At 46.7% G+C, this 72089-nt stretch overlaps 1 protein-coding gene across 2 annotated transcripts; it reads right to left on the bottom strand.

Moving 5' to 3' along the window:
- Positions 1-21611: 21611 nt before the first annotated feature.
- LOC146178965 (uncharacterized) lies at positions 21612-66757 on the bottom strand. Of its 2 annotated transcripts, XM_084578673.1 has the most exons (5): positions 66602-66757; positions 52856-53006; positions 52389-52436; positions 27063-27361; positions 21612-22727 (listed from the first exon to the last, which is right to left on the bottom strand). In XM_084578673.1, exons 2-5 carry the CDS (start codon positions 52977-52979, stop codon positions 21981-21983), a joined length of 1218 nt encoding a protein of 405 aa, XP_084434799.1. In that variant the 5' UTR covers positions 52980-53006; positions 66602-66757; the 3' UTR covers positions 21612-21980. The 2 variants fall into 2 exon arrangements, with proteins under 2 accessions (XP_084434799.1, XP_084434798.1); XM_084578672.1 differs by lacking the exons at positions 21612-22727; positions 27063-27361 and adding an exon at positions 49916-51174.
- Between the last annotated feature and the right edge of the window lie 5332 nt (positions 66758-72089).

Genomic DNA, 72089 nt, shown 5'->3' with positions numbered 1-72089 from the left:
ACCCTGAGCTCCCATACTCAAGCTGTCATCCGTACCGTGGCGAAAGGTTGAGAGGTGGAGGGAAGAAACCTTGAACGGTGGCGGTCGAGGCCATGGTCAAGTCTCGGCCGACGGGCTCCTCGCCTGTCCACCAGGCGAGGGGCTCCGGGACCTTCCTCTGCGTATAAGGGTGAACCAGAAGCGATATATATTAGGACCCCTTAAACAATCCATACTGCATGGAAAAACTACCTTTAAAAAAACCTGATCGACCCCCGAAAAGGAGTCGCACCGAAGTGACGCAAAAAATCGCGACACCAACTGAGAACTTTCCAAAATTTTTTGTCTTGCGCTCTGTAACCGAATCTAAACCAGTAAATGGACTGTTAGTCTTTCTGATGCCAACTCTCTGAAGGGCATCATTGGGGCAAACTATAAAGCGAAAAAACCAGGATCTGGTGACCTGCTAATAGAGGTATCAGACAAAAGTCAGTCTGACAACCTCCCCACAACAAAGACATTTGCTCACCTTGACGTTCAAGTATCACCCCACAGCAGTCTTAACAGCTGCCAGGGAGTGGTTTCTGAGCGAGACCTCTTAAACGAAACAATCAGATCTCCCTGAGGGCCTACAGAACCAAGGTGTAACCGCAGTACGAAGAATAACAATCAGGCGAAAGAATGAAGAAATAAAAACGAAACATACTGTTCTCACCTTTCACCAGAGCACACTTCCTGATTTTATCAATGTGCATTTCATCCGATGCAAAGTTAGCCTGTATATACCAAGCCCCGCAGGTGCTTCAAGTGTCAGCGGTACGGGCATGGTGGCCAGACATGCCGAGGACGCCTTACATGTGCAAAATGCAGCGCACATGACCATGCAACCCATAATTGCAGTGCAACTGACTACAAATGTGTGAACTATGAGGGCACCCACCCTGCATACTCACGGTCCTGTGCAGCCTTTCAGGCCGAAAAGGAAGTAATCAATATAAAGGTAACTGAGAAGATAACATACGGAGAGGCGCGAAAAAAGCACAGAATGCATTCCTCCGCTCCCTATGCTGACGCAGCCCGCAGATGGGCCAGGCCGCGTATAGTAACAGTGGGCAGGCAGTGCAATGCTGCTGACGTGCTCCCATCACGTCTCCTCACTAAGCAGCCACCGGCTGCACCAATCTCTGCAATCCCGGAGGTCATTTTCTCCTAGACGTCCGGGACACCAAAGACATCTGACAGGGACTTGGTTCCTCTTGAAAAACCTCCTGCCTCTATGCCTTCGCCAGAGCGATGGAGGTGAGCATGGACTCCTCAGCGTCAACGGCGCCTAGAGACTCCGCCAATGAGAGGCGGGGCCTGCTAGACCGCCTCAAATAAAAAAAAAACATACACCAGTTAAGCCCCCTGATAAGGGCGGTGAGTCTTAACCCTACTCTATATTGTCACGTACACGGTGACTAAGGATACCAATGATAGCAGGGGGTAGCCCAGACACAAGAACACAGCAGCACAGACGCAAACGTGCAAGCGACACTTTGTCGTCCTCTTCAACTTCGTCCTCCTTTCACACCTCAGTCATGCGCCACCTGGCAACGCTAGGTGGCATTACCCCCTCCCTCCGAAAAAAAATGATAAGGGCCGGTAAAAATGGTGTGAAAAGCAAGAGAGTGGTCACAGCGGGTGGCCATACGCTATCGGTGGTAGTACGGCTTCAGTCGCACAATGTGCACAATGTCCGAGCTGTGCTTTCGACGTTTTGGTTGTGTGGCACCGTCTGGGATAACTTCATAACTAAGGTCACTCACACGGCGCAACACTTTGTACGGCCCGAAGTAGCGGGAAAGGAGTTTCTCTGACAAGCCTGGACGGCGAACTGGTGTCCATACCCAGACTTGATCTCCAGACTTGTAGTCAACCTGGCGGTGCCGGAGGTTGTAACGGTGCGCGTCAGTGGTCTGCTGCTGCCCAATGTGCACACGGGCGAGCTGGCGGGCTTCCTCAGCGCGGATGGCATATTGCTGGGCATCTGAGGATAGCTGGTCATCATCTGGGCACGGGAGCATGGAATCGAGCATGCTCTGAACTTCGCGTCCGTAAACAAGTCGAAATGGTGTGAAGCGCGTTGTCTCTTGTAAGACTGTATTATACGCAAATGTAACGTACGGCAGCACCTCGTCCCAGGTCTTGTGCTGCACATCGACGTACATTGCCAACATGTCCGCAATCGTCTTATTCAATCTTTCTGTAAGGCCATTGCTTTGTGGATGGTACGCTGTGGTTTTGCGATGGGTCGTGCAACTCAGCTCAAATATGCGGTCGATCAGCTGTGATGTGAAAGCTGTCCCTCTGTCGGTAATGACGTAGGAAGGGGCGCCATGCCGCAAGACTATGTTGTGCATGAAAAACTCTGCTACTTCGGAAGCTGTGGCATGAGGGATTGCCTTTGTCTCAGCGTATCGAGTCAGGTAGTCAGTAGCGACTACTATCCATTTGTTTCCGGCCTGCGACAAAGGGAAAGGGCCAAGGAGATCCATTCCAATTTGGTCGAACGGAATGCGGGGTACTTTAACGGGCTTGAGAAATCCGGCAGGCTTCTGGGGCGGTGTTTTACGGCGCTGGCATTCGCGACAGCTTCGTACATAGCGTTTCACTGCTGCGGAAAGTCCTGGCCAGTAATACATGTTGCGCACTCGAGCAAGAGTCCGTGAGCAACCCAAATGACCAGACGTTGGTTCATCATGGCAAGCAAGGAGAATATCCTCACGGAGCTCGCATGGCACTACTAGAAGGTAAGTTCTGTCTTGGCTCTGGGAGTTTCTTTTATACAATACGCCTTGCCGTATGCAGAAGGAACCAAGGTGCCGAGATAGGTGTCGAGGCAGAATCGTATCAAGCCCTTCCAGATAATCGATGAGTGGAAGGATGTCTGGATCAGCTCTTTGTCGATCCCTGAGCTCAGATGCGCTGAGGGCTCCTAGAAAACCGCTATCTTCATCGGCTGTAGTATCGCCAGTGTCAACGGGTGCTCGTGACAGCGTGTCGGCGTCTTCGTGTTTGCGGCCGGACTTGTAAACAATGGTTATGTCAAACTCCTGAAGACGTAAACTCCAGCGTGCGAGTCGTCCAGATGGGTCTCGCAGATTTGCCAGCCAGCACAAACAATGATGGTCGGTGACGACTTTAAATGGCCGGCCGTAAAGATAGGGACGAAACTTCATAGTAGCCCATACGACCGCCAGGCATTCCTTTTCTGAGGTGGAATAGTTCATTTCGGCACGAGAGAGAGTGCGGCTGGCATAGGCTATTACTCGCTCAAACCCGTCTTGATGCTGAACAAGGACCGCGCCAAGACCGATACTACTGGCGTCAGTGTGTACCTCAGTGTCAGCCGCTTCATCGAAGTGCGCCAGAACAGGGGATGTTTGAAGGCGCTCACGAAGCAAAGAGAATGCCATCTGCTGCTCAGAGTTCCACACAAAGGAGGTGTCCTTCCTTGTAAGGCGCGTCAGAGGTTCTGCGATCTGAGAAAAGTCCGCAATGAAACGCCGATAATATGCGCACAGGCCGAGGAAGCGCTGAACAGCCTTCTTATTAGCTGGAACGGGAAATCGTGCGACGGCAGCAGTCTTATCGGGATCCGGGCGCACCCCATCAGCGCTTACAACATGGCCGAGGAACTTGAGTTCTGTATACCCGAAGTGGCATTTCTGAGGCTTCAGCGTGAGATCAGCAGAACGGAGGGCTTCCAGGACAGCTCGAAGGCGTTCGAGGTGTTGATCAAATGTTTCGGAAAAAACAACTACATCGTCTAAGTACACAAGACAGATCTGCCACTTGAGGCCAGTGAGGACGGTGTCCATCATCCTTTGGAATGTAGCTGGGGCAGAGCACAATCCAAATGGGAGTACTTTGAATTCATATAGGCCATCTGGAGTGACAAATGCGGTTTTTTCTCGGTCTCTTTCGTCTACTTCGATTTGCCAATAGCCGCTTTTTAAATCAATAGATGAAAAATACTTCGCACGTCGCAATCTGTCCAGTGAGTCATCGATGCGCGGCAACGGGTATACATCTTTCTTTGTCACATTATTCAATTTCCGATAGTCGACGCAAAATCGAAGAGTGCCGTCTTTCTTTTTGACAAGGACTACTGGTGAAGACCACGGACTTTGTGAAGGCTGCACAACACCATCATCCAGCATCTCCTGAACTTGCGTCTGGATCACTTCTCGTTCTTTGGCAGACACACGATAAGGCTGCTGTCGTATTGGGCGAGCGTCGTCATAAGTAATGATGCGATGTTGTGTGATGGGCGTTTGACGAACCTTCGAGGAAGAAGCAAAGCAGTGCTTGAAGTCTAGCAGCAGTTGCTCTAAAGCCCGCCGTTTCTCCTTGGACAAGTGACAGTTAATGTCGATGTTGTCAAGAGATGGCTCGTTAGTTTCTACTGCCGTGGATGCAAAACAGACCGGATCGTGCGCAACATGGTCAGCAAAAGCGATAGCAGTCCCCGGGAACAAGTGTCGGTACTCATTAGAAAAATTTGTGACAAGGAGTGCAGCCCGGCCATTGTGAAACGACAATAAACTTCGGGGAGCGCAAATGCCATGAGCAAGCAGGAGTGTATGGTTCGCCTCCGCTACAGCATCACCGGTACGGAAATCGTCACAGGTAACTTCCACAAGAGCACTGCTTCGCGGCGGCAGCGAGACGCTCTCAGCGGAAACACGAAGTGCGTTATTGCAAGGACTGCTACTATCTTGTTCGGTAGATTGTCCCATCGAAAACGTGACGAGTCTATTTCGCAGGTCGATAACTGCTCCGTACTCCCGCAGAAAGTCAATGCCGAGGATAAGGTCACGGGAGCAGTCACTTAAAACAACGCAACTAATGACGAACGTACGTCCGTTAATCTGAATGCGAGCCGTGCACATCCCCTTTGGAGTAACTATATGACCGCCGGCGGTTCGAAGGCACACACCTGGCCAAGCAGTGAGCACCTTCCTCAAAACAGTCGCCATGCGACCACTCAAAATTGAATAATCGGCACCGGTGTCCACTAAAGCATTGACCGTAGTGCGACCGTCTAAAATAACCGGAATGTCCAGAGAAACGCTTTTTGCTTCCCTAGGTGACGGTACCAGCAGCTCGCGGTCGGATCGAAGCGGCGACGACGGGAGGTCTTCAACGCAGCGACTACCAGCGGCCTCGCCCCCGAAGGTCGCTGTTTTCAGTTTTCCCGACCAGGGCTAGAGGAGCGGCCTTGGTCCTCTCGCGAGGAACCGTGAGTGAACGAGGAGGAGCGCCTTGGCGAAGGGGAGCGGGGCTGACGCTGCGAACGAGATGAACGCTGCTCCGCCAGGTACTCCTCAATAACTCGGGGTCGTTGACCAAACCGGGGAGGAGGCGAGTCGATGCGGAAGCCGTGGAGACCGAGGCGTCGATACGGACAATCCCGGTAGAGATGTCCTGGTTCACCGCAGTGGAAGCAAAGCGGACGGCGGTCAGGCGTGCGCCAAATGTCGGCTTTGCGTCGGGGCAGCGGGCGATTGTCGAAGTTCTGCACTGGCTGCACCGAGGGCAGCGGAACTGTAGGTGACGCGAGAATGGGCGGTGGTGAAGGGGGAGCCTGACTCTGCAGAACTTCCGCATATGTGGGACGATTGTCGGTCCCCGACAGCAATGGCGGGCTCGGAACTACAGGCGAAAGAGGGCTCTTGAGTGCCTGCCGCACCTCCTCCCGCACTATAGCAGAAACGGAAGATGGCGATTGCTGCAGAGGGCTCCAGAACTTGCTTAGTTCTTCGCGCACGACGCTGCGAATCAGTTCGCGCAATGCATCGGGATGCCGCTCTGAAGATGCAAATGATTCCGCGGTTGTGCGTGTATGAAAAGGTCGGTCATAAGCCACGGCACGTTGGTGTAGCACCTTTTCCATTGTGGTGGCCTCCGCAAGGAATCCGTTTACAGTCGAGGGTGGGTTTCGCACAAGGCCTGCGAACAACTGCTCTTTCAAACCCTGCATCAAGTGCCTGACCTTTTTGTCCTCGGACATGGCGGGATCGGCTCGCCTGAAGAGGCGCGTCATGTCCTCGACGTATGCTTGGACACTCTCATTCGGCCTTTGGATGCGAGAGTGAATGGCACGTTCTGCATGCTCGCGACGATCTGCGCTAGTGTAAGCCTCGAGCAGTTGACGACGGAATTCCCGCCACGAAGTTAAAGCTTGCTCTCGGTTCTCGTACCAGATACGGGCGCCGTCCTCAAGGCTGAAGTAGACGTTCCTTAGTTTGGCAGCATCGTCCCACTGGTTGAATGCAGCGACACGTTCAAACTGAAGGAACCAGTCCTCCACATCCTCAAAGAGGTCCCCATGGAAAGTCTTCGGTACCCGAGGGGCCTGCAAGGTGTAGTTACAGGCCGGTGCGAGGCCCGTCACCTGCTGCGCAGGAGCACTAGATGTCATGGCGGCGGGTGCTGGCTGAAACTCCGGAGACAGTCCCTGGAGCCGTCGACTGGAGCGATGCACGGGGGTGTCCAATGGTACAGGGCTGGCGCGACGTCTTGTAGATGGAGATTCTTGCATAGGCGATCGTTTTACCCCGCACCTCCACCAGAATGTCACGTACACGGTGACTAAGGATACCAATGATAGCAGGGGGTAGCCCAGACACAAGAACACAGCAGCACAGACGCAAACGTGCAAGCGACACTTTGTCGTCCTCTTCAACTTCGTCCTCCTTTCACACCTCAGTCATGCGCCACCTGGCAACGCTAGGTGGCAATATTATTTCCGCACCTACCAAAATGGCTACCGAGAGCATCATTTATTGGAACTGTCGAGGACTTCTAAAACATCTGGATGACTTATTTGAAATCCTCGCCGAACACCAACCAAACATAGTTTGTCTGCAAGAAACGCATCTGCAACCAACAAACACAAGTTTTCTCAAGCAGTATCGTGTATTCAGGAAAGATAGGCAAATCTGTACTCACCCCTCCGGTGGCGTTGCCATTATAACACGAAAGTCAATCGCTTGTCGAAACAACTCGCTTAACACAGACTTAGAGGCAGTGGCAATACAAGCCTTAATATTCGGTAAAATAACAACGGTATGTTCGCTGTATATTCCGCCAGATCATAGACTATGCAACAAAAATTTTGAAAAGCTGATTGACCAACTCCCAGAACCATGGCTGCTGGTCGGAGACTTTAATGCCCACCACCCATTATGAGGATGTACAAGAACGGACTTCCGAGGTGCACTAATTGAAAAGTTTTTGTTGTCCTCAGGATCATGTTTACTCAACTCAAAACAGCCAACATACCAGAGCTCAGCTCATAATACGTACACAGCCATTGATTTAGCCATTGGCTCTCCGATGCTCTTGGCAGCCTCAGAGTGGGTTGTTATTGACAATCTATATGGAAGTGACCATTTTCCCATCTCTGTGAAGTACACAGGCAATAATGTAAATGCATATCTAGTCTCAGGAAATTTAAAGAATATGCGGCCAACTGGGAGATGTTCAGGGAACACTCAGCTCGGCCCTGTTCATCAGTTACTGCCATAGGCGTTGACGAATCTCAACTCTTGATCACGCTGCACATTATAGATGCTGCAGAAAAACACATTCCACAAACATCAAGTAAGCCACGAAATAAACGAAGGCCGTGGTGGAATGCAGAATGTAAGACTGCCCGTGAAACACAAAACAAGGCATGGTCGAAGTTACGCCTATACCCCACGGCTGGAAACCTAATAGGGTTTAAGCGTGCAAAGGCAAATGGCAAACGTGTTCGACGCATCTCCAAGCGAGAAAGCTGGTCATCATTCCTTTCTTCTGTGAACTCTTATTCTGATGCTCACAAAGTATACAACAGAATAAGAGCACTCAAAGGATATAGAACTCTCCCAACACCCCTTGTCAGCGCTAGTGGTGACTCTCTTGAACACCAAGCAAACACACTAGGGCAACACTTCGAATACGTATTCAGCTCAGCGCACTATACAGATTCCTTTTTGCGGCACAAGGTAACTGAGGAGAGGAAGCCTATATGAGATAAAAGACCGTGCACAGGAGGGTACAATAGCCCTTTCACCATGCAGGAGCAGAAGATTGCACTTGGCACATGTGGGAACACAGCACCAGGTCCTGACAGGATCACATAAGGAATGCTCAAGCACCTGCATACGGACACGCTTGACACCCTACTCTGCCTGCATAATAAAATATGGGCCACAGGACGCTTTCCTATAGCATGGAAGAAAGCGATCATTATCCCGATATTAAAACCCTGTAGAGAACCCACTCTTGCAGCAAGTTATCGGCCTATTGCTCTAACCAGTTGTTTATGCAAGCTTTTTGAAAAAGTGGTAAATCGCCGCCTTCTACATTTCCTTAAATGCAATGGTCTTCTTCATCAAAACCAAGCTGGTTTCAGAACTGGGCGGTCAACAGCTGATCAGCTCATTGCATTTGAATCATATGCAAGGGATGCTTTTGCACATAAACAACATTGTTTATCTGTCTTTTTCGATCTTGAAAAAGCATATGATACCACTTGGCGCTATGGTATCATCCGCGACCTCTCCTCTCTTGGTATCACAGGGAACATGTTGAATACAATACGAAGTTACTTGTCTGAACGATCCTTCAAAGTTCGTGTTGGCAATGCATACGCAAAGCAGTACATACAGGGACATGGTGTCCCTCAAGGTGGTGTTCTCAGTTGCACACTTTTCATAGTCAAAATGAACTCTTCAAAAAGTGTGTTGCCAAAAACCATTTCTTGCTCTGTATATGTTGATGACATTCAGATAAGCTTCAAATCTTGCAACTTGGCCATCTGTGAAAGACAGATTCAGCTAGGTGTTAACCAATTGTCCAGGTGGGCTGATGGCAATGGGTTTAAATTTAACTCTGAAAAAAGTGTTTGTGTACTTTTCTCTGAGCAGCGTGGCGTCAGACCCGACCCCAACATTACATTAAATGGTCAGAGCCTAGCCCTTAAAAAGGAACGTAAATTTCTTGGCGTAGTTGTTGACGAAAAGCTTTCCTTCATTTCCCACATAAAACAGTTGCAACTGAAGTGTCTCAAAGCAATGAATCTGCTAAAACTCCTCTCACCTTTCATGGCGCACAGACCGCGACTGCCTTCTGAGCCTTCACTGCACCGCTACCACACACGCAGAGAAGGGCGGGGGTCTCAGCTGGAGTTAAAGAAGAGTAATATTCGGGCCACTCCTCTTGTGCATGCAAAATTCGAAGGGTTAAAGCTACTCACCACACGAATTCGAAGTGAAGTGAATTTAATGCGATCCTTAACGCAATAAAGGCCTGGTGATCGACATAGTATCCCGCCACGTCCAAACTGCCTCACTTCCGTTATCGTATCATACAGGGAAGAGGCTGCCTGGACAGCAGCTCGAACAGTCCCAGGGTTGGTCATTTTGATGTCTCCATCTTCCTTAGGCACCATCGCTACAGAAATGCTTCGAACATCAAAGCGCTGGAAAGCTTCCAGTGGTAGATCCCGAGGCTGAATTAAAGCCGACAACAGCGATTTCCCTTGGCCGGGAGACTGCGTAGACATTACTCGAGAACTACAATATCTCAACGATCGTTAGCTACACGGTAAAAGGCGCAAAGGCGCAGTGTAAACAGAAAGAGAAGACCAGCCGCCCAATACTTAGCCGATTCACACCTGCGATGAAAGTCATGTCAGCGCTCATTTTATTCCACTACGTCGTTTTCGCTCCTGACAATATCAATCAGGCTTCCTGCCGACAAGCTAAATCACGTTGCAACAAAATTTTGCAGTATTAGTGAAGGGTTATTTCGAGTGATGGCAAAAAATTACTGAATCAAAAAGCCCCACAATTCTAAGAAATGCGTCTGGAGCTTTAATTGCAAGCTGTAAATTTTATGGTCTTTTTAACGGCAAACTAATCGTTTGCTATAATAAAATATGCTGCGGGAAGCCAGAAAGTGCCACTAAATGCAAAGCAGCGGTTAGCCGATACTGGACCACACTTTGGCGATATTCATAGGGAAATTATTAGCATTCAGGCGGGTAGATCGTCAGTCCTTTACGGGGGGGGGGGGGGGGGGGAGTCATTAGTTTGAAATAGTTGTTTGCACAAATTCTATTGCAGGACCTTAAATCGCGCTAATATTTCCCCTGTTACGCCATTATGTCTCTCTTGTTGACGTGCTGCTTTGCTGAAATCTTTTTAAATGGCTGTATCCAAAAATATCACAAAATATTCACCTATATAACGATCCTGAGACCCCTGTAGAACCAACCAGCTGGCAACTGTGTTATGATCTCAGTGCCAAATGGAAGGCAGCAAGATGGCATGCTGCCGTAGTGTAGACAGTGGCAGTCCAGGTTGGCGGTAGATTGGCTTGCATGGCCAATAGTCACGAGTATTCACTGGATCCTCGAAGCCAGGGCGAGGCTTCCCCTCGAATGATGTAGGCGGTTGGAAGGCATACAGACTCTTCGCCGCCACCTAAGGTACCAGGTTCCAATACTCTATTCGAGTACGGTAGTCGCCGCGTCGACAAAATTTTGCCAAGGAAATGTAATAGAACTTTCTGCATTTTTTTGTGGAACGAACCTTTCCGCACTGTGCGCAAATTATGAAAGTTTTAAATTCTAATCCCTGGAATATATGAAGGTTGGGAGCATATTTTGTAACAATGGCTATCGATAGCCCTTTTTTAACTTCAGCGCTACTCGCAGCGTTTGAAAATCAACAGCCGTAGAATCGCTGGTAAAAATGTATCTCTAACTTACCTACGCAGCTTTGTCAGCTGGGTGGTGGTTAGGTACTGTATGGTCCAACATGGAATCGCAATGTCACAAGTCAGGAATTTTGCGAGTTTCACAGAGTAGGAAAATACTCCTCTACATTATGTCAGATAGTAAGTTGCAGCAAGTTACCTAGAGGCAGCTGCCAAGTGGCTATTTCGTCGATCCTATATTGTGCACTTAAATATCCTGGCTGCTTTAACTTAACTGCAAAAGGTGCAGTGCTTCAAACGGATATCTTCTACACATACTGATGATCAAGTGTCTCGCGGTCAAGCCTTGAGCGGAACTCCACCTTAACAACACATTAGACTGGGAGACGACGGCCTCCAGCTTAGACCACACGGTCCAATAGACCATGGTCCAACAGTAAGAATCTTTTTTCCACTTACAGTACCAATGAGGAAAACCCAGTGATTTAAAAAAATTTTATTTAACTGAAGAAACTGCGTTTGTCTCTCTCACACACACGACGCAAAAACGCCATGCATTCATTATCTCTAGTGTTCGAGCCACATGATGGACAATTAGGCTGTTAACTGTTTTCAGAACTTTGTCTTATCAGCTGTATTATACCGCCAATTTATCGCCGTCTCAAGGTGCTAAGACGTGCATGATACCCATTAGATACTCGTTAGCCTACTGAGATTTTTATTACGACCAAAGCCGTTAAGGTGATGGCTTTTGAAGACGGGCTAGCTTTTTCGCTGCAGGAGAGGCGGGGTGTTTCGTGTAATGATAAGCCTTGAGCAAAGGACATAACGTAAAAGCATTATGAGGCTTTTCTAACAGCCTAATTGCTGCCCCATCTCGTGAATATGTTGTGCCTAGATTACGGATTAAGCCTGAGCTGTAAATTATTTGTTGTGGTCAACGATTATGTACTATATGTGCACACAAACAGAAAAGCCAATTTAAGGTCGCAACTTAATATATCTAGGAGGCGACCCTTGTAAGCACTTTATGGAAGCAACGATGATGTAGCCGTGCATGTCAATATACAGTCGTTGCCTGCTACCTGAAATATAGCGGAACGAAATATTGTCACAGAAGCCAGTAGAACTGGGAAGGCAGGTTTACTTGAACCTACGCAAAAGCGCCGGTAAAAGAAGGGTAACCGACTGGCGAGCGAGCACTACGAGCGACGAAGACGAGCGCGTGCCAATTTCCCGAGCTCGCCATATGGCGGCGGCAGTAATAACATTGTGGTATTGCCCCTCCCGGTGGAAAAGGCGTCGTCCCGATGCCGAGTGGCGAGGTCGACTAGAACCGTAGTCCGTGAGGATGTCGCATTCTCATAAAGGATTCACAGGAAGCAAAAACAGACACATGTAGCTTGACCTAGCGGGAGTAGAAGGGCATCATTCTGGTGACGTTTACGACTTCTGATTGTTTGCCGTCGGGAGGAGCGAACAGTTCCTTGCGGGATCACTTCGTAGGTGACGTCGCTGAGTTTGCGCAGTACTTCCTTCGGGCCGAAGTAGCGGCGCAGAAGCTTCTCGGAGCGACCCCGCTGGCGAACAGATGTCCACACCCAAACCTGATCGCCAGGGTTGTAAATTACCTCACTGTGAGGAAGGTTATAACGTTGAGCACCTTTAGCTTGCTGTGTCCGGACTCACAGCCTAGCCAGGTGGCGAGCGGCCTCAGCATGCTATACGGATTGGTCAACACCGGCAATGAATGAGTGGGCAACATCTGGCAGTAGAGCATTGCGTCCAGCACGGCTTCGCGACCGTACACCAAACAAAACGGTGTGTAGCGGGTCGTTTCCGGGACTGCGGTGTTATACGCAAATGTTGCATACGGTTGTATCTGGTCCCAGCCTAGATTACGGATTAAGCCTTAGCTGTATATTTTGTGTTGTGGTCAAATAGTAGGTCCCATATGTGCACACAAACACAAAGACAAACATAGAAAGCATATCGGCGATGGTCTTATTGAGCCGCTCAGTAAGTCCATTCGTCTGAGGATGGTAAGCTGTTGTTCTGCGATGACAAGTGCCACTGAGCCGCATCACTTCCTGGTTAGAGCTGAAGTAAATGCCGTGCCTCTGTCCGTTAAAACGATCGCAGGGGCACCGTGACGAAGGACTAGATTAAACGTGAAAACGTTCGCAATATCAGTATAGGTGCCGCTGGGACGAACTTTCGTTAAATTCGTTTCACAATAGCGGGTAAGATCATCAGTGGCGACTATAATGTACCGGTTGCCCAATGATGACGTAGGAAACTGCCCGAGCAAGTCCACACCGACTTGGCGAAAAGGTACTCGCGGAGGAACAATAAGCTGCAGAAGGGTGGCCGGCATGACAGATGGCGTCCTCCGACGTTGGCAATCAGGCAAGTCTTAACATAGTGCTGAACTATAGCGGCAAGCTTGGGCCAGTAGTACTTTTGTCGTACTCGTGCCAATGTGCGAGAAAAACCAAGATGTCCGGCAGAAAGCTCGTCGTTGCATGCCTGCAAAACGTCGGTACAGAGCAGCGTTGGGACCACCAGCAGATACTGAATGTCTGTGGAAGCGTAGTTTTCCTCGTAGAGGACGCCGTCACGCAAGCAGAACGAGGACAGGCCACGCGTGAAAAGGCGAGGCGTTCGCCTCATCGCCTCGAGGTAATCGATGAGAGGCCGCAGTTCGGTGTAGTCTCGCTGCTGTTGAGCGAGATCTGGCGTCTTGAGAGCGTCGAGAAAAACGATGTCATCTGGTTCAAGTGAAGAACGCGGGGTAGGGTATCGGGGTAGACAGTCAGCGTTACTGTGTTTCTTGCCGGACCTGTACACAATAGTGACGTCGAACTCCAGTAAGCGGAGACTCCGTCAGGCTAACTGACCCAAAGGATCTTTGAGGGTCGCTAACCAACAGAGCGAGTCGTGGTCGCTGACCACTCTAAACGGCCGACCTTACAAATAAGGCCGAAATTTTGTTACCGCCCACACAACTGCACGGCACTCGTTTTCAGTAGTAGAATAATTCGCCTCGGAACGAGACAGGGTGCACTTGGCGTAAGCAATCATCCGCTCAACGCCATCTTGCTACTGAACGAGAACTGCACCGAGGCCAACGTTGCTGGCGTCGGTATACAATTCTGTGTCGGCCTCATCGTCGAAGTGGCCAAGTACGGGCGTTGTTTTCAGGTGCTTGCGAGGCTCCTCGAAGGCGCTTTTCTGCTCGTCGGCCCAGGTGAAAGGCTGGTCGTGCTTTGTTAGACGCGTCAATGGTTCCGCTATCCGGGAGAAGTCGTGCACAAATCTCCTGTAATATGCACAGAGGCCCAAAAACCGACGCACAGAACTTTTATCAGCGGGGGTCGGGAAAGCAGCTACAGCAACCGTCTTCTCGGGATTAGGGCTAATTTCTTCAGCGCTCACGACGTTACCCAAAACTTTAGCTATTTTTTCTGGTTTTAGTGAGAGCCTGGCCACGCGGAATACATTTAGCACGGCCGTCAAGAGTTTGAGATGCTCCTCGTAGGTCGCAGAGAATTTGACAACATCGTCAAGGTAGACGAGGCATGTCTGCCATTTCAAGCCGGCTAGGACAGTATCCATCATTCTTTGAAATGTTGCGGGAGCGGAACACAAGCCAAAGGGAAGCACCTCAAATTCGTAGAGTCCATCGGGAGTAATGAACGTGGTGTTCTCTCGATCACGTTCATCAACTTCGAGCTGCCAGTACCCACTGCTTAGATAGAGCGATGAGGGGTGTTGGCGGTAGGGGTGTTGGCGTTTAGGGAGCTTGGTGGGATCAACTATAATTCGGTGTTTGGGGACAGACGTCTGGTTCGCTTTGGAAGTAACGCAAAGCAGTCATGGTAAGTGTCCAGAATTGCTTGAAGGCGGCGTCTGGGAAAGGGATAAAGCAGGATTGACGTCAGTTTGAACAGTATGTCTAGTGCTCTCGGAAAGATTCGCGTTATCCAGCGAAAGGGCGCAGTGGGCGGAGCGCGCACTGACTTCGTCAAAATAGGCGACAACTGTATGTTGCGGTAAATGGCTGTATCGGCGCTAAAGTTCATTAAGAGCAGTTCAGTTTGTTTGTTACTGAAGGCAAAGACCCCCAGAGCGACGCAGACTCGTAGGCTCAACAATAAATTCTCGTTCGTTTCCGTGAGGCCTTGAAGGGCGGGAGGGTTGTCGCATTGCACTGTAACAAACAAGCTGGGTGATTGGAGGTACAGTGACGTGGTCATCGCACACGTGGAACACTGGCCTGCCTGTGTAGTCGTCGCTGTGCTGTGTATAGTCGTCAGAAATTGCGCGGTGAGTGGAAAATGTCACCATGAAGTCACGGAGGGCGACGATTGCGCCTTTTTCCCTAAGAAAACCAAGGCTGAGAATCAGGTGCGTGGAGCGCTCTGCCAGCACAACCGAACAAGACGATAAAGTTACGTGGCGAATTTCGATGCGAGCGGCACGCACTCCGAGCGGCGTTACTACATGCCCTCTGGCTTTACTTATCGGGGCTCCGTGCCAAGGAGTCAGGACTTCTCGCAAGATGGTAGCAAGGCCACCAATCATTACGCCAAAATCACCGCCGGTATCTACAAGGGCAGTCGTGTGGTGGTTATCAACGACGATCGGTATCTCGGCAGAAGGTAGCTCACCGCCGATAAAGTGCGGCGTGTCAGCGATCATCGGGCTGACGGGTCGTTCGTTGCGTCGAATTGCGGCGTCGAAGGTAAGCTTCTGTGAGCGTCGGGAGGTCGTCGGACTCATTGGCCGTGCGGTGCGTCGATAGGGGACGTCGGAGGGAAGCTTCGGTGATCGTAGGAAAGTGGTCGGACTGTTGGTCGGAGCGGAGGGCCGGAGGTCGGTCTGTGTGATTGAATCGGAGAGCGGAGGATGTTGGTCGTAGTGTTCATCGGCGGAGACCCTACCACCGAGTGTCGCCGTCCTCAGTTTTCCCGGCGCGGACTTGGGGACTGCCTGAAGGAAGAATGGCGGCTGGAGGAAAACTGTCGTGGTGATGATGACTTTGACTGGCGTAGCAGGAGGGACGCAAGTGGGACGTTGTCGCTGAGGTATACTGTTCGTTGTATCGAGGTCCTTCGCCATAGCGCGGTCGAGGGGCATCCGGTGAAAATCCACGCGAGCCCATCCGACGGTACGGCAATGACGCAGTACGTGGCCGGCTTCGTCGCAGTGAAAGCACAAAGGTAGATTGTTCGGCGTGCGCCACGCGTGTGCTTTGCGAACGGGTGGTCGAGCGTCAGGCATCGAAACTGGATAACGGGGTACAGGACGAGCGGGAGGAGCAGGGTTGCTGGGTGCCGATGGTTCCTGCGCAGAGGTACGCAACACGTCGCTGTGCAGCCTCGTCCACTTCTAGCTATAACATGGTCAATGCTTTGAAAGCTCCATTACGTCCGAACTGGCCACACACTAAAACTAACTGGCTTCCCTGTGAAGCAGCACCTCCGGGTCCCGCTGTGCTTGCATTGCTTTGCACCGATATGCATCTGGTTTGGACGTAATGTTGCCTCGAAATCAGTGACCGTTTATTGGCTAGAAGTGGATGACCCTTGTCGTCATGATGTACGGCGCAGGCGGCTAAGGTGATGGTACTGATGGCACTGCTTGGCGGAGCTCTTTGCGCACAACAGCCGAGATTCCCTCAACACACGGGTGTTGCTCTAGAGAGGGCAGATTTTGCAGCTCTTCGCGCACGATGCTTCCGATAAGTTCAACAAGGGCTTCGCTGTCCTTTCCGGTCATCGGCAAGCGGAAGTCCACAGAAGCGATGTTAGCAGAGCGATCAAAATGCACAAATCGCTGATTCAGGGCACGCTCGATGCTTGTCGCTTGCTTCGTAAAATTAGCCACAGTACATGGAGAGTCACGTACGAGGCCAACGAAAAGCTGTTCCTTGACGCCTCGCATAAGGTCGCGCACCTTTTTTGCCTCCGACATGGACAGAACTGCCCGGTTGAAAAGCCGAGTCATTTCTTCGACAATCATGGCGACGCTGTCATTAAGCCGCTGTGCTTGGGACTGTACAGCGAGTTCAGCCATCTTTTTACTTGCATCGTTGCCAAATGTTCTGAGCAGCTGCCACCAGAAATCCTGTCAGGTGGTAATGGTAGCCGCGGGATTTTCGAACCACATCTTGGCTGCATCTGCAATTGCGAAATAAACATTCAGAAACTTCCGCTCCCCGTCCCACGCATTAAACACAGTGACCGGGCCGTAGCTGGTGAATCAGTCCTCAACGTTTTCAAACTTGCCGCCATGGAACGGCGTGGGAATACGTGGAGCATGGAAGAGCAGCGGCTGGGCAGTCACGGGAAGCTGGATGGTTTGGATTGCCGCTGTCGTCATCATGGTTCGCGGTGTGGAAACGGGGGACCACACTCGGGAGCTAAGCTTCTCAAGCGGTGGCTCACCTTGTGCACAGGTGTTGTGTCCACGGTGTGCAGATGGGCGTCGGAGGCACCCAGAGGCTCTTCGTACATATAATGTACCCGCAAACTCCACCACAAATGTCATAGAAGCCAGTAGAACTACGCGAAAGCACCGGTAAAAGAAGGCACGGCTGGCTGACCGACTGGCGTGCGAGCATAGCGAGCGAAGAAGACGAGCGCGTGCCAGTCTCCCGAGCTCGCCACATGGCGACGCCAGTATCATGGCAACGAAGGCTCATAAGTCACAATTTATTAAAGGTAGATGTGAAATTAGCATTTGAGTTTTTTTTGGTGCTGAATAAACATCGCGCTTATTGTTAACAACCACCAGGATGGCAAACTCAGATTTGCTTATTTTATTCCGCTGGCACCTCAATATGAATTGCCCAGTGCGTGTTGTTAGCGTAAAAATCTAGAAATACGAATGTTTTTGGATTATCATCATTTAGGATTTGAAATGCTAGCGGCCTTACTTTCTTATCATCGGAAAGTGTAAGTAACGAACCGTTACTAGCTTTATAAGCAATAGAGGCCGAAGGAATGTAGTTCAAGACCATGCATTAAATGTAGGCAGGTCGCTTTCCTTTTTTTTTCTCTCTATAATCACAACCGTCGACAACCATGAAACCCGTCCTACCGTTGCAGAGCATAGTGCCGCGAAACCTTCAAAACTGTATTTATTGTTTTTTAACAGCCGCCGGCATGCGTCCTTATCACTGTGATTCTGGTACGCCTATCAATTCTGTATTCTTTGTTTGTTAATGTTCGATGTAGCGAGACGCATCTTTATCAATTTCTTTGTCGCGCAAGATGCGCCGAGATCTGTCTCGAAGATTCCGAGCAGTCGCATATGCTTCTACAATGTTCCAGGTTGTGCTAGTAACAGTTTGCGACGTTATCTGGATGGTTCGGAGCCGCTTTTAAATTGAGCGTTGATGTGTGCGACAGGCATTCTTAGTTCGACGATCGACGAGCATGTTTGTTGCTATCGCCGCCGCCGAGTTGCTCAGTTCTTTTGCGGGTGCAAGTCAGCCCAATAAAGAGTTTCTTCAGTGCAATCACCGACTCTTCCTTCGTGTCATCGACCTTGTCACCACCACGTGACAATATTGCATTCAATATGTTCTTTCTCCAGATAATTTCATACTTCTCGCTCGACACCAAGCAGCTTGTGTCAAGTTTAAGAAATACGCCTTTTTTTTTTCAGCAAACTTATCACTTACACAAGAACTCCGCATCTCCTTCTGGCTCTTGACAGAACAGGGTTTAGCTATCATTAGCAACAGAATGATCATTACAGAAAATATGAATATACATTAGCTAACCCTAGTTTATCCACCACCTGTGGCTAAAACCCCTCGCATCTACACCTACAGCTACGGCCGTGTATGTAGTGTTGGGACGGTATCTTCATGCGCCAAATCTCCAGATTGTCGCGGTGCGCTTGAGCAAAAAGGGAAGGTTGCATGAGAAGTCAAGCCTTTGCTCATTTCTACGCACCTCAATTATCAGAAGTACAATTATGGTGACCGTCTTCAGACTTCACATTTTGGAAGATATTTCTGCATTCCTGCTTCTTTTTCCGCAGCAAAAACGTTTACGAGTAAATTGCGCGTACCCCGTTCATGATAGGTGTAACGTTAAGAGATAGGAGGCATGCAGAGTGGGCCAGGGAGATAACTGTAGTTAATGACAATCTAGCGGAAATTAGAAGGAAGACATGGTCATAGGCAGGACATGTAGTGCGAAAATGAAATAACCGATGGTCGTTAAGGGTAACAAAATCGAATCCCCTCGCTGGTGTGGGGCAGTGGTTAGGACGCTTGGCAGCTGTGCTCAAGGATGCAGGATCGAATTCCGGCAGCGACGACCACTTTTTTCATAGAGGCGTAAAACAATGCCCCCATATGCTGTACTATGTCAGCGCACATTAAAGAAACACAAGCAGTGGAAATTTCTGGAGCCTTTTACTACGGCGTTTTTTATAGCCTAAGTCGCATCGGGACGTTAAACATCATAACCACTACGGCGTTTTTCATATCCTAGGTGGCATCGGTAAGGTAAACATCATAAACCATACTAAACTAAACAAATTGGATTCCAAGGCAAGGAAAGCATAGCAGGGGTGGCAGAAAGTCAGGTGGGCGGATGAGGTTAAGACGTTTGCAGGGGTAAAGTGGATGTAACTAGCACTGGATCGGGTTAATTGGAAGAGTGGGTATTTATCCGGCTGCTGATGATGATGATGACGCCTATAGTGCAATTAACTGAGACTGAGTTCTCCAATCATATTCCTTGTGGATAAATTCCGGGAAGCACTTCGTGAGCACAATTCTTTAACTATTGCATAATCGCACCACAACAATCAATGTATGGTGATCCACCTTCATTATAGACTTGCAGTTTCCTGCTTTTTTCAAAACCGCACCACATATCTTTTATCTGTGCACGTTATAATTATTCGTTGTGAGCACACGACTAACCTCATCAATTTTCCTACGCGTTGGCATCCTAGAATTTTCTGCACGCGTCTATAAACTACTACCGCATAATATTCCACACGTGCCTCACAATTATTATAAAAAGCGGAGACGGATGGATTTCTTGGCAGTCTTAATTCCACACTACGATGGGAGAAACTTGTTTTAAAATAAAATATTTGCTTCTAAAGACCGTTACCGTCAACAAGCGGATAACACCATCTTACAATATCCGACGGTTATCTCACAGTGAAAAGGCGTCCCAGAAGTTCGCGTTAGAAAACACCCCAAGGCTCGTTGTCTATTCACGTACCCATTTGGTTTGTGGTTTGTGGTTTGTGGGGCTTAACGTCCCAAAGCGACTCAGGCTATGAGAGACGCCGTATGGGAGGACTTCGGAAATTTCGACCATCTGGGGTTCTTTAACGTGCACTGACATCGCACAGCACACGGGTGCCTTGCTTCTCGCCTCCATCGAAAAGCGGCTGCCACTCTAAATATAACGTGATGAACTTATTCGTCCACAAACGCTATATTTATTTGTTCAGTGGTAGGAAAAGCATTTGTGGTTAGGATTTGCAACGACCGTGGTACTTGTCAGGTTTAAAGTTTATTAACAAAAGAACTCCGGGATTTACAGATCAGGCTGGAGTGCTGCGCTCGGCAATAGATACCCCCTGAATACAAAACACCCTGAATAACGATAATCCTGAATATGAAGGTTGGGGAAACGTAATTTTATCTTCTCCAAAAGATGGCGAGCAAAACCAACGTGCCTTCTCAAAACGAACTGTCCTCCTCGAAACGCTGAAACCTTGCGCTATAGTTCGAAGACCAGATTTCTTAGTTATTTTGCGGGCGCGTTGCCCAATAAAGGGTTAATTTTACTACTATCACGCCTGTGTTTTCTTTTAGTGTCACCACTGCGTTGTTGTTGTTGTTGCCGCCGCCGCTGGCGCTGCAGCCGCCGCCCGCTACCACCACCACCACAAGTAACGGACTAAAGGGCACGGACGTCTAATCGGTGTAAATTTTCTGCTGATACTTTCCCCCCAGTTATTCCATACTAAAAATTGTTACAAGAACAACCAGGCCACAGCACAGGATATTCATTTCTACCAAATTGCAGCCTTCAAAGAGCGGTGCGAGAATGCATTTAATAATAATAATAATAATAATAATAATAATAATAATAATAATAATAATAATAATAATAATAATAATAATAATAATAATAATAATTGGTTCACAGGAGAGGAAAGGCGCTGTACCTGTCACACGTTAAGTTAAAGTTAAATTGGTTCACAGGAAGGGAAAGGCGAAGTAACTGTCACACTTGCTCTGTGGACACCCGAACCGCGCCGTAAGGGAAGGGAGGAAGGTGGGAATGAAAGTGGAAAGAGAGAAAGAGGAGCCGTAGTGGAGGGCTGCGGAGTAATTTTGACCACCTGGGGATCTTTAACGTGCGCTGACATCGCACAGCACACGGGCGCCACTTCGTTTCGCCTCCATCGAAACGCAGCCGCCGCGGTCGGGTTCGAACCCGGGAACTCCGGCACAGTAGTCGGGCGTCTTACCACTGCACCACCCCGGCGGGGCCACACGTTCTGTGAACAGCTGTACCGAGCCGTAAGGGAAGGGAGGAAGGTGGGAGTGAAAGCGGAAAGAGAGAAAGAGGTGCCATAGTGGAGGGTTTCGGAGTAATTTCGATCACTTGGGGATCTTAACGTGCATTGGCATCGCAAAGCGCACAGGGCCTTACTCTGCACCCTGCATCGAAAAGCTGCCGCTGCGGCCTGGATTAGATCCTAAGGCACAGCAGTCGAGTGCGCTAATCATGCACTGCACCACCGCGGCGGGGAGAACGCATTTATATTTGTCCAGTGCGGCGTAGACGCTCATGGAAAAGGATGGTAAAACGTGGTTTTCAGTGAAACGACACATTTTGTTTTTATTCAAAGCTATGGTCGGCCGTTTTCTCTGTACAGAAATATCTCTCTGTGCAGGCAGCAAACGTGTTCTGGGTCACAACGGCCCAAGAACCGCATGAGGTAAAAAAACATTCTGGGGCGGTTCTCATCTGTCTGAAAACTTTAGGGAACTTCTAGAGCAGGTAGCAAAGAAGTTGATATAAACTTGCGCCGTTAGGCTGTTCTACTTGCTTATTCACTACAGCTATTTGCATTTTTGTTTTTCTCTGCGTTGCCACTGGTTAGTTTGCACTATTTGCCGCCCTTTTAGTTCAGCGTGTTGAAATGTTTTTGCTCTTTTACTAAACTGCGTTCGAGTACCTCTACACCAATCCATCACGTCGTGTTTCTTCTGGGTAGGAATATTCGCGCCTAGCATCCTCTATTCCGATGCAAAAAGCAAGGATAAAGCCGATGTATGCCAACACTCCCGCCCCTTCTCTGCCATCTAACAGAACTTTCACAAGATACGGGAGGAAGCAGAAGAGGAGGATGAAAATGCGCTCCAATATTCCCCGTTTTCTGCGGTTATCTTCCACGTGCGGCGCGCTGTCCCTATCATTAGCAATCACATCCTCACCAGGGCACTGTTCGTTTTGTCCCGAATGCCGCTTGCTGTATTCCAATTGATGTGATCGCGGCGAACTATTCCAAGCATGCGTACGCTCATTGTCGACGTTTCTTGCATCTTTCTTTAGTAGAGGTGTTACTTCCGCCAGGTGTGAGTTATGAACCTTCGATCGCAGTGCGATTCGGTTTGGTTTACTCCGAGTGGCGGGGATCTGCTTGTAATGTCGGTTCTTTAAACGTCCAGGGCCTTCTTCAATTGCTGCGTTAATGTACTGCAGTAGCGATGTGTCCTTTTCTAAACGATTTTTCATGGCATTTACGGAGCTGGTATCGGCGGTGCATCCCGAAACATAATGTTTCGGTAGGTGTTTATGTAGGATCTGTGCTCCACACCGAGGACAAGGTAGAACATGAAAAGCGCAATCTCTTTCGTAGTGTCGCAGGACGGTGTCTACGGTTCCCACGAATTTGCATCCATTCGTTTCGTTCCAGCAATAAGCCTGAAACAGAAAAAAGGATGGCGACTGATATGGTCTACATCGATGACAAGTGACAGTGACATACACGCACGCTAATTTTTATTTTCTCCTCTGAATACTTAGTACACAGTCGACAAATACTAAACATATATGGACGGCATTTCTGAGAAGCCAGCCATTATTTCCTAAAATAGTCTCTTTGGGGCATAAAGTTGCCTCTCTCTGATAAACTGTTGTTACAGGCATAAAAAAATAAAGCGGAGGATGATAGCAAATAAACTTGCTAACTCGAATCGAATGCTTGCGTATATAGCGTGTACAGTAAGGCACTGGGTTAGAATTACGTTATGAACATGTAAGTTACTAACAGTCACAGTAGTTCATGAACTTTAATATAGTTTCTCAAATTTGAAATACGATATATTCTCGGTACTGTCGCTTCACAAATTTGGGAAATCTCGCGCCAAAACACGCATATTTCTGAAAACGTGCGCATCATTGCACAGTCACTTCGAAAACTGCAGGAGCGCTTTGATATTCGAAAATCTTCCATGATTAGTGTCACAAACGGCGTTTTACCAATGTTTAATTTCAGTGTGAAGCCTGCTTCAATACTGAAACATTAATGCGCAGAATTTAGCTAACAATATTGTATACTTAGAGTTTATTTTATGAATAATTTCAGCCAGTCTAAATGTTGTCAGAAGCTGTTTAATCACTTGTCTGTTTTCTACAGTTTTTCCAATCATGCTGATTTTGAACAATTGTGATCACAATTTAAACCAAAGGTGATAGCTCTGACAGAGAAGTATGTGCCGAGTATTGATTCAGCCAGGCTGAAAGAGTGCAAGAAGCCATGGGTGACTCCTAGTATCTTGAGACTGATGAGGAAAAGAAAAGTATATCTCACATTCAAGATGACACAAAGTAGTTACCAGTATAACACGTTAATCAAGGTAACTAATTAATATAAAATAAAGTAATTACTGCGAAGAAACAGTACTTCAACCAGCTGAATGAGAATATGAAAAGCAATCCGAAGCTTTTTTGGAAATACGTGAAAAGCTGCGGTTGTGACGCTACTGGAATAAAAGAAATTGTTCACAATAATCAAGTCTTAACTGACGATACAGCTAAAGCGTCTTGTTTTAATAATTTTTTTTTCAATCTATATTTCTGCCGAAAACAAATTTCTGGAATTCCCCATGTGAGTGTGCTGCACCATCAATGCCACCTGTTGAGCTTAGTGTGAACGGTATTGAAGCATTGTTAAGAAATGTAGATGAAACCAAGGCACACAGTCTAGAAGGTATTTCTCCCCGTATGTTGAGGCACTGTGCCCAGCCTATCTCATCCTATCTTTATCTAATATACTCTAATTCGCTTTGCACTGGCGTGCTACCAGATGACCGAAAAATGGCACATGCAGTTCCGGTTTATAAGGCTGGTCTCAAAAAAAGAGGTAAACAATTAGAGGCCTATTTAATTAACATTCATCTGGTGCAAAATATTGGAGCGTGTTTTATACAAGGAAATAATGAAACATTTATTGAAAAACTGATTGCTTGTTAATGAACAACATGGGTTTCGTAAGGGATTGTCCTGCAGAACGCAACTGAGCATGTTTTACTATGTAGATGAAAACGGGCAGACAGTTTTTTTTTTATTTTCGCGAAGCGTTCGACACGGTGTCACCCATAGCTTCTTCACAAACTTCACATGGTAATTTTAAACAAGGAAGTGTGTAACTGGATCGCGAGTTACTTCTCCCAGCGTTGACAATGCGTCATACTAAACGGAGAGTCTTCCCCTGCTGTCGAGGTCACATCGGGAGTTCCTCAGGGCCCCGTCTTAGGCCTTTTATTACGTTTGGTTTACATTAATTACATTGCTGTGTGTGGGACCCTCACCAGAAAACCTTGATAGACAAAATAGCGAGAATACAGAACAGAGCGGCAAGGTTCGTTCTTGGGCGGTACAATCGAGGTGAGAGCTGCACTGAAATGAAAAGAGAACTGGAATGGGAAGCGCTCTCTACTCGCCGAAGAAAATTGATCTGGAAATAGCTCTTAAAAATATATAAAAACAGGACTGGTATTAATAAACATATTTATTTTAAGCAATCACACTATGTATCTAGAACTGATCATGACTTCAAAATCTGTGAATATCGGACTAGAACCAACCTTTATGCTAATTCAAGAACCCCGCCTTGTACTCTCTGTCCGTAAGTAATGAATGGAAGGTATATAAAGATGGCGATGCTAGTAGTGCTCATTCATTTCGTCCGATTCTAACCGGCTGATACCATCTGGCTATATGCGCGCATGTTTCCAATCACAGAAAATGCACGAGACAATAAAGGAGTGCATAGACAATGATAACGATTTGGTGTGTAGACATCAAACCCTCCCTTTTAAGGCGAAAGCCTTTAATGCCCTATCGTTGTCGTGGACAAACTGTGTCCCGCTTTTGCGGCGGCTCTGATAGGTCGAGACGGGATGACGTCATGAAGGTCTTTACCAATCACAGAGCACCACCACCGTATGCACGAGAGCATACCTTATATGGCCATATGCCGAACAATAAACAATTACTAATTCATGACTAATTAATTTATTTATCGAGTAGTTAATGACTAATTATGAGTGTTTGTTGACTAATTATTGATCTAAAATTAGACGTTTCTAGACGCTGTGTAGACAATGCCTTCGCCTTTCACTACTTTAGTCGCTGAAGTACCTCGTCATTTTTTTGCTCACTAGAGATCTCACTTGCACGCATGGCTTATTAAAGCCTACCACTGTACCACCATTCACGAACGAAATTCCTCGCACTTCCATTAGTCGTGCGCTCAGCGATGGCTGTTGACAAAAAGCAATATCCATTTGCATTGGTACGCGCAAATAAACTAAAGATATAAATGCAGGGTGCTTGATAAGAATTAAGGTTTCGTTGTCCTATAAGGTCTTGGCTACAGAGAGTGCAAATTTGTTTTCGCCATGCCTTCATTTTACATCTGGCACTGGATTACAACACTTACAACACAACAACGCTTACCCTCTCTTCTATCTGGTCAGCATGTAAACGTCTAAGTAACAGGAGTCTAGGGTATGTTTTTGTTATAAAGTTGTTAGAGCAGCGTCTGAGAACTACTCGGGAAACGCACCGAAAGGCGTAGTGCAGGTTGCAGAGTTTTCTTACGGTGCTTCGCAGTGCCAATCCAGCTTGCTGTGACTATCATGAAAACTGTCGAGCACAAAAGTTGCTTAGTAGTTCGTCAAAAATATCAAACTTTAACCTGAATTGCATTGTTTAGGAGCTTTAATCATGAACATAGATGGCATGAAAGGTTATTGAAGGACAGATCTTATCTTTTTTGACATTCTAGCGACTTTACGTTGGCATGGCTGAATTAGTCGTAGTGCCTCAGAGATTACGGAACTTATTCATTCTGTGTGCCTGGTTTAAAACCCGGTCAATTAGGTCAATGTCTAAGCCAGGTACGTTGGCGTAACAAACAGCTTCCTAACCTCTGATGCACAGTGGTGGGTTGCCGCATACCTTTTTGGATTTCACTCGCCAAAATAACGACGCGAGAATGCCAAGATAGACCGGTTGGTTGGTTGGTTTGTGGGGTTTAACGTCCCAAAGCAACTCAGGCTATGAGAGACGCCGTAGTGGAGGACTCCGGAAATTTCGACCACCTGGGGTTCTTTAACGTGCACTGACATCGCACAGCACACGGGCGCCATGCTTTTCGCCTCCATCGAAAAGTGGCCGCCGAGGCCGGGATTCGATCCCGCGTCCTTGGGATGGAATCCCGGCCTCGGCGGCCACTTTTCGATGGAGGCGGAAAGCATGGCGCCCGTGTGCTGTGCGATGTCAGTGCACGTTAAAGAACCCCAGGTGGTCGAAATTTCCGGAGTCCTCCACTACGGCGTCTCTCATAGCCTGAGTTGCTTTGGGACGTTAAACCCCACAAACCAACCAACCAACCGGTCTATCTTGGCATTCTCGCGTCGTTATTTTGGCGAGTGAAATCCAAAAAGGTATGCGGCAACCCACCACTGTGCATCAGAGGTTAGGAAACCGGCTCAGTCCTTCAATACCGTTGCAAATGCTTGACTGAGAGCTCAAGCACGCATTGCGCTTGGTGAATTGGTGAAAGCAGTACTTTTCAATTTCAGATGCGTGTCTTCACTGCCGGTATTGTTAGTTTTAAAGGCCTAGATACATCACATGCTATATTTGCCTTTCAGAGCGATGCCGAACGACTGGACCCGATGCGTTGCGTTAAAAAAGACCATGAACAAAAGCAGTTGTGACACACACCCAATATCCTTTTTTAGTTACCTTCAATCGGCTTGCTTTTCTGGCAGACATTTCAATCCTCTGGCACTCTTCGTATCCGAAGGGTTCCAAATCCAAGGGGCAAAGGGAGATCCCATCAAAGCGGCTGGCTTCGAAGCATAATTCGCAAATAATATGCGAGCAGGGCAAGTGCACCGTTTTCAGTGGAATCATGCTGCACAATCCGCAAACATGCCATGGCGGCACATCTTCATAGAACCGTGTTGGTCGCCAGTTAACTCCGCCAACGTGGCCATTGAACCGGTGTAGACCAGCCTTTCCCGGATTCGACATGGCGATACCTGCGTAGGAACCCTCATGCCATGTGTTTGTTCGGCGCACTGCACTCAGCTTCGACGAGACTTATCGCGACGGGGCGGAGAGGTGCGCTATCGGCGGCCGACAAAAGGATAACAATAGCTAATCGACTAAAGGCTCCCGTAGAAAACCTGTGTTATCTTTACTCGACGCGCATGTTCCGCTATCTGTTGACGATTGTCTTCATCCACCTGATGCTCGCGAGACTCAGTGAACGGCAGAGTTAAAGTGTCTGTGGAGAAATAACCTGTACAGTTGTGGTATGACTGTAATGACAAAGAACACGGCCACGCAAATATAATCAGGAAATAACGTTTAAAGAGATTTTTATAAGCGGGGTTAACCCTAATTAAAACTTACATTGCTTCAATTACTACATTTAAAGCTTTGGATATTTTCTGTAAAAGCTAATCTAGGCGCTCCTTCGCTACCCTGTCTACTATAACGTCAACGTTAGTTTTCGAGTTTATGCCTGCACTTCTTGTATATTTATCGTTGAACGTCACAGCTTCTGGTCTGGTGCACCTGGTTCCCGTGGCGGCCATCGTGGCCTGCATCAGCGTGACGTTCCGATGCGTCAGCCTGACACACCGGGACATTGATCTCTCGCATGACGTTGTGTCAGTTCGTGTGCACGACCTTTGTAGGAAGGTACTGGGCTCACCTTCCCCGCATTGAGTTCCTAAATAGCTGTAAATGTTCCTAATTGCATTGACGGGAGATGAGCGGAAGGTTACGACATTCTGCACTTTGCTGTGGATGTCGTAGTGCTGTGAATAGTCGCAATGGCTGAGATATGCCGTAGCGAATGCGTCAAGACGCGGGAACCACCGCCGAGAACTGTTGTAAGTAGTCGATCACACAACATCAGTAAAGAAGGTGCGCCTCTCTACATTTGTGGACGGCGCTTCTGCGCTGGTTCCTGTGACTGCTACCCCAAATATGGTCAGCTAATTTGGTGTGGCAGCATGAATATGCCTGCGGGAAGAGACCGTACCAATGCTGTTTCTCTCGATACTGCCGGTACATTAGTGAATCTTGTGGACGGTACCTCAGGAACTCAAGAATTTGTTTAACGTTTTTTCCTTGTCTAAATACCACGGCGATATGACTTCCATAATCCCCAACGGCATTATAAGTAACAATTATTTCGACTGACTGTGGCTTTCGTGATGCGGTAACTACCTTCTTCTTCTTTGACGTGAAGACTTCGCAAGCTCTGAGTTATGTACCATTGTTCAGTGAATTTACTAAATAATCACCATTGACCCTTGTAAGCGCTTGAGGGGGAGATGAGCCCATTTCCTTGGTGCGTTGTATCCTCTTGGAGGTCGTCATACGTATCACAGGACTGGAGCTTGAGAAAGTACTCTGGAAGCTTATGGCTGCTTTTTAGTGTTTCTTCTTAACGACCATCGCAGAATGCTAGTACGGCGATGACGTACTGAACTCACGCCTCTATAATTATCATCTCAACATTCCTGGAGGCACTTAGATACCTCTTGAGTGCGCTAAGACGAAAACCCTTATGAGATACTTTGTACTCACTTACCGCATTTGATTTCATTCATTTCTTCGACTCCAGTTATTGGTCCTTCGGTAATCTGAAGTTTTAATTATACTTAATTAGATGTTCCTTTTACCTACTTTGACACAAATCCGGCGTTTTTAACTCATTTCCTGAAATATCCCACTGCCTCGAGATCCTTCCGGCGGATGTGACGGCATCACCCAAGTTTCTCTTTTTGTTCCAAATTATAGGTCTTTCGGTAATCTTAATCATTAATTACTCTTATTTACAGACTCTTAATCTAATTATAGACACAAATGCGCCATTTCTAAGCTACTTTGGACATTTTTTGTGCTATTTCGACATTCGAGCTGCGTATACATCTTCTGACTATCTCGACGTCCGGTTCTATTTCGTCGCAAATTTGACATTTGTGGTTATAGTTAGTTATTTAATTACCCTACAGTCATAAAACGTGGTTTACAGGTTCCCGTTCACCTCTTCTATCGCATAAAATGATTCGTTTTGTCTTATGTTTATTCAAGCGCTCACAGAGGTGGACACCTCGTGCGGGCGCGCACACCCATCAGCCTAGAGAAGGTTTCGCCTCAATATCGTCATTAATCATAAACCGGCTTCCGCACCTCTTCCGCCGCCTCCAAGGAGTTGCAGACCAGTGAGTAACATCGGCGAAACTACTTCCATTTGATATAATCTCTCTATAACGACAAATCCCGACAACATATTGCCGACAATATATATACTCAGAGCGATGCGTGTCGAATGCGCTCGCTTATGTAACGTTTCTTCTTACTGTGGCCACATAATTGATGACTGAATCACGTATGGCGTCTTACGTTTCAGATTATGTTTGATGTGTTGAAGAAAGTAACATGAAAATAGAAACAAACGATATAGCTACCCAAAGTAAGCAAATAAGAGAATCCAGAAAGGTAAGGAAAAGAATGGTGGGACAGTCAAGGGAGGAGAACGGCAGGGGTATACATGTTACGTACGTAGTTAATAATTTATTATATAGGTGTAGAAAACAGCTTGACAGTGGCTGGTGCTGTGTGAGCCTACAAACAGTTTGGCAGGCAGGTGTTTACTGATCGCACCGCGCCCGGACACATTAACCGAACATTTCCAGCGCACTTAACACCCACACGCATTCTCTAGAATGCAGAATCTTCAGTACTAAATGATTGGTACTAAATGATATTGAGAAAAACTTCCAATAGGCATTGTAATCTACAAATAATACAACCCTGAAGTCGACGTTATTAAAGGTACAATGCAGGGAGACGGAGAGACGAAGTGCAATGCCTGACTACTGAGTTCTATGTCAAGTTTTTTTCATCGCCCTTGTGAACAGGCTCCTGGTTGAGGGAACACTTTCGGACGCTCAAAGGGAAGGGCTGGTCCTTTCCCTTTGCAAGGATGAGTCGAGACGCACTGACCTGCGAGCCTGGCGTCCCATCACGCTCCTGAATGCCGACTATACGATGATAGCCAAGTGCTAACTCTCTCGCCTAACTTCGTTCCTTCCAGAAGTTATAGGTCTTTATCAGGCTTGTCGCATTCCAGTCGTTCTACCCAACCCGATGGTTTCACCTTCAGGGACATCTGCGCTCAGCATATACATCTTACTGGTAATCTCTGCTCCTTTGATCAGAAAAAGACATTCGATGTTTTTAGTCATCCATGCTTATTTCAAGTCCTGGAGGAAGCTGGTATAGACTTCGATTTCCAGCGCATAGTCAGAGTTCTATATTCCGGGCCAGTTTCAGCAGTCACTGTGTAAGACTGCACGTCAGATGCTTTCGAAGTGGGCTGTGAAGTCCGGCGGGGATGCTCCTATTTTCTGCGACGTTCTTGCGTTTCAGCATCTCCTACAGAGGCTCTCTCGAGATAGCCAGATAGCGCGAATTCGTTTACCACCAGGTTCTCTAGCAGCTCCCATCTTTGCCTACTCAGACGACCTGACCATTGGCGTCCCGGATGGAGGTGTACTATAGGGCGAGTGAGGCCAGGGTTAATAGGTCGAAGAGTGCCATCCTTTTTTTTGATTGTGCACCATCCAATCCTTAGCCTGTTCACTATCTTCCCGTGAAGGCTGAAGTCTGCTTGCTTGGTTTTGACTTCAGCTCGGAAGGTTCTCAAGTAGAAATTGGTCCAAGGCTGAAAAAATTGAATCTAAAGCGAGATATTATGAGAACGTTTATCTTTACGAGATTACGAGAACTCCTTTGTTGGCACAGACGATGCTCTGCATGGAGCGGATCCATTTTCATTTATTGGAGCTGCCTAGAGATAGGGGAGGCCTCAGACCTGGGCATCGTAGCCTCGGCCTTGGATGTCAAGTGGATTCAAGTGACACTGAGATCAGACATTCCTCCCATTCGAAGTCTGACTTCATACTTTCTGAGCACTCGACACCGCCTCTTCACCCAGAGCACGTATTCTCGTTGCATGCCACGGTTGGTCTCTTCATCGCCCTTTTACGCCAAGGCAGCCACCTGCTTTGACATCATGGCGGTCTTCTACGAAGCAAATCGTCCTTCATCTATCTCCTCAACAGAGGAGTCCTCCCCATTAAGGATCCGGCGTTCACACGGGTCAGATTGCGAACACCTTTTCCGTTTTTGTGGCGGTAGGGAGGATATTGTGCACAGGTTTTTGCACGTCTCGTTCGTGAAGCGCTTCTCCGTCGTGTAGCGGACCTCTTCTAGCTTCTAGGTACACCGTATCAATCTGCGGTATACCCAAATCCGTTGCCAGGCGAAGCCGTTAACCAGTTCGTCGTCCTGCTCGTGGAGCACGCGATACCAAATACGGCTGGCGTGCTGCGCAGCCGCATACCACAGCACAGTACCGCGCCCCTATGAACTAATGACAAAGATACGGAAAGAGGTCTGCTAGCACTTGGAGCAAAAACGTCGCAATCTCTGCGAGCGGAGGTTCCGAAGATTCGGTGTCGGCCGTCTGTCATTTTTTCGGTTACTGGTGGAACACTCTCGATTTCAATATGGTTCTATCGCAAGAAATGTTCGTTCTTGGTGACACCAATCGTGTGGTCATTAATGTCAAACGCCTCGTTGGCTCAATGCCACGATGGCGCCACTGGTGGTCTTCGCGCTTAGTGCAGCCCACTCCTGTGGTAGCGTCGCGCGGTGGCCCCCTTGTCCTGGTGAGGCCCTCATCTTGAATCTAAAACACTTCACCAGACCAGGGGGGGGGGGGTGAGGGGGGGCTGACAAAGGTAGCATGGCGCTTCCTGCAAAAAGACACACCTAGAGTGTCGTCCTGAAGGCCAAATCCAGTTCAACGTAGACCAAGTCTGTGTCACTTGCAAAGCCAACATGAACTCACTCGCGAATTACGCCGGCTAAAGGCGCCGACGACATTTTGGTCCGCGCCCACGCTTAGGCACCTCTCGGCAAACGTAAGAAACTAGCGATGCTACAGTGCTACGGAAAGCTGCTACAGGCCGCAGCAGTCGGCGCAGCGGTGAAAAAAAAAAAAAAAGACGCGCCTTTAGTATACCTTTAGTAGAGCGCATTCGCTCTATTGAAGGCGTAGCTTGGCTAAGCACGGACATACTGGACATGCAGAAGCATTTCTGCATCGCCATCATCACCATCTGCCAGGCTATACACTCTCCCATATTCCCCCAATTAGCCAAGTCCTGTGCGCGGCTTCCCCTTCACCCCTGCGAACTTCCTAACCTCATCTTCCCACATGACTTTCTGCACCCCCCCCCCCCCCCCCCTGCTATCCTTGCCTTCTCTTGGAATCTAATTCGTTACTCTAAGCCGCCATCTGTTATCCTCTCTACGTACTACATGCCCTGTCCACGCCCATTTATACGCAATTCTCATTAGAACGTCATTAACTCGAGTTATTTCTCTGACCCACTCTGCACGTTTCCTATCACTTAACTTTACATTGCTGAAGCATTGTTTAGCACTGGTAAACGAATTCCTGTGGAAAGCCCCGGCTTACAATTCTGTTCTTTTCTTTGCTTCCTTCTACTTCCATCACAGCAACAGTAGCAGATCAGCGGCACTGCTTGCAGCTGGGCGTTGTGGTGCATGTTCACAGAGGCGAGAAAAATGACCCAGAGGCGAAAAAAAGGTTGAAGCGCAAACATAAGTAAATGAAGCACACTTTTTCATTCAAATTACAATCATGTCTTCTCTTTTGGAGGTAATAAGACATCATTTGTCCACGTGAAAAGCGCGCTGGTCTCTCCTACTACGTTATATATATCATGACTGCCAGTTTAAATTATAAAACGCGTGGAAAATTTTAGAAAGAAATAGAGCGATGCGTCTATTTTTGTCAGCACCGGTACAGGGACGTACTAATGGTGTATGACGAGCGGTAACTTGCAACAGAATGTGTTTGGACAACAGCGATTATATACCATCTTTTTCCCGTGAACCAAAGCGCAAATGCAAACATTCAGAGATATGCAGATGAGAAGTTAAAAACGAAAGAAAGTTACGATTCTGCAGTTCAGCGCTTATATCTGCATCTATAAACATTTTTTGTGCTCATGGTTCTTCCTGGCTAGGCGGGGAATTCAAGCGGGCTTCATCTGATAGAGACATGGAGGAAGGAAACAACTTAGGAGAGGCCCTTGCCATTCCCAATGCAATGGAGAAAGTGTGGCGGAAGTGACGTCAAAATTTAGGGTTAGCCAAGTCGGGCCACTAGCAACGGCATAGCGGTTGCTATGAAAACTCGGGCCACTAGCAACAGCGTTGCTAAGGGCCCTAGGTATGTACGTGAGCGTCGCGGAGAAAGGGTAAAGGAGGAGGAGAGACGTTGCAGCGTCCGGTTGCGGCGCGGCCGCGCCGGCTTCAAACAAATGACGCCAGGGCCTCTCCTAAGCTTTCCTTCCTCCATGGATAGAGAGGTATGACGTCACATTCAAGCGGGCCCCGCAACTGTTTTTTTTTTTTTTTTTTGCAGCATAATGGATGTGGCTATCTTCTGATGTGGGCAAGTTTTATTGGGCTCTCGGTAAAGGTCGAGGGCAAGATCAGAATTTAGCGTAAGAAATCACATCACGCGAATATTGACGGTTCCCTGGGAGCCCTGTGTATTTCCACGGATATAAGCAGGCTTAGTTATGCATAAGCCAAGACATTCTCAAGGTGGCTTGTTCAAACCTGATTTTTCCGAATCTTGTCAAAATAGGCTTAATTACACAAAATTATGTCTACCACATAATTCAGCGTGTTTAGGGTTAATTAAATCTAAATAGGCTTGATTTGCTTTGTGTAGCTTTGACTGCCACGCCTTGCCTTGTATAGCTAAGCATTTAAAGGGTATACTTTTTGTTTTTATTATGAATCATTCATGGTGGTAAATGAAGCCAGGAAGCCGCGTTTGCAGGTTTGTTAGAAGGGCATCTATAGTCAAAGCTTCTGGTGCGTATGACTTACCAACGTGTGTTTGAGATGCGACTGATGTTACAGTGATACTTTTGTGAATATAAATTATATATATAAATATGCAAAAAATTGCTAATTATTAGCCGCATTGAAGGCGCTATTGCATCTATATACTCTCAATGAGACGCCGAAGTGTTCATAGGGTGCAAGAAGGAGAACTCTTCTGAGACCTCTGTGTTGCGTGCCCCCTGCATACAGAGGGCATGTATGCCGGGCAGGGTTGCAGGTCTTCTGGGAAGAACATCGCCAAAAATATCGCTAACTGGTGCGACTTTTGGTTTACCCGCTAAAAAACGTCGCCATGGTACCAGAAAACAATTTCCGCATTATTTTACTGTAAAACCTGTAATAATTACTTTACCTTGGAAAAAGAATGGCATGCTGCATTTCGAAGTTTCAAGAACCTGTATTCTGTGTGCTTACCATTTGACCGCCTTGTTGTATGGGTCACCTCTTAGAAGGCGATCCAGGAACTTAATTAGAATGGTGTCAAAAGACGTTATAGGGAGCTTGCATGAAGCGATGCATGCTGGGTAATCCGCCACAATGATGTCGCTGGCAGCAGACGGCGGGCAACGCAGCCAGGCTGAATTGAGCAAGTGCCTTGTCGGTTTCAACGATCCACCGAGCAAACAAGCGGCTGTTCGTGCGCTGCCATTATGTGCCTGCAATTGTCGGCTGATTTCTGAGGAATGTACGTGTCGACGCTCTGCCCGAAAAAATGGGCCCTATGAAGAAATGCAAAACAGTGCGACGCGGATCTGTTCAAGCTACGCGCAGACGACCAACGTTGCAGACGATTAACTGCACTTTTCGTCTGGACCTGTGGCCATCCGTCGACATCGCCAACATTCATGATTTCTAGTTCTGACGAGTAGTTTAATACTTGCCCGAATTGACGTCGATCTCGCGTGTGGTGGCCCGTGCGAGCCATTCGCGTCGGCGTCGCTAGATGAATGCTTTGCCTTGTCGCCCTCGTACAGACACAAGTTTGTTTGTTTTTGGAATCGTGAAGAGCCAGCAGTCGGCCTGTCCGATCACGCCAGCATCGTCTGCGCGCACTACACGACCATGCAGACGAGGCATGGACGAGGCTGTGTGGCCGTGCCGGGCTGCGTCGTTGCTGCCAGCGACATGATCATGGTGGATTACCCAGCATGCATCGCTTCATGCAAGTTCTCTATATAAGAACTCGTAAATGCACGTATCGGCGAGTTCCCAGCGTATATCCAACAAGAAATACCGTATTTATACTTCATTATACTCCTCCCGTTCGACAAGATCAGGCGCCGGGCGCCTGGAATACAGTGCATACAGCACGGAGGTCTGATATGGAAGGAGGCGCGCGGTTAGAAGCACAGTTATCGCTACAAATTCTTCGCGTCACAGGAGAACGGCACGTCTGGGAATTTTCATGTTAAAAGTGAGCACTCCAAACGTTTATTTTTCTGTCCTATACACTGTGGACAAAGCAAGGATGAACAAACAAATATGTTTGTAGACAACTTAGTATAAGTAGTTATCAAAATGGATAGCTGACGCTTCTTGTGGTAGAAAAGAGATGACTTAAAGCGAAAAGTATTTAATCGATAAAATGTCACAAATCACAATATGCCACAAACATGTGAACTAAAGCAAAAGAAACTCGGTGCGCACCATTTTCGTTTCTTATCTCTGCATCAAGGAATATTGCAGAAATTATCCGCTGTTTTTATGAAATCTCATCAGGCCAAAATGAATTCTCAAGGTTCGAGTATGTATGGATCGTCATCGCCTAAAACTAAGTTTGTGGAAAATACAAGAAAAATAGCGGAATTTGCACAAAATACTATGCTGTCTTGACTGACAGAAAAGTAAATGTTCAAACGCACACTGTACAAACAAAGAAGATTGTGTTTGTTGGTGCACAATATCTTGCTACAATAAGAGCTCATAATACGCAGTGAAGCAATAAGGTCTTCAATATATTTGATATTATATGCTACACGAAGACAGATGCCTCAAACACCAATCGATGTCTCTTGACATATGATGATATGTATTTTGCATTCATATAGTAGCCGTAGTATCCAACAGCTGAAAAATCTAATATTATTGCGCGAGCGTTTGTACTCCCGTGTTGGAAAAAGTACACATCGGCGTCGCGAACGTGAAATGTGCGTCGACAGTTTGAAGGCCCACAGCCTTAAAAACCACGAGTGTGCCTCTGGAATGTGGCAGATAGAATGATGTTGTTGTGCTTGTATACGTTACGTTATTTGCACACAAATTTAAACGGATAAGAGGATGAGCCCCAGCGGCCATGCAGCCCACTTGCCTGCCCCCGTACTTGCACAGAGGGATCCGTGCTGGGAATCAGTGCCCCTCAGTGCTCCATGTTTTCAGTGCTGCTGCGTGCACATGTGCGACATGCCACTGAGTGGTCGGTGGGATGTCAGAGGACCACACGACATTGTCATCTATCGGTCGCTGTCACCTGGGGTTTCTGCTTTCAGTTGGAAAGCCGGGATGGCAACCGAACACACCGGGAGCCCAACACGCGAGTCGAGCACTCTATTCTTCAGCCATCACAAGCATATCCTTACGGCTTGGTAGGAGGTCTTTCACATATTATGGTAGCTTAAAACTGGTTTTGATGAGCAGGTCTGAGATAACACAGGCGCAAAATATGGAATTATTGAATAGCGAGTAACATGTCGTCAACTTCTAGCTACAACACGGTCACTGTTTTGAACTTTGAACTCAACATTGCGTCCGACGCAGGCGCATATCAAAGCAAAGCAATAGTCACAAAGGGACACGGAGGTGGCGCTTCGCATGGCCTGCCGCTTAGCCTTATTGCGTGGCCGAGTCGGATGCAACAGATCTTTGGAAGCAGTGACCGAGTTGTAAATTAAAGTGGCGACCCTGCGCGCAAAGATCCTCAAGAGAGGCCATAGACGGAAAAATTTAAGACTGCTGAGTCAAAGCCTATAAGTTCTATCTTAACTGGCAGAAAATTTATCATGTCGCAAAGAAAATAAAAATCGGTGCCAGCGCAGCAAAGCAAGCGCATATAAAAAACTGATTTATTTATAGGAAGGGAAAGGCGCGGTAACTGTCTCACTTGTTTTTCTGTGGACACCGCAACCGCGTCGTGGGGGAAGGGAGGAAGATGGGAGTGAAAGTGGAAAGAGAGAAAGAGGAGCCGTAGTGGAGGGCTACGGAGTAATTTCGACCACCTGGGGATCTTTAACGTGCGCTGACATCGCACAGCACATATACCTTGCCTTCCACAAACAAGGAAGAGGGAGAGAAGGACGCGTCCGCAACAACAGCCGTCGTTCACCACCGAAACGATGGCGGGTGCAATGACGGCCTACAGGAGATAAAATGTCTGTGGCAGGTCAGCCCCCGCCGCAAGCGGAGGCGGCCCACCTGTCCCAGCCCCATAAGGGGAGTACCAATGAGACAAGAGCGTCAGATACATCAGCGCTCACTTATCTCACTATAAAGCTATGTCTCTCATTTGTACACAATAAACATGTAGCACACTTAAGAAAACTAAAACTCACGCGAATTAACCACATCAATCACAATCGTCGTGTACGATTAACTTTTTTCATTTCGTGCTCTGTTTTGGAGTGCTGGTAATTTTTATTTAACAAATAGTCAAAGTTTCTAGCTGACGGTTTTACTTACTTAAGCCGAGTAGGACACATGGAAGCTATTCTGCATTAATGGAAGTTCACTGAGACGACGAAGGGCAATGCAAAGATTGAGAGTGCGCTTAGTGCGTTGCAGTTTAAAAGGCGAGGTGATAGGTTACTGCGATAGCTACGCGGTGCCGCACTTTCATCTCACGAAAACATCCTTTGTACTAAATCGAATACGTTCCGACAGAGTATTTGCATGAACTCGGCAGCGGCTTCATAAAAGATTTGCGGATACGTCTGAGTGGTTGGTTGGTGCACAGGAAGTGAAAGGCGCAGTATCTGTCACACTTGCTCTGTGGACACCTGAACCGCGCCGTAAGGGAAGGGATGGAGGTGGGAGTGAAAGTGGACAGAGAGAAGGGGGAGCCGTAGTGGAGGACTGCGGAGTAATTTCGACCACCTGGGGATCTTTAACGTGCGCTGACATCGCACAGCACACGGACGCCACTAGTGCTTTGGCACCAAGAGACGTAGACGTCGCATGTAGAAAGAGGCAAGAATCTAGACATCAAATGTCGCTTTAATGCTTTCGCGCATGAAATGTTCGTGCGCATCGAATTCGACTCAGGCGCTCCCCTCCCGGCTTGTGTCAGAATGCCACGTGGCTATAACGGGGCTATGAGAACGCTGCTAGAGTGGCTCTAAACGGCGCGTGTTAAGAGCGACGCCATGCCTTCAATTTCACACTTGAATGACCTCAGTAACGAACGCGTGCCAAGGAACTCCAAAGAGAAAGCTTTTATAGGCTCATAAGTGTACGTCCGCGCATCCGTCCTTCCGCAGAAGGCGCCACATGCATAAACAAACATAAATCTGTGACTTCAGACTGCCAAATAATTTAACAGGGTTCAATAAAGATAGCTCAGAAGACTCAACAACCACCGCGCTATAAATGATTTTGCCTCATTGTATTTTAGTGGGCCAAATAGCCCCCTTGAACTTTTTTTTGTACATTCAATGAACTTGGATTAGCAGATGATAAAAGCGATGCCACTTAGAAGGCCGTTCCTGTCTACAGCTGCGAGTGGAAAAAAAAAAGAAATTTGAAAAGATAGCGGTGCGTGACAGCCTAAAATACGAACACACCCAATCCCGTAATCTTGGGTATATTTGGGGGACATAGCCTTCGTCTCAGAAAACCGCCCCCTTATCAAGTGTGTCAGTGACTTCACCTCAGCGACTTCACCGCAGGGAAAGCACCTCAAGATGTATCGCATGCTATTAACAGTGTTTGTGTGTGCGGGGAGGGGGGAGGAGGAGGCGTGTGCATGAGTGTGTGGGGAGGAACCTAAATATCCTCGAAGGAATACACACCGAATCCTACGGTGCATGTTTTTCCCCTTTTGGAACAGTGCGCAAGACAAGAGCGTACATGAATCACCACGCGAAATTGGCTTCCTGCATTAAAGAATGGTTTGATTCGATTTGATTTGAACGTCCTTTATTGAATAGGAAGGCTCACGGCCATAGATTGGGGTACAGGAGAGTGGGCAGAAACGTCATTGTTTGCACAGGTCGTCACTCAAATCATATTGCTCTGACCGGGCCACTAAGGGAGCCATACTTGGCAAATATCATTTGTGTGTTAGCGGCGTTAGCGCCAGTTCCTAGAAGCGAACGGTAGTTCAGGCGGTAGTGTTCGATCTCGGAGCGTCCAGTAGAAAACGCAGGGCAATCCTAGAGTAGGTGAGATATGCCACCGCGCGTTAGAGTCGTACAGTTAATTATAGTCAGATTTGTTTTGCAAATGCAGCTTCGGTTTCACGTCTCGAACGTTGGCTGTCACGTCATTATTCTCTGCACCTTAGGTAAGAGGCTGTCGCATGAGGCTTGTTAACAATTCTACAGTACGAACATTCCTCAGTGGTGTCGAGGTAGCACGTACGACACTTCCATTTGACCACCCTTGTGATGCAGTACAATGACTACTCGCATTCTGAGCTAAAACCACATCTGCACCTCAAGGTTCCAGGCTCGTGCTTCTGAAGAGACGCCGTGTCGGCGGTTTGTGTGACGTCAAAAGAACACACGTCATGATCGAATTGGCAGGAGCTCCACTGTAAACCGCATTCCCACCTTTAAAAGCCCCTGAACTCATTTTCATCTCGAAAAAAAAAAATAAACATTTTTGCATCTTCGGGTAAATAATCGAGGCAAAGGCAAATATTTCAGCTTCGTTGACTACTACACTGGACCACTGCTCCATCACGGTGGTGCGCTTCTACACGAGCTGAACCTCGTCTTTCATGTTTTGTTTCGGATGTCGTCGACTTCACAGTTGTAATTTAATCTAACAAGGTTACAGTGAATACTGGTAGGGTTGGTATTTAGGCCACAGCGTGAAATACTCTGTTTTCCAAAAAATCCGGCTGATTCAATGTAGAACGTCACGAAGCCTAACCCCATGACACGGTGGAGCTGACAAGCGCTTCCAAATTTTGCTATATGCCTTTGATATGTAATACGTGCTTAGATCTGAAATCAGCCGTGCAGCATCAAACAGTCCACTTTCCTGCTGTTGGAGATTACGCCTACTACATGAATGCAAAATAGATTTCGTGATGCATAAGGAGTTGTAGATAGGTGTTTGAGGCCTCTGTCTTCATGTAGCATAATATAAAATAGATCAAAGACCTTATTGTTGCACTGTTCCTTATGCGCTGTTGTTGTAGCAAGATATTGCGCACCAACACGCACAATCGTATTTGCCGCTTTCACATTGGAACATTAATTTTTCATGCACTTAAGCCAGCATAGACATTTCCTTGAATTCCACTATTTTTGTGGTATTTCTCACAAAATTTAATTGCCAGGCACAGGCGGCCGCATACTCAAACCTTGGGAATTCCTTTTGGCCTGAGGAGATTTAACAGAAATGGCGGATAATTCCTGCAGCGTTTCTTGATGCAGAGAAAAATGGTGCGCACCGAGTTGATACGAAAGTGCGCGGTAAGCATACGCATAGTGCAGCGGCAGTTTTCATTGAAGCACTCTCGAACTTGCGACGGTGACTACGCAAGATGGGAATTTGTGCCGGATGATAGAAAGAAGCTTGGCGCCACGAAAAAATAAACTGTGACCTTGAAATGAGAAATGTTTAATTTACCAAAATCCGCGCTCGCCGCCCAGGGGTGCTGTTCGTAGCTCTTTCGTTTGCTTGAAGCACGTTTTTCAAAGCAAGCGCTTGAGTTATGCGTTGCTAAACAAATTCCCTGTAAACGATACTTCCATCAATGTTGCAACCGCAGCTATAGATGGTGACGTGTGGATAGTGGGGCCTGACCAGCGTGCATTGCTGGCCTTTCTTTGGGAATCCGGCATGTAATTGTATCTGCGAGTAACCCTTTTGCACCCCGGACGCGCCATGGCAAAAAAAAAAAAAAGTGGTTATAATATGTCTTCTCATTCTTCTTTAATGTTTTTCCCTCCAGACTTTGTTTATCATCTTGAAATCTCTCGTAACATTGCTAACGTGTTGTTTCCTGCGTAGTCTAGTTAGGTTGAGTTTGCAGCCTTGTTCCTGGTTTTGTATTTACCGTCATTTCTTTAAGTAATGAAGTGGTGAAGCAGCATCCGCTTCAGTGGAAAGCGGTGCACTATTATAGACACCTTCCGAAATTAATTGTATTCACCTAAGCACGCATGCACGCACACACACACACACACACACACACACACACACACACACACACACACACACACACACACACACACACACACACACACACACACACACACACACACACACACACACACACACACACACACACACACACACACACACACACACACACACACACACACACACACACACACACACACACACACACACACACACACACACACACACACACACACACACACACACACACACACACACACACACACACACACACACACACACACACACACACACACACACACACACACACACACACACACACACACACACACACACACACACACACACACACACACACACACACACGCACGCACGCACGCACGCACACACACACATGTGCGCGTACGTGCATGCACACACATTTTTTATTGCACTCGGCATGCTATCATAATCATAACCACTAGCCTTGTTAAGGTAACTACAGAAAGAGCAATTTTCAGACATCTTTCCCGTGAAGTTACAGAAAAATAACTGATAACTGGGAACCCTTAAAATCCTGTATGTGGCCACCGGTGAATCATGTATATATATTTTTTTACCGGGTGTAACGTCCAAGAGCGGCTTATAGCTACGAAAGATGTCGTGGTAGGAGATTCCGGAAATTTCGACCAGCTGTGGTACTGTAATGTGCACTGACATTGCACAGCATACCGGAGCCTTGCTCTTCGTCTACATCCAAAAGCAACATTCGCGGCTGGGATTCTGTCCCGCATCCTCGGGTACAGCAGAGCACCCTATCCCCTACGCAACCGTGGCGAGGCTGATAAATCAAGAGAAGTTTAGTAAATTAAGTGAAGACCAGAACTATTTAAAAGGGACGACCACGAAAGATTTGGTAAATGGAACACATATTTAATCCCGGCTTCTTACTCCCGTCACTCTTCCCTCTGCAGCGCACTTACTCCAGTATTACCAAGATACTTTGTTGGGCGAGTTGGTACTTATTCATTATTAATATAAACAGCGCGAACACGAAGACAAAGGACAAGATACAAGGCTTCTTGTATCTTGTCCTTTGTCTTCGTGTTCGCGCTGTTTATATTAATACTCCAGTATCTTGGGCGTCTTATTGCAGGCAAAAGGGGCCAGTGAAGCACAAAGGAAGGAATAACCCCACCAATTGTTTCAAAAATGAGAAAAAAGTATTATGTGAAACGTTTCTTTTTAAAGGCTTATTTCGAAGCAGAAGCCAGCTCTGTTGTTTTCATAAAAACTTTCATTTGAGCTATATGTAAAGGCTAACGCATGCTGATGCATGCGACAGTAATAATGCTGTTATTTTGTTCCGTCCTCATTTGTATAGCCAGCTAATTAAAGATCCGCATTGCTTTTAAATTTAATATAATCGCAAGTAGCGCTTCCCCTGTAAAGCGTGCTCTGTTATTATAATGGAGAGTATGTGGCAAAACAAACTTCAACTTACGCTGTTCGTTGTTATTTGCCTAATGTCGATGTTCGGAAGGCACCCAGTGCCTGAATGTTATTTCCTCAGCCGTTTTAAAATAGCTGTATATAATTAGTTAGGACCGGAGTTACGTAGTAGAACACAAATATGTGAAATGTTTTTTTTTTTTTTTTTAAAGGCTTATTTCGAAGCAGAAGCAAGCTCGCAGCCCTAATGTTATGTAGCTGTTGTTCTTATCATAATTTTCAGTTGAGCTATTTGTAAAGGCTAATAATGCTGTTATTCTGTTCCGCCCACATTTGTATAGCCAGCTAATTAAAGATCCGCATTGCTTTCAAATTTATTAATCTGGCAAGTAGCGCTTCCCCTGTAAAGCGTGCTCTGTCATTATAATTGTGAGCATGTGGCAAAACAAACAGCAACTTGTGCTGTTCGTTGGTAATTGCCTAATGTCGATTTTCGGAAGGCATCCAATGCCTGAGTGTTCATTTACTTACCCGTTTTAAGACAGCTGTATAGATGTTATTTAAGACCGGAATTGCGTAGTAGGGCACGATTATGTGAAACGGTTTCTTTTGTTTAAAGGCTTAATTCGAAGCAGAAGCCAGCTCGCAGCCCTAATGTTGTTGCTGTTGCTTTTATGAAAACTTTCATTTAAGCCATTTATAAAGGCTAACGCATGCTGACGCATGCGTCAGTAATAATGCTATTATTCCGTTCCGTCCTCATTTGTATAGTCAGTTAATTAAAGATCCACATTGCTTTCAAATTTAGTAATCTGGCGAGTAGCGCCTCCCCTGTAAAGCGTGCTCTGTCATTATAATTATCAGTATGTAGTAAAACAAAGTTCAACGTACGCTGTTCGTTGTTAATTGTCTAATGTCGATGTTCGGAAAGCACCCAAAGCCTGATTGTTTATTTGCTTAGCCGTTTTAAGACAGCTGTATAGATGCTATTTATGTGAACCGTTATGTGAATGTCACTGTGAATGGGACTGTCGCCGTTGTCCCTGCGTTCGAGGGAAAAGTAAACGATGTACAGCTTGGTAATTTCGCCGGACTGCTATCTTCTTGAAGTGCTCTTACGTGCCGTTGTTTAGGTAAGCTTTGGATGTGAAACAACAGGTTACTGAAATGAAGAGCAACGCAGAAAGAGTGAAGAGTTCAAATCGAAAAATTCACTCAGAGGTAACAGACATAAGAGAATCAATTGCCTTCATGAACGAGGCGTTTGAAGAGTTCAAATAACGATGTGAAGAACTTTCACAGAGAGCTAACAGATGTGAAGGCGCAAGCGCACCTAGTTTCATCAAAACATGTACAGCTAAATGAAGATCTTGCAAATCATAAAGCTCAAGCAGTACAGCCGGAACACGAATATTGAAATCAAAGGCCTCCCGGTTGTTCCTAACGAAGACCTAGGAGAAACTGTGCAAAAGGTAGCTACATGCCTCGGAACGGCGGTTTCAGAAGACGACATTGATATAGCCCATGGGGTGCCGTCCAAAGACAACACAAAACTAAACGTGGTCGTGAAGTTCTTATCTCGCTCTGTTCGTGGCAGGGTACTTTCTGTCGCAAGAAAAGCGCACCTGAATGTCAGTCTTCTAGGGTTTCAAGGTGATGACACGCTCTATGTAAACGAGCTCCTCTTTGTCGAAAATAAGGTATTGCTAAGTAAACCTCGTAAGCTGAGGAAAGAGACGAACCGGGGGTTTGTTTGCACTTTTCAGGGCACGATTTTGGCGAGAAGGACTGAAACGTTAATTGTCTTTCAAGTGACGTGTGAGGGGGATCTAAGTAAAATTGTGTAAATGTTAATCGCATCTTCGTGTAGATTTCCCATCTTCATCTACTACTCTTTTAGTGACGTTAGCAAATTGAGAAAAAGGTTCTCTATATTTCACTGTGGTAGTCGCAGTGTCCGAAAAAACATGGATGCCCTATTAACTCACCTCTCTCGACATACAATTGCTTTCGATGTAATTGCATTAAGAGAAACTTGTCTTAAAAATAGTGAATCGGTGTCTATCCCAGAATATAAGCTATCTTCACTCCCAAGAAGCTCACGCACACGTGGAGGTGGCGTTGCATTATTTCTAAAAGAAAACATTAACTACAAGGTTCTGTCCTCTGCGTCTGTTATCGATGCAGCCACTGAGGCACTGTTCATTAAGCTTGGATTCGGTCTTATTATTGGTGTTGGTTAAAGCCCCTCAAACTCGGCAGTAGAATAATATCTAGCACGGTTCGAATCAATCCTTGCTACAATATCTCAAGAAAATCATGGCCGAATTGTAGTCGTTGAAGATTTCAATAACGATTTATTAAATGATACACACCAAAGCTATAGTTTTCTATTGCAGTCATTCAACCTTCGCTACTGTATAACACAGTCTAATAGAGTTACAGGCACAACTAGCTCATTTTTTTTACTATGCTGTGAAGTTCGGTGAACTTTCGCGCCATTCGGTTTTCCGTTCAGAGCGTACGAACCTAGGTAGATACTTTGAGGTGTGCCCCTGTTCTCGGTCACGGCGACTCCCAATTTGGTGGAACCGCGGACGCACGATGGAGGCGCGATGGCAGCTATATGACGGCACCTGCCGCCGCAGAGCGCTCGTACCCTTATTGCAGTGTTCAGTGTTGAATGTCATATCGGGGACCAGTGGACGTTTTCCTTTGCATGTATTCTCGTATTGCTGCGTGCGCGTCTCGCTCTGCGCATGGGGTAGCAGCTGTGCGATTGCTGACAAGCGCGTTGAGGCGCAATGGATCATCGAGCCACAAGTGCTCAGAGGAAGCGCTTGCTCAAGTGGGAGTTTCCACGTAGCGTTGGACCCCTCACTGAGAGCTTTCTGTTTGTTTTTTTTTTGATAAAGAACTTCAGCTGTTGTTCACGCAACGTACGTTGGCCCCGCATGCACGTGTGCGAAAAGAAAACAAGGGAAAGATCCCCAGGAGGTCGAAATTACTCCATAGCCCTTCACTACGGCTCCCCTTTCTCTCTTTCCACTTTCACTCCCACCTTCCTCCCTTCCCTTACGGCGCGGTTCAGGTGTCCACAGAGCAAGTGTGACAGCTACTGCGCCTTTCCCTTCCTATGAACCAACCAACCAACCAAGGCAGAGCTCCGGAATGTCGTGACGTCAGTGCCCTTCCTATGTTTGCTTGGGACCTCTCCTTTCCCAAGTATTTGTTTAGTTAATATCATTTCCGCAGTCTTTGATTGGTGAGAAAGGTTGTCTTATTGCTTATTGGTTGCCGCCCATTTTTCGCTATTGTCTGTGAACGCTTTCTAGCAAGTCATACCTTAACGGCAGAGCTCCCTCAATTTTGACAGTTTGTGCTAAATATTTAAAGGCTGTGATTTTCAAATATTTCAAAGATTCGATCGTTTAAAAATATTAAATGTCCTTAATCGCTGTTGTAGTGACGCAATAGTGATGCATTTCAGTGCTCTCGGAATTTTTCGAGTGGTGCTCTTTGGCGCCCATTCGAGCATTTTCGCCGTAACTCTTAACTAGCAACGTAATTGTCGGTGTCGCCGCAGTCCCTCGTAACTACCTCCGGAGCAAAAAGAATGGTACCACTGGATAGAGCGTCAAGGAAAGGTGTGCAAATGACAAAATGGTCGACGTAATCAGGTAATCAATTAGAACCAATAACAATAATAATTGGTTCACAGAAAAGGAAAGACGCAGTCACCGCAACACACCTGTTAAAAAAACTTATTTGTAGGAAGGGAAAGGCGCGGTAACTGTCTAACTAGTTTTCTGTGGACCCCTCAACCGCGCCGTAAGGGAAGAGAGGAAGGTGGGAGTGAAAGTGGAAAGAGAGAAAGAGGAGCCGTAGTGAAGGGCTACGGAGTAATTTCCACCACCTAGGGATCTTTAACGTGCGCTGACATCGCACAGCACACGGACGTCTCTTCGTTTCGCCCCCATCGCAACGCAGCCGCCGAGGTCGGGTTCGAGCCCGGGTACTCCGGCACTGTAGTCGGGCGTCTTACCACTGCACCACCCCGGCGGGGCTTATATCACATGGCGATTTGTAACGTGCACTGACATCGAGGGATGAGGGATGGAGGTTGGCTGGGCCTGGCCCTGATGGGGCTAAGACACCGCCGCCTGCTTTGGGAGTTGGCCTGCCACCGAATGTTTATTTGTTGTAGGCCGTCATTGCACCCGCCACCGCTTTGGCGGTGGATGACGGCTGTTATGGCCTCCTAGCGTCTTTCTCCACTCTTCTTTGTTTTTCTTCTCTATTTTCTCTTCTGTCCGCACGAGGCAGCGGAGGTGGCTCAGCTACACAGCCTTCTTCCTAGAGCCGGTTTGTCCCTCCGGGTAGTGCAGTGGTAAGACGCCCGACTACTCTGCCGGAGTACCCGGGTTCGAACCCGACCTCGGCGGCTGCGTTTCGATGTAGGCGAAACGAAGAGGCGTCCGTGTGCTGTGCGATGTCAGCGTGAAGCAGAATTCGCCCGTTTTGCGACCGCCAGACGCGGTTGTTGAACCCAGCGCCGGGGACGCCGTCTCGAAAGTTCCGTCCCCCAACCCCCACTGTCTGGCTCCCGACTCCGGGAAAGCGGTGTTTCTCGGAATGCGAGCGTCTGCGAGGGCAGCCGGCGGCTCGGGCCGAGACGTTTCGGCCGGGGGGTTTATGTTTTACCGCAGACGCTGATTCGTCCGTCCGGGGCCCCGGGCTGTCTGCAGACGGCAGCGGGGGAGGGGGACGCTGCGGGCGTACGGTGCAATGCGTCTGGCCAGACTTCAGTCGGGACTGAGACTCTGAAAGTGGTGGTGGTGTGCTCGCTAACCGCGCGTGTGTGTGGCGCGTCATCCAGGGAGCGTCTGCTCGTCGCAAGGTGTCCGGCCCAGCGAGGAATGTCTCAGGCGAGCCGACGACGACAGCACGACGCTCACCTCGGATCGGACCCTACCACCCCGAACAGCTAAGCACTCGCTACACTGTCATCTGGTGAACTCTTTCTTTAATTCTTCCCTTCCAAATTGTTCTGTGTTGTATATTCTTTCATCTGTATATTTGGATGCTGTTATTCTGTTCTGTTTATTCTGTGACACCTGCTTTTTTGGATTAGGATTTAACAGCTTTAAATGTGCTGATTTTTGTTTAGAAATTAAATCCTTTTCCTTTCATTTCCGACTCCTGTGTCGTGCCTCCGGTCGGTCGCTGATCAGGCGTGGACCTATCGCCTGTTAGCCACCTGGTCCTGCATTAAATCTAACACACGGGTAGAGGTGTTTGTCCCTCTTCCCACCAGAACTGGCAATACTGAGAGTGCGGGGAGACATTGGCAGCGGCCTTTCGTCCCTCTCCTCCCATATCGTGACACAGCGCACAGTAAAAATCCCCAGGTGGTCGAAATGTCTCCGTAGCCCTCCAATACGGCTTCTCTTTCTCTCTTTCCACTTTAACTGCAACCTTCCTCTCTTCCCCTGTGGACCGGTTCAGGTGTCTATAGAAACAAGTGACGGATACTGCGCCTTCCCTTCCTATGAACCAATTGTTATTGTTCTTCCTACAGCCATAACAACAGCACTGACATTGCACAGCCCATGGAGGCCTCTTTGTTTCACCTCCATCGAAGCTTAATTACAGGCAGTTAAATGGTTTACAGGCAACGAAAGGCTTAGTGCCTGTCACTCGCAGAAGAGGAACTTGTTCGTGTGGAATATGTGCGAAGAATAAAAAGTTCTTTGTAATTGTGCATACATGTCTTGCTTGAATTCTTAGCCTCAATCTATCGAAAAGCGGAAACAGTTGATGAGCTGCGCTCAATTTTCGCTTTAGAAAGTAACGTAACAGTCGGCTATTTTTTTCTTTCGTTTTTTAGAGCGCAGCTCTTTGGCGCCCGTTCCTGGGTTTCGCGGTGGCGTCGGCGTTGTCCCTCGTAACCAGCTCCACTTTCACTCCCACCTTCCTTCCTTCCCTTACGGCGCGGTTGCTGTGTCCACAGAAAACGAGTGAGACAGATACTGCGCCTTTCCTTTCATGTGAACCAATTATGAAAGGCACGCTTCACAGCTCAAGTGGACTTTCACTCTCACCTTCCTTCCTCTCCTTACGGCGCGATTCAGGTGTCCACAGAAACAAGTGTGACAGATACTGCGCCTTTCCATTCATGTGAACCAACTTTGAAAGGCACGCTTCAGAGCTCAAGTGGACTTTCACTCTCACCTTCCTTCCTCCCCTTCCGGCGCGATTCAGGTGTCCACAGAAACAAGTGACCAACACTTGGCCTTTACATTCGTGTGAAACAATTATGAAAGGCACGCTTCACAGCTCAAGTGGAAGACGCGACCACAAATGGTGCACACTGCAAAGCTAATTCATGAATAATGCGAGCGCCCACACCGAACTGCAGGGTAACATGTGCAGTAACCGAGAATTCACACACTCACAGAGAAAAGCATCATATTTTGATGTAGCTTGCTTATATACACCTAGTTCACCACGGTATCAAAATATGTCTCGAATGGCATCGTTCCAGCATTAAGCTCTTTGGCGCCTGTTCCTGGGTTTCGCGTCGTCGTCGCCATTGTCCCTCGTAACCAGTTGTCTGTAATTGTGCATATATGTCTTGCTCGAATTAGTTGCCTAAATCTATAGAAAAGCTGAAACAGCTGACGAGCTGCGCTCAAATTTCGCATTAGAAAGTACCGTAATCGTCGTCATTTTTTTTAAATAACAACGTATACCCAGGTAGTGTGCCTACGTAACGTGACACCGCCCTGCTGGCACGCCATGAGTGTGGCACAATTTGAACAAAATGGCGAATAGTCGAGAATAGTGCCCCAGGAGTCACACAAGCGGTTTAATTTCCCCACATATATTAAAAGAATGATTCTAAAAACTGCACGTAGAATATCTTCTCATTCCCGTGTTTTAGATACTAAAAACTCCATGAAAAAAATGCAGCCTTGTCACCAGTCTTCAGTCAATCACTTCTTGGCCCGACGCACAGGTTTCGCTCGATTCTTAGCTTTCATTTTGTTGTCAGGGTCCAAAAGGTCGCCAGTCGACCCACTGGCATTGGCTGGATGTTGCGTAGACGACATATCGGTAGGATTTTCAGTTCCGGAGTAGTCGGAGGGTCCAGTGGTGGCTGTTTTCTTAGGTCCTGCAAGCTTTTTACGGGCAACTTTCTTGCCAGGCCTCCTTTTAGCTTCAGCGATGCGAATTGTGTTCAAACTTTGAGCACCTTCGCCGGCCGTGGCCTCCTTTTCATTGGCAGAAATTTTGCCCTTCGTGCTCGGCGCGGTGTCGCTACGGTGAGTGGTTTCGATGCGCGACTCATGACCCTCCTCCGCCTGCAGTTCAGGAGAGTCGTTACTTTCACACTGCGCCGGCGTGACTCTCCGCGCCGTCTGGCTCACTGCGTCGTCACTCAAATCGTCCCCATCGCTTTGGTCTGCGGCAGAACCTGCACTTCCAAAGCTTCTACTTTTGCCAGAATGTTCCACGTCGATGAACATAACTTTCTTTGCAACAGGCACGTCCTCTTTTTCCCCTGCCTTCGTTTTTTCCCCACTTTCCTTTCCTCGCTTTGTTGCTGCACCTCTTCTCCTTTGAGCTTTTGAAACAGGGACGGTGGTGCTCTTCACGACTTTGGTGGCCGCCGAAGCCGACCTCAAGGCCTTTTTTAAAACCGTGGTGCTGTCTCTAGTGGTCGTATCTGCGGCGGCAGCCTTCTTAGCACCAGCACGATGCTTTTTCTGTACTTCAGGAGGCTTGTTCGCTATGGTTTTGTTGGCCCGCGCAGTGGCACCTACGGCGTCATCATTCTTTGTCTTTTCCAGGGAGGTCTTCGAGGATGGATTTGAAGATTCTTTCGATGCACTTGGAGTCTGAGCCTTCCGTGGAGGCTTCCCTTTTGCTGCAAGCTTGACTCGACCGCTCAAGCCCCGCGCAGTCTCTGTTGCTTTCGTACGGAGCAGAATATTGTTTTCAATGGCCGTTTGAAATGCCTTCTGGAATGTGAACCTGAAGCGCTGACTATCTAATTGAGGGTACTTTCCTGCGGCGAGGCAAACCAAGAGCACGTTTTCAAAGATATGACAGTACATGCGCTGCAAAGAAGCAAGTACGGTGTAACCCCCAGTATGTACGCCCTTCCTTACTGTACCAAATCGTTTCTTCAAAATATGCATTTAGCCCGCTTCTTAATAACAAGGCGAATTCGATGCGGTAAACTTGCCCTCAAACTGAAACTGTACAGTACGTGCGACTATTCACTGGTGGCTGACACCTTTGCAGCACTGCCGTCGAAATACGAGCTAGGAGATTAAATGTCAAGGTTGCATAATTATACCTGGTTTCCCAGCTAACTGTAAGAAGGCTTTTAAATAATACGGTGAGACCGTGCCCAGTGAAGCCACTTCAGAGGCTCTTCAGACTCACCTAGGCTAATCTGCTGTATTTTTCGTTCACCAAGGTTAATTATCAAAAATATTTAGCTATTACTATACTTCTGTCTTAAGGACAAAAGCGTAAACGCGATAGTTGTAGGCCGCATGGAAAAAAAAGAAAAAAAACTGAGTAAAACAGTATGGTTACGGAAGTGCATGCGTGTAGCAGATTAAAGGTTAAAAAATAAAAAAAATCAATACAGCAAGAACTGTACATATCAGCCGCTGCCGTGACAGCCGTCCTAAATTCGTGCTCCTTGCAGTTTACGTATTTTTATGCCAGTTTGTATACGACTGAGAGGCAAATCTACTTTTCATAGAAAGTTCAATAAGTTCATTCGAATTTTGGTCGTACTGCGATCATTTTAAATTTGATAATGGTTTCAATTTATTTCGTTATTTCTTTCCCGACCGGGATTTTGCTTTGAATTTGCATGTGATCGCTTACGTCTATATTAATTGTGCCTATTTTTAATAAAACATTCAGCTAGTAGTCCAGCACCTGTGCGGCCCCCTATCTGTATTCGCTGTTAGCACCTTTCTGTTCGCAGTGCTTATTTTCCACGATAGTTAACAATCTAGCCAACAAAGAATATCAACTGCTTTTAAAGCAAAATTAAAAAAAAAAAAAACCTACCCTCCCTAAATACGCCTCTTGCGGACGAATACATGCTATGGCTTAATAAGCGAATTGAAGCAGAAGTCGCATGACAGCCGTACATGACCTAATCATCCTCAATATTAGTGTTTATGGGAAAAAGCCCTATGTATGCCCATCTTGAAAAAAATACGGGAGAAAATAGTAATTTGAAATTCAGCTTACCAAGGATGTAGTTTCGAATATACATTGGAGTAACGCCCTTGCGGATACCTGCAAGAGAAAACAGCAAAAATATGAACGATTAGAACCAACACGCTAACATCTGCAGCTACGTTCTTTGCCGGAGCAATGAGAATTGACAAAGGTGATAAAAATGCTGACTTTTCAGGAACGGCTAACGAAGCGCCAACATTTCACGAAACCAAATTGTACATTCCAAGAAGGCAGAATTTTTTCGACAGTTTAGGAGTGCAAATTCGTGTTGATGTTGCGTGAAAATTACGCACCAACCACCAGCTGAAGAAATTCAAGACACTCCTGCTGTAACTAAAACCATAGTCTAAACAGCCGGCGTCCAATGTTCGCCTATAAGGTATACTGTATTGTACTTGACAACCCTATATAACACACCACTAGGCGCAAACTTATAGGCCACCACTGTACTCGTAGTAAATAGGATGTGCACTCACTGCACTTGCTAACAGCATCCTCGATTATGTTGACCATCTTGGGCAGCCTCTTGGGCGGCCTGTTGGTCGGCGCCGTCTCCTGGTCGGCAGGAGGTAGAGCCTCTCCAGACAAATCGCTCTCCATATTTGGGATAGACGCTTTCCTCGAAGCCTGCGGCAGTGTTGCCAGAGTGGCTGTGCTTATTTCTCGTCGACACAAGACACAAATAAGAACAAACACTCACGAACAAAAGGCATCAACAGAATAGGTTGTCACACCAGAAATACCACGCCGCAGTTCACAAAACCTTTCAGCCCGCCCGCATGCAACCGGTTGGCGCAGAAATTTCTAATAATGCGAGGAAAAAAATATTGACAGAAACAGAACGTTGCCCCTACACTACACCAACGATTATTCGCTATTTAATTTACTGCCTCTGTAATAATTTGTCGGCTGTAAGTATAAAAAATAGCTAAAGGTTTATGCAAAAACTGACACAATCACTAACTTGTCCGTAACTGTCCGTGGCACTGAGCTTTGCGAAACACGCACCCGGCACTGCAGACAAAAATTATGAAGAACAATAAAAATCCGGCTGTAAAAAAGGGCATCCCACAATAGCGCAGGCTATCGTCCGATGTACTCCATATAAAACACAACATTACCCAAGACGTATTAACGTGCCTGTGGGGTCTAGAAGCAATGTTGCTGAATCGACATGGAAGAGCACTGGAAGGTAAATAAATAAATAAATTTTATTTCTGCCTCAAAGATATATGGACACAGGAGCTGTAGAAAAAGCTGTAAAAATACAGCTTGACAAAGCCGCAGCCCCCATTTTACAGGCAACTGCAGAAGACAAACAACGACTCAACTTCTGGTGTCGTATAAACGAAACAAAAGAACTAAAATGTAATGCTATACATCGCAAGAGCACTTCAAGCGTACTGAGTAAACGCAGGAATAAAAATATTGTTATTACATATCACACTCTCATACATAAAATATAAGATACAGAAGCAAAGACTTATTTTGGCACAACTGAGGATGAAAATTGTTCGGAGCTACTTTCTGATTTGATTTGAGGTTGATTTTTATTCCGCCCTTCCACCTAATGCGAAATCAGATAAGGCAGATCCTTTCGCTTTTGATATTATGTGCCCTGATTACGTCGCACCATGTCCGGCTTTATTACTTATTGACCTCCTGCTCACGTGCCCGTGGTATCTAATTGGTATGGACTGCATCCTTCAACAAATGGCGCCACAACTTGACCTCATCTCTGCAGCGCCCACCATACGAAAGGTGGCATGCGGCATTGCACGTCGAGTTAGACAACGGCAGTTCTTAAGCACGCGCCTCAGGGGGCAGGTTTCAGTAAAGATTGTTAACTACCAGCACGGGCTGCAAGCTAAGAGGTCTGCGTCTTTGGTTTCTGAGCGCGTGAGAATAGCACAGAAGCCAGTGTCTCGCACTCGTAGCATCCCCTGCATAGCCACAAAAGATCAGTATGCGACTTGAGGCAGTAAGCTGGTAGTCTGTTTGAAGGACATCTCGTCCGTCACCAGGCAGCCACCATACTATGCGTATTAGAGCATTATTAAAATCTGACAACGCTTTTAATATAAATTTTAGGCATTTCCCCATCTTAAATTATAGTAGGTGGCTATGCGTAGAGGTATCCTAGTAAATGCCGATACCAATTCTGCAATTCGTGCACCAACAAATCTTTTCAATGCCAGGTGGCTCCGGAATGACTCGGGTCCCGTTTTTCGAAGACGTTTGTGCAGAGATGAGGCTTTATGCGCAAGAACACATAAGTGCACATTTGCTTCCTCCCACCAACGAACGTTTTGTTTTCTAGCATTAAGAACTATTCTCACAGAAGAAGAGCCTTTATATTATTGTTTTCTTCACAAAGTGTAAGTTACGGTATCCGTGAAAACTATTTCTAGGTTACCTGAGCGCTTAAGTTGTCAATACCAGACATGATTTCAAACAGTTACGTTAGGCTTCTCGTAAAGTATGCCAGCATTTAGAGCCTGTTGCCTACGTACAGAGTGTTGAGCTGTAATTCACCGTCTTTTAGTAGTCATTTAGTAGTCAATCAGTCATTAGTGTTTTCACGTGCCTTGATAGAAGTTTCGTCATGCGAGAAAACGTTATCTTGTCTGTACTGTGTCAACTGTTGTGGTCATTTTACGCGATAACGTTTACAGCTTGCTCAGTCTAAAAGACGTCGCTATCGCCCAGCGCAGAATTGAGAAAAACGTGTCCGCAGGAATAAGCAATAAAAACAAATTTATTACCATTAAGTGCTAGCCCAGGCATTTTGCATCAGAACCGGGTGCCAAATCTGTAAAAGGATCCCTTAGTGAAAGCATTGTGATGCTTAAAAGAAAATAAAGTGTGTTTTAGATAAATTGGGAGGTTACAGTAATATTTAAAAATATTAATTTAATCAAGAAAATTATGAAATATTTATATATATTGGAATGAAAAGACAATGCCAAAGGCACTGTCCCATGTATTTTTGAGGTGAAGTTTGAGCGCCCCCATTTATTATATTGGAAACGGGCACATGGGAAATGTGGGGGAAGTATTCTACAGGCTCCGTTAGATGAGGTGCCTCTTATACATGCCGGCAGTGCCTATAAAAAGGCCTTTGAGGATTTCCCCCTAGGAGATGAGACTTAGCTGGGGGCTGTCAGCTGCTGGCGTCATAGTGGCTAATTGCACCCAAAAAGTGTGTTGGTACATCTCATCATTATCAGCCGGACTCTATTCACTGCAAGGCAAAGGGCTCCCCATATTCCTCCAATAACCCGTTCCTGTACTAGATGCATCCACTTGACCCCTGCGAACTTCTTAACCTCATCCACCCACCTGTCTGCCGCCCCCTGCTATGCTTTCCTTTCCTTCGAGTGAGATTGTTGCAATAAGCGACCATCGGCCATCTCCTCCTCGTGCTACATGCCCTGCCTACGCCCATTTCTTCATTTCCGCTACAATGTCACTAACTTGAGTTATTTCTCTGACCCACTGTGCAAGCTTCCTATCCCTTAGCTTTACACCTGCCTTTTAATACTATAGCCGTATACGTTGTCCTCAGCTTGTAGAACCCTTTTCGTTACCCTCAACGCTCTAGCACCATACGTGAGTAGAGGTAAGATACCTCTACCTATATTTAGGTGGTACTTCTACTTCAGTCATATTTGCATCCAGCCATGAACACTAAAGAAAAATTATTTATGCAGCATTATATTAATGGAAGCTATGAAACTTCATTTTTGTCTACAGAATTTTTAAAAGCACTGAATCCTTCTAAAATAGCCAAAAAAGAACATTTAGTTAAATATTGTACTTTATTCGCTCCTTTGGCATCTCTCCCTATGAGAACATGGTTTTACAGCTTTACGCTCTGAATGCCGCCTCTCATTTTCTTTTCCACTGTTGATACGCAGGGCACCGGGGGAAACCTACAGCACGACGTCTGGTTGTAGCGTCCTTATTGTCTGGCATTCTCTGAAGTCATCTCATTTGAAAGGCACACTTCACACCTTACTGTGGCCGCAAGGAATTCATGAAGTTTCTCAGGTCTTGCGAATTTCCGTCGATTGCAGAGCGAGCCACAATAGCGTGCAAAGACGCATGCCGTGACAGCGCGGAGTGTGCACTCTGGAATATCCAGTTTAATAGTTCGAAATGCCAACCCAAAAATGACGGGAGAGTAAGCGTAAATAAACAAAGCCGATCGTGGAGTAAACGTAAATGGTACAAAATAGGTCCGCTGCATGGTACGCATTCTATGTGAAGCGTCAACATTTCAGAGGTATTGTGTGCCCTCACAGCCACTTAAAGGTATCTGTGGTTGCCATACCTCGCCTTCTGCTTGTCAATAAAAACTTTTGGACAGTTCTTCGGCACTTCAGTCAGGGCCAGTTCCTGAAACGCGCCTGCTGTATTTGCACTGCTGTACACAGCAATACAGCATCGCAGACGATGATTTTGATGCACTACGAAAGCTAAAGAGTGTCAGCAGGAATTAAATATGCAGCTGGTTGCTGGCAGCGATGAAAACAGCCGGAAACATGGTGTAGAGACGCGATGATGTGGAGACACAAACAACACGCTCTACAGCTACGGCAACCCGCTGTAGGCATGGATGGGAGGATGGATAGATGGATGGATGGATGGACGGACGGACAAACGGACGGACCCTGATCTAGCTTCAAAACGTAGGGCACTGCCTCTTGAGTTATCAAAGAAATCTTCCTTACATGGGCATGGGGATAAGTGGTGGCGCCACGGAGAGCAGCGGCGGTCGAGAAAACTAGGAAAAAATGGCTACTGATGCGGCGCCGATGAACAGGTCGTGAAGTAATAAAGCCCGTCGTGTGTCGCACAAACACGAACGAATCGGTGCTCTGCAATATCCGCTGCGAGTAGCACCTTCTAGCGCCATGTCCGTCCCGTTTTGCTTACAACGCTGAAGCAGACACTGCCGTATCGGCATAACGCAGCTCAGGAGTCTAGTAAATGTGTCATTATTGTACAAGTGTCTTTAGCCACCTCTGAACAGGTCAGACAAAGGTATGATTACACAAACAGTATTATTTTGTTAAGGGTGCAACTCTGCGTCTGGTTCGAGGAATTCATTTTGCTTATGTGTTTATTGCGTGTGCGTTTGTTGACTTTGAATCCGTTGGAAGCTTTTTACGGTTAATGCCATCGTCTTGGGAGGAGCAGGTGCACTTGGACTGCTGAATGTTGATATATGATAGCAAGAAAGGCATACCATACCTCTGGCATCTCAGGGGCACAAAAAATGGCTCATGTTCGCCGTTTTGAGCACGTAGGTTGTGCAGAATGTGAGCAAGATAAGCATATGACCGTCTCGACCGCCCAGATGATACTCCTCTGCCGCCCATCTGGGGGCGCGAACTTCGAAAGAAATCCCCCAAGAACTACTTTCAACCAGGGACGAATTAAAACAGCACACCCTCATTCCAACCAGATGTCGCACTCAGACACCAACAGGCGTTCTCGACGGACACGGAGCACATCGCTACTGTGGTCTTGGCGCGTGCAAACGTCACTGCAATGACTGCTTTAATACATCTATGGCCCTTATTTTCCGCGAAGTCCGAAAAAAATTCAATAATAAATAAAATTTAGAACCAGTTTCTTCTTTTAAATATTTAGGGGTTATATTTGATTGCCATTTACACTGGAAAGAACAAATTAACAACGTATGCAAAAAATTAGCCTTTGGGTGCCACACGCTCATTAAGGCGAGATACTATTTTCCTTACGATATACTACGTTCCCTCTACTTCTCGTTTTTCTATTCACATATCAGTTACTGCTGTGAATCTTGGGGTCTAACATATAAAACATATTTGTCGCCTTTACATCGTCTTCAAAAGCGGGCATTGAATGCAATAACAACTAGTAATTTTGATCAATCCAGCAGCAACATTTTTGATGCCAACAATATACTATCGTACCTAACCTTGCGTAACTACAAAGTTGCGCTTGTGATCAACAATATAATTAGCACTAACTCCCCCCTTCCATTAAGCCTATTTGTCCAGCCTTCGCGTAATACTAGGCAGGCATCTAACTGTAATTTTAACCTTCCCAAATGTAGAAATGTGTATGGTGAACGACTGATGGAGTTCAATGGTGTTAAAATATGGAATGAATTGCCGATCGAGGTAAAAGCCGCCGGAAATTTTAAATTGACATGTAAACTATATTACCAGTCTAATCAAATTCTGTGTGTGTTGTTGTGTTGTGTTGGGTTTAGTGGCGCATAAGCAACTTAGGCTATCATGCGCCAATTTCATGGTTAAGGGTGTTGTATTTATGTAATTTAATCTTACATTCTGTTTAGGACGTTTGCTTCTATTAAAAACCTGAAAACACAGGGCAAATCAACAAGCGCATTTTCACCTAAAAGCAAAGCTGGATGAAGAGGAATGTGTTGTTTGTAAAACTGTGTAAAATGTTTTTTCCTCAGTTGTTCAAGTTGTCTGCATGAGATTAAAATGTGGATGACTGTTAGCTCGTGTCCGCATGAATCACACAGGGGCTTATCCTGTTTAGTTAAAATGAAACTATGTGTTAAATGTGTGTGTCCTATGCGAAGACGGCATAGAGCCACTTCTTTGGAACGTTCAAGATGGGTGCTCGATTTCCACTCTTCTATTACAGGCTTTATGAGGTGTAGCTTGTTATTTGTTTCAGTGTTCCAAGTGGACTGCCATTTTTGTATCAGTCTACTCTGTACCAATTTCATGCAGTCTTGAGATGGTATCTGCACTTGTTTTATTTTCTTGTCTCGAGCTTTGGCAGCGCACATATCTGCTTTTTCATTACCTCGGATTCCTACATGACTGGGTACCCAGCAAATTTTTATGCTTCGTCCTTCATCTGTAAGTGTTGCTATGCTGTGTATGATGTTTCCAAGTATTGGTATAACTGCATTTCTTGTGTGAAGGGCTGTGACTACACTTAGGGAATCTGTGTAAATAATACTTCTCCTGAGGTTTCCTTTCATTATTTTCTCTATGGCAACAGAGACAGCATAGCATTCAGCAGTAAAGATGGACGCGCACTGTGGAAGTCTCATTATTTCCTCCCATTCGCCTTGAACAACTGCGCTTCCGACATAATGATCTGTTTTCGAGCCATCCGTGTAAAAGTCTGTGAAGTTACTGTATTTTTCTTTCAGCTGAAGGAATTCTTGTATGAAGTGCTCTTGTGGGGTTATTGTTTTTTGGAACTGTGTAAGAGAGAGGTCGCAAACTTCAGGGACCAGGTACCAAGGAGGCAGAGGGTTAGGTCTTTTGGCAATGCTAGGTAAACAATCCGGTAGCTCAACCTCTTGACACATTTGCTCAAATCTTAGGAGCAGTGGTCTCACTGCATTGGGTTTGTTGGTGAATAGTGTTCTAGAAGGGCATTTAGTTACTAGAGAATAGCAGATATGCTTTGGCAGAGATCTGATTTTAAATATATAGGCACATGTAAGTGAAGTTCTTCTGATTTCAAGAGGAGGTTCATTTGTTTCCCCAAGCAGACTGGATATAGGAGAAGTTCGGTATGCTCCACATGAGAGTCGAAGTCCTGTGTTATGTACCGGGTCTAGTTTTTTTAAATATGATGGTCTAGCTGACCCATACACTATGCAGCCATAGTCTAAGGTGGAGCGTACGACAGATCTGTAAATGTGTTTAAGGCATGTCCTGTCAGCGCCCCAGTGTTTACGGGAAAGAACTTTTAGTATGTTTAGAGATTTGGAAGCCTTTTTCTTCAGGACATTTATATGAGGAAGAAAGGTGAGTTTTTTGTCAAAAGTTACGCCTAGAAATTTGTGTTCGTTTTTCACCGGTAATTTCGTTTTGTTCAGGTGTAGTGTAGGATCTGTTTGTAAGCCTCGTTTGAGAGAGAATAGGAGAGCCACTGTTTTTTGAGGAGAAAACTGAAATCCGTTTGTGTCTGCCCATGCTGCTAGTTTATTTATGGTCAACTGCACCTGTCTCTCACATGTAGATACGTTAGAGGATGTGTATGCAATCTGTAGATCGTCAACATAAGCTGAATACATTACGGATTTCGGGATAACTGTGCTTATGGAATTCATTTTTACTATAAAGAGAGTTGTGCTTAAGACGCATCCCTGTGGTACGCCATTCTCCTGTACAAAGTTCTTTGAAAAAGTTGAGCCCAAACGCACACGGAATGAGCGATTTGACAAGAAGTCCTTTAGACAGTTTAACATCCTACCACGTATGCCTAAATATGCTAGGTCACGGAGGATGCCAAACCTCCATGTAGTATCATACGCCTTTTCCATATCAAAGAAGACGGCAAGGCAGTGCTGTTTGTGAATAAATGCTTCACGAACAGTGTTTTCAAGGCGGACTAGATGGTCCGTGGTAGAACATGCTGTTTTGAACCCACATTGGTGTATGTCTAGAAGTTCTTGGGAATGAAGGACAAAGGCTAATCTGGTATTAAGAACACTTTCAAAAGACTTTGCTAGGCAACTTGTGAGAGCTATGGGTCTATAACTGCTGGGGGCCGTTGGTGGCTTTCCTGGTTTCAGGAAAGGCACAATAATAGCTTTTTTCCAGGCCTCAGGAATACTCCCGGATACCCATACTTTGTTGAAAAATTTCAGAAGTGCTTCTAATGCAGGTGTAGAAAGATGTGCTAGCATCTGATAGTGAATTTGATCTGGGCCAGGTGCAGTCTTCTTGCCGGCAGATAGAACAGTGTTTATTTCTTGTAGTGTTATTAACTTGTTATATGTTTCATTCGTACTTCCACTTGTTGGCAGTTTTTGTTTTTCGGCCTTGTTTTTGTATGTTATAAAAGATTTTGGGTAGTGTAGTGAGCTTGAAATTGCAGAAAAATGATCGCCTAGAATATCTGCCTGTTCCTGTAAGTTTGTTTGGGTGCCAGGAGATGTTAGAAAGGGGACTGTGTACGGGGAGAAGTTGCCATCCAGTTTGTGAACAAGCTCCCACATTTTTTTTTTATGTGATTGAGCTATTTATTGATGATATGTATTTTTGCCAAGAAGCCTTCTCAGCGTTTCGGCGGATGTACCGTGCCCTAGCTTTCGCCTGTTTGAATTTTACGAGGTTTTCGTTTGTAGGGTACCTGCGAAAGGTTCCCCAAGCTTTGTTTTGTTTCTTCTTTGCATCTCTGCACTCCTGAGAATACCAGACTTTGCGATTTTTCAGTACCACTCCTGAAGACTGTGGTATAGCTACAAGTGCTGCGTCAATGATGCAGGCCGTAAATTTTTCATTTATCTCGTCAACACTGAGTTTTTCGGAAAAGACCTTTTCCAGGCTGGCTTCAGACTGGAATAGAGCCCAGTTCGCAAGGTGCAGCTTCCACCGCTTGGGTTTGTTTAGAGTGATGGAGGGTGAGGGTGTTAGGCTGATAATGACAGGCAAATGATCACTTCCTAGAGGATTGTCAAAGACGTCCCATTTAAAATCAGTAAAAATTGATGGGGAGCTAAATGATAAATCTAAAATGCTCATTTTCCCCGTGCTTGGGGAGCAGTATGTATGCTTTCCTGTATTTAGCAGGCAGACATCATTGTATAATATAAAATCCTCTAATATACGACCTCTAGTGTCTGTCTGATCGCTTCTCCAAAAAGTGGAGTGCGCATTAAAATCTCCAACAACCAGATATGGTTCTGGCAGTTGTTCTAAAAGCTCTTCCAGATCATGAAGGGTTACAGTTAGGTGCGGTTGGAGATACAGTGAGCATATAGTTATTGTTTTATAATGAATGATAGAGACAGCAACAGCTTCGAACTTGGTTTTGAGGCTAATTTCACGTGTTGCTACTCCATTCTGCACTACAATAGCGACACCTCCAGATAACCTATTTGCTTCTTTTCGGTCGCAGCGAAAAACGTTGTGTCCTTTTAAAATGTTTTGGTGTGGTCCTAAGTTAGTTTCCTGTAGGCAAAGGGCTACAGGAGAAAATGAATGTAAAATGTCTTTTATATCGTTGTAGTTGTTTATGAGACCTCGGCAGTTCCAGTGTATGAGGAACGCCATTTTTTTTTTTTTTTGAATGTACCTGAATTTAGGTTTCAGGTTTTTCTGGTCCTGTTATACGAGGTTTTTCTCTCCGTTTTCTTTCTAGAGAGTTATGCCGCCGCTGCAGCGTGGACGAGGAAGGGGTTGTGTCCATTGCCTCAGGGGCTTTGGACGTTTGGGGAGAGTTAGGAGTGTTGGTTGCAGGCTTCCCTTCTGGGGGAGAAGCCTTTTGGGCTGTTGGCTCTGGGGCCAGTGTGCCCTGTTTCTGCGATGGCAGGGCAGCTTTCGCTGCTTCTGCCTGGGGCAAGGATGGCCCTGCCTGAGGCTTACCCTCGGCGGAGACCAAATCCTGTTGTGGTGTGCTGCCCCCATGCTCCACCACATTGGAATAGTTCGGTTTGGCTGTGAACAAAAAAGTGCCCTGTTTAACAAGATATCGCTGTCGTGCCTCTTTAAACGTTATGTTTTCCTTGACTTTTATGGTAATGATGTCCTTCTCCTTCTTCCAAGAAGGACATGACCGTGAGTACGCGGCGTGTTCACCTGCACAGTTTGCGCAGTGTGGCGCAGCTTCACACTCGTCAGATTTGTGTTCATTTGAGGCACATTTTGCACATGTTTGTCGGCCACGGCAGCTCTGGGAGCCATGACCGAATCTTTGGCAGTTGAAACAACGTCTAGGGTTTGGAATGTAGGGCCGGATGTCTACTTTGATGTAACCGACTTCAATGGATTCAGGGAGTTTGCTGGAGTTGAAAGTCAGAACTATGTGCTTTGTTGGTATTTCTTGGTTGTTCTTCCGGATTTTGATCCTGTGTACACCGATCACATTTTGCTCAGAAAGACCTTCAAGAAGTTCTTCTTCGGTGAGTGACAGGAAGTCATTCTCTGATATCACGCCTTGGACTGTGTTCAAGGATCTGTGAGCACTGACCGTTATTGGGATATCCCCAAATGTTGTAAGTTGCTGAAGGTTGCTGTACTGGAGTTTGCTTTGCAGCTCAAGCAGGAGATCCCCGCTAGCCAGTTTACTAACTTTGTATCCTGGGCCTAGTATGGTTGTGAGAGACCTAGATACTGCAAAGGGGGATATTAGCCGAGCTTGTTTGGCAGGGCTTTCACTGTGGATCACATGATATTTAGGGAAAGTGTCATGCTTTGCTGAAAAGAACTGGGCTGATACATCGGTCCGCCTTTTCTTGGAAAGGCGATCAGTTTGTTTGGAGGAAGAAGCCATAAATAATGTATGATGTTCGGCCGCGGCGCCAGCCACCCACCATGGAGCCCAACGAGGGGACGGGGCAGGAATTGGCAGGCAAGTCCTGTCCACGTCAGCTGTACACCGTAACTATAACCTAATATGGCGTAACTCAGGGTAGTCAGCCACACAAGGTTAACCCTCGCCACCTGGAAGTAAGGAAAAACCGGAAGAGAGTAGAGGACAGGAGAGTTGTAGGGTAGAAGATAGGAACGTGAAAGATGAAGGGGAGGATAGGAAAAGGCGACTGCCGATTTCCCCCGGGTGGGTCAGCCCGAAGGTGCCGTCTGTGGGAAGCGTGGGCCAAAGTGGTGTGTTGCCTCCGCCGAGGGGCCTTAAAGGTCCAAACACTCGGCATCGGCTCAACCACCAGGATCCCCTTTTCCCCAGACACGGCGATGCCACGCACGGCTAAGCGTGGGTGCTCGGGGTCCGTGGTGTCGCACAGTACACGCAAACATCTGCTTTAGCAGATGCCCCCTGCGGGGCTAATCAAATTCTGCCTGAATTTCTTTCTTAGTGAAATTCCCATAGGTAGCCTAGTTTTTGAAACATGCTTTACACTTGTATTTGTTGTTGCGCACATGCAATAGCGTGTGCGCAATAATTTTTGTGAGTGTATCGTGTACTTCGCTTGCACTTTATTGTACTTTGTAACCATATTCTTTCTAATTTTCCTTCTCTTCATTGTAGTACTATTATGCTTATCGAATTTATTTGGTGCTCATAATTATGTGGGTATTTTATTTTACTTGCAGTTTGCTGTATTATTGCCTATGTACGCAACTGTAGCAGTAATGTTGCGTTAATATCATTATTGTTCCTTTCAATCATTGATCCTCTATGGCTGAACCTGAGAGTAATATTTGTATTTGGACCGGCCACTAGCCTACTGAGTTATCGGTCCAAACAGTGTTTGTACATTTTATTTGGTTTTGTCAATAAAGTTCCTTGGAAAAAAAAAATTATTGTTAATCTGCACTCGGGAGAGCAAGAAAGAAGAGAAAGAAAACACTAAAAAGAAGGGCGTACAGCCACGTGCGAGGTTGAACCGAAATTTGAAAACACATTCGCCACGCGAGGGTCAGCCAAATGCTAGGTAAATGTACAAGCCAACTTTCTAGGAAGCCTGTACTGACTTCACCAAACGTAACATTGGTTCTCTGCGATCCGTGTCAAATTCTGCTGCACGTCGAAAAGAAACATAAGGCTCTGCAGCTCCTGGTAAGCTTAGTATACCTATAAGACTGCATTTTTATTGAATGCAGCAACGTTTTGCTTTTTTGAAAAGCCAGTACTTCTCTCCGCAAAAAAAAAAAAAAAAGTTGGAACGTCAGCTTGGGAAAACCGTATAACCATACGGCTAGTAACTGGAGAGAGAAAATTGCGTGATTCGGGTTTAATGTCTCAAATCTCACAATGGGGGATATTATTAAAGACGTAACGGAGAACGCTGGAATAACTTTGACCACCTGAAATATAATTAACATGCACCAGCGCCGCAAGCTGCACAACAAACCCCGTAACCATTGGCTCCACAGCCAAACGACATAGCTACTATAGACATTCCGTCAAAAACCCCTGGACGAACGTTACAGCAGTTATGCGTTCGTGTAAATAGCGCTGAAAATCGAGTATTCGAGCCATGGACACCGGTACATGGCCACGAAGCCAAGAGCTCAAGAAAGTGCTAGACAGGATTGGCACGAAATAAGTAGGTGCTGTGTATCCTACTACTACCTCAAAAGCCTGACGCTGCAGGGAAGGATACGAATGAAAAAAAAAAAGCCTTGTTTAAATTACACGAGGGGAGATGGAAATCTATTTTATTCGACCATCATCCTCTGAGCCTGTACAGTCTAGCTCAATTTGAAGGTTATCGCGCAAGCGTCGACAGAGAACCTGAACAGCGCCTTTGCCCAGAATCCTCTGGCATGGCGAAGGAATTATCAGGCTTGTTTTCCTCCCTTTTTGCTCTTCCTTATGTAGCCGCCCATCATTTCTAGGCAAGTAGCTTATAATTTTTCTTTTCGCTTTCGCGAACAGGCAGTAATCGTATTGCGGTTGACGTATTGGCACTATTTTTGTTATCGTCGACGAAGATAAAAAATAACAAAGTCCGCAATTTATCGCAAGGAGTGGAAAGCTTAGCATATAAAGGGTGGTGAGTGTCGCGGATGTGATGGTTTTGATATACGACAGCGAAAGAGAGAGAGAAGAATGTGAAATCGAGATTGTTCCTGTTCCTAAACCGACTGTTAGGCTTTTTGAACGCTAGGCCGGTCGACGCTCCCGCGATAACTTCCAATTAGCGCTATAGACTGTACAGCTTCAGATAAGGGCACATAAGAAAAGCAACTGATTTGCAGGACATAAAACAAGCTGCAGGAAGAACTGCGCGATGAGTAACTGAACAATGTCGTCATCTGATGAAAATTCCCAAAAACACAACAGTCCCGCGAGGCCTAAACTTGAGTGGATTAGGTGAAAAGCTACTTCACAGCCATTTTTCAGACCCTCACCGAGCGACAGTCAGCAGCGAGCGTTATTCATGGTCACGAAAAAACAATGCAGAGCGAAAGAACAGACTGTGACAAACATGTTCACATGATGTTTGCGTCTTTCTTCTCCAGCAGCCCCTGTGGAGACAGTCGTTCAAGCAACAAAATGGACGCACGATGTGCGGTAGCCGCCGCAGGCACCTGCAGCATGCTGATGCCACAATGCTTCTCTTAAACGACGGGCACTAGGCGGCACTCCGCGTTGAAAAGCAAGCCTAGGTCGGTGGTTACAGTAAGGCGAAAAGCTGGTTTATGGGGTTTATGCTCGGCCGGGATCGAAATTAAATCACATAGCTCAGTAGTCGAACACCCTAACCGCTGAGACACCGTGAAAGACCAGTAAGGTGAAAAGAAACCCACTCTTACCGGGAGACGCAACGACCCCACAAAACAGCTCCGAAGGGTCACTTGCCAAGCGTAAAGCCTCCCCTTCAATGTCCAGGTTCACGTAGACTCAGACAAGTCCATTCATGCCTGAAAACGAGCCTTGGCTGAGCTGCAGGGCAAACCCTCCTGCATCGGCCACCTGCGCAGCAGATTTTCAAGCACCGATAGAGGTCGCTAAAACAAGTTGAATTATATTACAAAAGTGAAAAGTTTTTCTTAAACACAAAATGTAAACTACATTCATTTGTACGCTTAGGTATTATATTTACTTTCTAGTTCTTTCCTATCATCTTATTTTCGAGTTTTAATAGTGTGGCATCACCGTTCGCAGGGTCCCTTTGCGCCCTTTATGATCTATTATGATCACCGAGTTGATGTTGCTGACAATAGGTTTCGACACGCATGCTATTTCTAGTGACGCGACCTCATACATCGACCCTGAGGCCGCGTGAACATCTGAAGACGCGTGTGCTAATGCGTCTCGCCCTCTTGCTGGGGTGTGATCCAGAGTGGCGCTCTCGTAGTGGCTTACGCAAGTGTACAACTGACATGACGTATGCCTTTTTGCCTGACACAGAGTGAACAGCGCGGGCTTCCCGCTTGTTGTCGCTTTTTATTGTTTGTTTTTAACCTTTTGCGAACCTGAAAAATAGAGGATACGCTTTTTTGCTCCACAAAAAAGATAGCTGCGACCTGACTCGGGCATAGCCTATCCGTTGCTTTGGAAAAGGGGCCAGCATCCTATTGCGATGAATGAGCAAGGTGCGACATAAAATTTCAGTTATAAGGAACATATTTCAGTCATGCATTATCAGGGATGACGTTGGTTCAGTTCTGCAGATAGTCTTGCACAGCTTTGATAGACAAAGACGTGTTCCAACCCGCCGCGCTAGCGCAGTGGTTATGGTGCTCGAGTGCTGTACAATAGCCTCCTATTGGAGCTGTCTGTGGCTGTACCCACGGATGCGGGATGAAATCCGGCAACTAAAGACTGTTTTTGATGTAGGCCAAAAGCAAGGCGCCCGCGTGCCGTGTGGTACCAGTGCACGCAAAGAACACTACTAAATCAAATATTATGGAGCCCCCCGCTATAGTTTCTCCATAGCCTCAGTCACTCTGGAACATCAAAACCCATAAACAAAGACACGTTTCGACTGGCATGACGATCTTCTTCGCCACCTAATTTGCTTGCCTTTCTTGAATCGATTAGCTGCTTATTTGTGGCAGTGTCAAGTTCCGACAAAAGCCCCACACAGGGTGAGGTGACCCCTCCGCTTGTTGCATAACGCACGCACTGTAGCAAACATGGACGCCAGCGAGTAAAGAACTTCCTAAGCAGCGATGAGTGTGGAATGCGCTGCTTTGGGAGCAGCGCTCTCACGGCGTGACGTGGCAGCGCTCGCGGCTTCACTTCACTTCACTTTAATACTTTAATACAGTGGTTATCAAGGCTGTGTGCCTGGAACGTGCTGTATCTGCTGCAGTAATCAGTTTCCTCATTTACCACGCATTAGGCCTTCCTGTGGAACCAACGTCAACATTGCATTAATCCAGCATACAAAGCGACCGACGTTTTGTCACTGGCTGGCTCTTCTGGGCACCAGCCCTGTCGTGCTTATCGCTAGACAATGACACATCCCGTTACAAGCCGAGGTAGATCCCACAGCAGCGAAACTTGCATCGCACCTCATGGCGACTGACGACTGAGCGATGCACTAGTTTCCTGGCACTGCCACGCCGTCCTTGGATCTGTTATAGGTACTAGTGCAAACAACAAACAAAAATTATGACGTCGTAGTGACGTATGCTTGGCGCCAATTCTGAAACCTTTTTCCTGTAGACTAATGGCAAGGGAAACGGCGAAGAAGACGGAACGGTGATCGCCCTAGTCGGCAAAAAAATTAACCCCGTAGCTGTTGAGGCAATTATATCGACAGGAAGTTCTACTGGCAAGTTAATCCAGCTAGATGTTGAACAGGGTCATTTCTAGCAGGCTTGTCCAAACATCGGTCCGTCTCCGTCGTCACTGGCCTTGTCTTTCAGCGGGAGTAATGTAATGCATGCTGGGTTATTCCACTTATTGCACCCACCTTCATTGTTAAAGCTGTAGGGAGCTGAATTACATGTACGGGCTGATTAATGACAAAAGGCGTAGCAGTTCTTGCACACTATAAAAACGCATAGGCAGAATGGGGTGTCGTAGAAGCAACAGCAGTTTGATGTCAGCTCTTGGACGTGGTCAAAGAGCAATATGGTAAAGTAAGAAGTGCAGAAGGCATTAAAATAAGATGGAATATACAGATCCAATAACAACGCTAAGTAAAATGTTGCAGCAGCAGTACGGTCAGGCTTCAAGATGCAAAAGACGCATAAAGTATACATACTATAACACACATCTTTTTTTCCCGTGTATAGTCATTTACAAGATGAAATGCAATATTACATTACAAAGGTTTGGCATCAGGAAACGAATGAAGTGGTTTCGCACTGTCGCGGCGAATATGTAGGATGCTACATAACAATTGATAAAATCATTCATAAAAAAGTTAATAATTCATAGCCATGACGAAACTTTTCCACAGCTATCTATTCTCGGGGCATACAAGTTAAACAGGGCACACAGCCCGCATGGAAACCAATTTGATGGAGGCTCCCCAACAATTATTGACAGCACTCTTTGCAAGTGCACTATTACATTAGCGCTTATAGATTTGCGTGGAATATTTTGTCTATCAATAGCAGTTAGATTGCACGCATCATGTCAACGAAGTGTTCCCATCAACCTGATATTACGCAACCTACATTATACATGCTACAAACCAACGCATCATAAACCACAGCCATATAATATTCGACATCTGAATACCTCTCCCCCCCCCCCTCCCCCCCCATCTTCCTGCGAGGCTCCAGTTGCCGAAGCGCCGGCTCGAACTGAGGGGATGAAAGGGGGGCGGGGCTGGTTACGAGGCCGACGCAGACGACGGCGCGAAACCCAGGAACGGGCGCCAAAGCGCTGCGCTCTAAAAAATAAGAGGCTGTTCTCGTGACGTTTTAATGCCTCTGACCATGAACATATTTGATGTATACAAACCGGCAGCAGAAGTCGCGCGTGCGCGCGATCGGCTTCAAAGGACCGAGATGTTCATTGAAGTAAATAGGGGAGGGTCCCTCAGATTCAGGGAAATACAGGGATGCGCTGGCACTGTCCCTGCTGTAAGATGTACACATTCCGTCAATTTTGCGTTGTGTAAAATCCGTGCCATTGCTTTTTGCGGCTTAAGATTGTGTTACGAGAAAAAATGCCCCAAGTGGTTGCTGAGGCCGTTCTGGGAAGCCACTCTGGTGAACATGAACCCGAAGCGTTCGAGCTTGGTCGTTCTAAAGACACCATTTAAGTCTGGACTTAGCTCGGACTTTATCGTGCAAGCCGGCCCTGGTTTCTGCTATTATGGACTTCGTCATGGCGTTTCACACACACGGGCGATGTTTTCCTTTTCTATATTCGAATTTGTTTTCTACACCAATACTTAGCACCAGAAAACAGAAGCGCAATGAAGTGCACTTGCGTGTAGAGCAATTGCTTGATGTTGGAGAGTAAAGTCTTGACCTTTTTTTTTTTTTTTGACGTCTCTATATTCGGCCCTCTTTCTATCGTCCGGCCTTTTTCCCACTTTTGTAAAGAAGCTGCGTTTTCTGAGAACCCATTAGCGACCTCCCATGTTCGATCAGAGAAGGGGAAGTGAATGGAGAGTGTCTCGGGGTAAACGCTGGCCTCTTGTCAAGGGGAACGCCTGCCACAGACTAAATCTGGCTTTTTAATTCTGAGTTCATGAATTGCGGCAGACAGCGACCGAAAGTGTTTTGTTGTCTTCGTTTCAACGTTGGTTTCCGATGAGCTGCTTGTTGCTGTAAAATGGACGAGAAACGTGGGATTTACTGACCTCTGGCATGTTCGAAAAACTGGAGCTCGGTGCAGGACAGCTGGCCACATAGTGGCCAATCATGTGGCGCATTCGCGGCAACTAGAATCACTCCTGAGTAGGGTGCCAAATTCTCTCGGATCCCAGGTGTCCCGAAGCTAGATCGTCGGGCATGACGCGTGAAACAGAAAGACGCAGGCTTTCAAGCCCTACCATCAGCAACCGACGACCCGGTGTCTATAAACTTTCTTGAATACCAAGCCATCGCGTAGAAAAAAGTGGCTGTTCGAGGCTGGGTCCTGAGTAGCTTTCAAAAACTACTCCAGATGCTGGTCGTTGTGCTGCTCTCTTCGGAAGACGCGAGTCTAAAAAAATCTTTGAGATAAAGCAGCGATGTATTGATCGAAGTTGTAGGCGTCACAGTCCGTCGTGGCAAGTGGCAACCGGGAGAGACACTCCGCACCTGCGAGCCGTTGGCCACACTTCTATGAAATTGTTTAGTCGCGCACTCCTGCAAACGAAGTTCCAAGCAGTCCAGGCGATCAGACGGATCACGCAGATTGAGTAACCAGCATAGAGAATGGGGATCGGTTACTACTAGAGAAATGCCGTACGTACAGGTAGCAGCGAAACCACCGCATGGTGAAAACACTCCTGCTGGGTGAGGGTGTAGTTGCACTCAGTCTTGCTTAGAGTCCGATTTGCATAAGCAATCACATGGTTGCGGTGGTCATAACACTGTACGAGGAGAGCACCGATGTCTATACTACTTGCGTCAGTATACACTTCCATTGGAGCAGGAGGGTTGAAGTGCCGTAAGATAGAACGCGAGGTTAAGAAGAACTTCAGTTGTCGGAAGGACGAGTCGCACTCAGATGTCCACTGAAATAAAGTGTCTTTATGTAGCACGCATGTGATCAGGTGGGCGACGTCTGTATAATGAGGAATGGAGCATCAAAAATAGAAGGAAAGACCTAAAAAACTGCTGAGCTCCTTCACATGCCGAGGTTGCTGAAACGCCCCAACGGCTACAGTCTGCTGAGGATCAGACTGACCGCCCTCACCAAGCACCAATACCTGTCGCTCACCAAACGGCACTTTTTTGAACTCAGAACGAGGCCAGCTTGGCGCAAGCAATCCGGCACAAGCACAAGGTGGTCGTTGGGTTTTTTGAATGCCCGGCCGGTGATGAGTACGTCGTCCAGATAGCCCATACAGACCTCCCATTTCAGTCCACGTAGTATATAATCCATGAATCTTTCAAATGTCGCAGGCGCATTGCAGAAATCGAAGGGCGCCACATTAATTTCGAACAGTCAACCGGCAATGATGAAGGCGGTCTTCTTATCTGCTGACTGCGTCAGAATCTGCGAATATCCGGATCGCAGGCCTACAGATGAAGAGTATGACGCAGAGTACAAGCAATCAATGGCTTCATCAATGCGTGGCGTATTTTACATGCAGCGCTGGCTATGGAGATGGCTTATAGTTAGTGACATCGGACATTTGTGTACTGCAATAATTTTCGCACTTCCATTTCAATGGTA

This window comes from Amblyomma maculatum, chromosome 9 (assembly GCF_055883805.1).
Source record: "Amblyomma maculatum isolate TAMU_Amacu chromosome 9, ASM5588380v1, whole genome shotgun sequence".
In the NCBI taxonomy this organism is placed as follows: domain Eukaryota; kingdom Metazoa; phylum Arthropoda; class Arachnida; order Ixodida; family Ixodidae; genus Amblyomma; species Amblyomma maculatum.
This window is presented reverse-complemented; position numbering and strand designations above follow the sequence as displayed.

What these genes read in the sequence shown, in the direction of transcription:
- LOC146178965 (XM_084578672.1), bottom strand. Translation starts at nt 52,979, where the DNA reads ATGGAGAGCGATTTGTCTGGAGAGGCTCTACCTCCTGCCGACCAGGAG. An exon ending in GGATGCTGTTAGCAAGTGCA is followed by an intron (nt 52,437 to 52,855) that starts GTGAGTGCACAT and finishes TTTCTCTTGCAG; the next exon opens with GTATCCGCAAGGGCGTTACT. An exon ending in TATTCGAAACTACATCCTTG is followed by an intron (nt 51,175 to 52,388) that starts GTAAGCTGAATT and finishes GCCTCGCCGCAG; the next exon opens with GAAAGTACCCTCAATTAGAT.